The 72089-nt window shown below is 46.9% G+C and overlaps 1 protein-coding gene across 1 annotated transcript; it reads left to right on the plus strand.

The window, feature by feature from the left end:
* Positions 1-25606: 25606 nt before the first annotated feature.
* On the plus strand, positions 25607-33873 carry LOC104873663. The gene is made up of 2 exons (XM_010640465.1): positions 25607-26076; positions 33676-33873. The coding sequence occupies exons 1-2, from the start codon at positions 25630-25632 to the stop codon at positions 33871-33873; spliced, it is 645 nt and encodes a 214-aa protein (XP_010638767.1). The 5' UTR covers positions 25607-25629.
* Positions 33874-72089: the final 38216 nt, after the last annotated feature.

Below are 72089 nucleotides of genomic sequence, written 5' to 3' on the forward strand. Positions count from 1 at the left end.
CGCTGTAGGCTGTAGGACTTCAGAGATGAATGAGGTGGGAGAAGACTTCAGGCTCAGGAGGGAAGACTGCCTGGAAAGGCAGTGGAGGTGTTCTGTGATGAATCATACTCAGGGTATGGGTACAAGTGCTAAGGTCTCGCAGGAGAGACACCAAGCCTCGATGCACACTGCCTGGCTCGATCGCATCTGGCACAGTGGGAGGAGCTAGGGACCCGGGTGCTTCTGTTACCCCTTCTCTGGCACACCTGATGGCTGGCAGAAAAGCATCTGCCCTGCCCAGTGGAGCCAGTGGTTGTTTTTTATTTGCTTTGAATCCATCAACCCCAGATCTGGATTATTAAAAGTCCAGCTGATGATGCTGCCTTTTAGAACTCTTTGAGGGTTTCTGAACAATCAGGAAACTTGAGTCCATGTCAGCCCAGGCCAGCAGGGAAGGTCATGTGACTCATATCTATCAAACGCTGTGGATGACTCACTGCCTTATCCGATCTCACTTTTCCTAACTCGTCTTTATAAATATGCAAGAAGAAATCACTTCTGTGGCTTTGGGGAGCTTCTTCATTTCCTCTCCCTTCCCTCCTGGCCCCCACTCGGTGCCCCTAGAACAAAAGGCCCTATAGGGGAGAAGTCCACGAGCTGCCCACAGTGTGTGTTGTGAAGGCTGCAGGTGTGGGGGCACCAGCCCTCTCTACTCCCTCCGGCCCCAGGGTGACGCACAGAAGCCCGAAGGCTCTGCCCCCTCGGGTTTTGGGGGGACGTGAACTCTGCATGCAGAAGCCCGTGGGTAATGAAAGAGAGAGATGAGCCAGAAGAGCTCCTGCCAATTCGAGGCCACAGAGGACCAGGCACAAAGAGGAGCTTGGGGCCACCATTCCCCCAGCCCGCAGCCCTGAGCGCACTGTTTCCACTTGCTCTGGATGAATCCCCTGCCCGGACTCCCCTCCATGGAGGAAGGAAAGGGGTTCCTGGCAGCAGCCTCCAGCCTGTAGGCAAGCTGTGCTCCACTCTGTCAGAGAAACACACACTGGGCCCCTTGGGCAGCCACCGAAAGGTCACGGCGTGGCACAACTTTGGCAGGCAACTCCCGGGCCAAAAGGGCAAACACACTCCAGCCAGTGCCGGCTCTCAGCCTAGAGTGGCATCTCCCTGTCCACCACACACAATAGTTGCTTTCTGCCTGTAGAAAATACAGAAAGGAAGAATGAAGGCAAACTCTGTAACTCCGCCTGCTCTAAGATTTTCACTGCTAGCCTTTTGGTTTGTATCCTCATTTTCTTTGTATCAAGACCAAATTATCTACACATACGTTCTTCCCCCCTATTATTCTGGGGTGTATTTCCATATTCATTCTTTTACATTATTTCTTTTCATTCTTTGTGGTGATAGGGATTGAACCCACTGCCTTTCACTTGCTGGGCAAACCCTGTGCAATTGAACTATAACACCTGCCCTAAAACATTATTTTAACGGCTATATAATATTTCATAATGCTTCATGTGACCATCAGATTTTTTCCCTGCTTATGGAAAGCCTTCTTCCCTTTTCTGTGGTCCAGGGGTCAAATCTGGGACTGGATGCCACTAGACAAGGGCTCAGCCCCTGAGTTAATCATTGAGCTAATGGAAGTGCAGTTTAGCAGAATGGAAAATTCTGCTTGCTGCTTTACATCAGAGCAGAAGGTCCTTCTGGGAACCTTTTGCAAGGTCTGGGGACGTTTTATGATAACCAGGGGGCTGCTGCTGTCATGCATGACTGACAGTCACCCAGTCCAAAGTGCTGGCCATGCTGGGGAGAGACATGGTGCCGCCGTCCTGACCTCATTACCACCATGAACTCAAATGACCACCTGCGAGGGTCGCTGAGCCCCACCCTTGTGGCTCTTTGTGTCACTTTCCAACTGCAGTTCTTCTGATGCAAGTGCAGTGGCTGACTGGACACAGACATGATGAAGACATCACCCTTCCTGCACCAAGTCACACCTAGCGTGGCGAAGGCTCTTCTTCCAGATCCAGGGAAATTGTGTTTTTCTTTGTGCACGTTGCTCTTAGCAACCAAACACTCCATCTTTATTCAATTACCCAGTCCACGGTCCTGTGCTTGAGAGCTGTGTGGCCCCTCTGAGAGCCCTCAGTCTCTTTCCTGGCCTCACAAAAACATCCTAAGACTGTGGCTTTCCTTACTGCTCCGGCCGGGCATTGGCTCTCATCTCCCTCGAGCTTCTCACCGTCCTGCTGTGAGACCAAAGCCTGAACCTTTATTTTCCTTCACAGTGGGCGTTGTCCAGGTGGCCGGGGCTGGACCTGGTGAATAGCTAAAGGGCAGGGTGGGGAAGGGGTCACCCCTCAGACTCACGGCAGGGGACAAAGTAACAGGGGCAGCTGGCTCCATCCTCCCTCTTCTCTGCGTCTGGCCCACCATCCAGGCTGTCTGCCCTTCTGACTGGTCACTGCCGCAAGCCCAAACTCACGGAGGTCATGGACACCACCCAGATAGCACTGCCCTGAAATCTGCCCCCATGGTGCCCATCAGGAACTATGTGATTTTTAAGCCAGTCCACTGCCATTTTCTTAATTTAGGCCATGGGAATTCCTATGCCAGACATCTCTAATCAGATCTCTATGCGCCTATTACCCATAAAACCCACCCTCTGCAGTGTTATCAGACCATGCTTTCCAAAGTGAACCTTTCTGTACAAAACCCCTCTGAGGCTATCTAGGATCTGAAGAATAAAGTACACAGTCTGAAGTCCTATGTGTTCCAGCCGTTTCTCACTTTATCTTCCTTGTGTACATCTCAGGTGTGAACTACAGGCATCTACCATTCTGCGTCTTCGTGAAGGATATTTCTTCCAACAGCACCACCCTAGTGCCATCCCCCATGTTCTAACTCATGTTTTCTTCAATGTCCCCATCTGAAAGGCTGTCCTTACCATCCCAATCCCGTCACAGCCAGCTTTCTTGGGTGTTCCCGGATCTTCGGTGCATAGCTGTAGTAACCATAGTCTGCTTGCTTGTCTGTCTCCCACCTTAGCCTGTGATGTGGTCAGGGGAAAGGGCAGAGTCTCGGCCATCCCTGGGTCCCCAGCTCCAGCTCCATCTCCACGCTTTAGTAAACATCTGATGAATGTGTGACTGAATGATTCAAGTCCCTTGGAAATCGAGATGTTGTTGTCCAACTCTCACAGTGAGGACTGACAGTTAGAGGGAAAGTGCCCAGGGGAAGTTGTTCAAACACCATGAAAGACCAGGATGATCGCATTCTATTTCCTACTTGCAGTAGCCAGCGTCAGTATTTCCCAGTCGTTAGTGTTTATCTGCCTAAGGTTCCTGCAAACTCTCTGGAAACGCTCTCACGTAGTCCCAAAGGCAGTCAACCTTCTACAAAAAAACCCAAAAAGCTATCTAGCTTTGTATTTTTGTTTTGCTCTGGTAACAGCATTGACACCTGAGCTAGGTCATTTCCAAAACTTAAAAAACAGAGGGTTGAGGTTCTCAAAGATCAGCTAGCTCAGCAAGCAGCTTCCTTTCGTACTTGAAGGTCCATCCCCCTTCTGCTGGCTCGACTGGCCAGACACTTGATGAGTTCAGGCTGAACCTAACTGAGGCTGCACCTCATCTCTGAGGCCTCCTGAAGACCGCGTGTCAGGGAGAGCAAGTCCACCCAGCCATCTCCTCACTATGACCCAGCAACAGGAGAAAGGCCTGAGGCCTCCCAGTTGGCCCTGAGAGGCCCTCGCCCTTGAAGGGAAAAGATATTTCTGGAGGTGGCAGATACTCTGGAGGAAATGGGGCAGAAAGGTGTCTGTGCACAAAGTGATGGAGACTGAGGACTCTTGGGGGACGTGCTGCAGACAAAGACCCCAGGGGAGAGGAGATGGCAGGGTGGAAGCCAGGGTCACTGTGTGTGAGAGCAAGAAGAGTTGGACGGGAACCCGATGCCGGACCTCTCGGACATGGAATCTAGTGTGGGCACCCAAGCAGGACACGAGAGCCGCTGTAGGTCCACCACTGTTTCCAGGCTCGGGCCTGTGTCAGTAATAACACAACACTCAGGCGCTGCCACGTTCCTGGCTTGCCTCTCCAGCCACTGCCTCCTTCAGTTCTCAGTACGAGGACACAGCATGGAGTTCTGATGGAGCAGAACTGAGAGAGACTGAAGTAGAGAGGGGTGGGGAATGCACCTGGGTCCCCTGGCCGGGTGGCAGTGGGGCCCGGGTGCGAGACCAGGGTCTGGGATGCTTGAGGCGGAGGTCTCTGCTTGACTGCACTGTAATCCCCATCTGCAGCCCAGCTGTGGAAGACTTTTCCTCCAGCAGCTGACCCGCAAGGCACCTTTGTCTCTGCCAGCAGAGGAGTCATTACACATCGCACACAAGTACCAGACACCATCCTGCACCCCTGGAATTGGTACAAATGTTATATCTCAATTAAAACTCTCAAACTGGACAGGTGCAGGCCCTGTGCAGCTCCCTGCCCTGCTCACTCTGTGTTTGCTGACTCTGGCTTGGTGAGCTCTGTCTCAGTCCTTCCCATTTCTCCATTGTACAAGGCCTAGCATGTTCATCCTACCCAACGCGCTCTCAGCTTTAGCACTAAATCCCGGGAAATTCCTCTTTGTAGGATAAGCCAGAGTAACTGCTCACCCTACCCACACACTCCATTTCAGTCCCTGGCCCTTCTTTCAACCTGATTTGGCTTCTTGTGTTGCTGGAAAACTTCATTTCTACCCATGCTGCACAGTAATACACTTGCAAAACTTCACAAAGACTATCTCAAGCTCTCTAATATCTGTAGAAACTCACACAGTACACCCGTACTTGTATGCATAGCTACAGTGTCGTGCATGTACCTGTGGTTTTCTTCTGCTGTTACTTAACACTTTTTCCTAGTGTGTTCAGGGACCCACATGAAGCCAGCACCATGCATCTCCTTGCTGAGCCAACTGTTGAGTGCCAGGCATTCTCTCATGGCACAGAAGAAGGAAGACTAGCCATACAGGAGGAAGTTCCCAGGATAACTGCCAGCTCTGCCCATTGCTAGTGCTCTGTTTTCTCGTGAAAACAAGCAGATGCTGATAATATTTTCCCTGCTCATCTCCCTGAGCTGCAACACAGTACAAAAGGAATCGTGAGTTTGCAAGTTCTGGATCACGTTTAAGTCCCTACCGCAAGACATGGTATCATAAAAGTGCCACTGTGAAAGATGGGCAAAGCAAAAAGAGACAACAAGCTTATTACCAAAAGAAAAATGTCACTTAACACTATGGCATGAATCCCTCCCAACATGTTTCTATACAGATGGAGATACATAGAAATTTAGGAAGATAACACATGCCCTTTGTGTCTTTCTAGTTCTTCTCAAACTCGTGTGGTCTTTTGAGGCTAACAAATACTACCTTACATTTTACATTTTAATGGGTGACAATCGCCCTGGGTTCTGGATTGTGAAAGTAGCATGACATACCAGTAGCATAATTTGAAGCATTTAGGTTATTGTATAATTTTCACCATAGAAGGAGTACTTCTAATTCCATTCTTGGTTATTTTCTTAGGATAACTTGTTAGACATGGAACTTGAGGTAAAAAACTAGAAGACACAAATCACAGCTTTGGAATATGCTGTCCAAATCTCCTCCTGGAGAGAGTAGCATTGTAAATTCACACCCCTAGTTCACATGAAGTTATTTCTCTATGCTCTAGGTGGCAAGCAGCATTACAGTTTCTCCTCGTTTGCCACTTCTGTAGAACAGATGAAGCATTATAGCTGCTGATTTAACAATATTGTCCTTTTCACTGAGGAGGAATCCTGGTTTCTGTTTTGGTTTTGAATGTGGTGGTTAATTGGGAGGTGTCAACTTCTCTAAAGCAGGACCCCCTGGAAGTGCTGGGTGTGTCTGTGGATGATTGACAGGTAGGCTAGCAACTGAGGGGGGAAGACCCACCCTGGATGTGGGAGGCACCAGCCAATGGGCTTACAGCCTAGATGGAATAAGAAGGGAAAGAAGGGAGTGCTGGCTTTTGGGGAAGAGCTTCAGTCTTCGCCTTGCCTCTGAACTCTGGTCTCCAGTTTCTCCACTCTTCCAACGTGGACTCTTACCAGGGACTTTACAGAGAGCTTCTAGGCCTTCAGCTTTTGCGTGCTTCTGGGTCCACTGACTCTCCAGGGTGGGGACAGCTATTGTGACCTCCCTCTCTGATCCTCTAAGCCTACCTAATAAATCCCTTTGTGGAGCTGTAAACACGTTTATATTGATCCGCTCCTCCAGAGAACCCTAATTCATGCACATAGTATCAAAAAGTGTAAAGGTCCTTCTGTCTGCTTTATTTTGCTCTACTTATGGTAAGATATGCAGCTTAACCCATCGTGCCAGTGTTCCCATGGAAATTCAAATATATTTTTCTAATGTGTGAGATTAATAAGTATCTATATCCCTCTCACAAGCTAGAAACTTTATCCTACTTCTACATCCCTCTGATTGCGCCATCCCCATCCTGAGTTCAGCTGATTATTTCCAACTTGTAGCTACTAAGCCCATAGACCCACAAGCCCAAATGAAATCCTCCTAGGCCAGATGAAGCTAACTATGGAGTGGACAGGAAAGGAGTCAACCAAACAAAATTAAGAAGACTTTATTGTCTCCTCATCTCATCTCCCCACAGAAAAGACCCCTGGCATCCCTAGGAAATGGAATGCAGGAAACAGCTGGGCACTCAGCACCTGCTTCTCACTTCTGCTGTAAGAACCTCAGTGCCCTTCTGAAGCTCGTCCCAGTCACTTCATCTTGGAAGGCAGAAATGTTTGGTGAGATCATGCAGTAGCCAGAGTGAATGGGAACCCTTTGCTCTGCTTCCAGATTCCCAGGACAGAGACTATAGTCAAACTACGTTGGACCCAAGCGATGTCTGTGTGGTGCGTGCATGTGGTGTGTGTGTGTGTGTAAGAGAGAGATAACTTCCCAGGGGAAACCCTCAGTAAAAGACACATCTGCCTCAGAGTGGAAAACAAATGCATGAAGACACAAGAAGCCAGTGTGTGGCCCATGCCCATGATACCAGCACTCTTGGAGGCAGAGGCAGGAGGATCCCAAGTTTGAACCCAGTCCAGGCAACTTATTGACTTAGCAAGACATTGTCTCAAAATGAAAATTGAAAACTGCCTTGAGGATGTAGCTCCATGTGAAGGCCCTGTGTTCAATCCCTAGTGCTGAAAAAAATGCAACAAAAAGTAAGTATGTGGTATGGAAATGAGATGAGGGTCAACAGTGCCGTGATTCTTACCTGCATGGAGTTTTCAAAATATGCTTGCCTAGCTAGGCTCTACCCGGACCTAAATCATAATCTCTGGGGCAGAGAAGAGGCTGAAAAATCCCACGGAAGGAAACACTTAGCCTCATGTCTCTCCATTTGCTAAATGCCTCTGGGATGAAGTTCGACCTTTCCCAGACAGGCCCATGTGGGCAGTGCCAAACCCACAAGTGTGAGGACCGGGACTGGAAGGGGAAGAAGCACGGAGATACCTACGCCTGAGCTTTGTTGTGGATGTTGGCTTCCATCCAGAGCCTTTGCACTGATTTGCATCTGTAGCCCTCCTATTTATTTATTTACTTATTTATTGAGATAGGGTCTCACCAAGTCACTTAATTGACCATGCTGGGTTCAAAGTTGCAATCCTCCTGCCTCAGCCTCCTGGAGAACGGGGATTATAGGTATGTGCCAGGGTGCCTGGCCATTCTGGTGTGGGTTTTGCTTTGTTTTGTTTTGCAGTGCTGGGGACTGAGCAAGTGACTGGCAAGCGCTGCGTCACCTAGCTGCCTCCTCAGCTCTCCCATACTGCTGTAGAAGGGAAATGAGGTTGGAAAAAATACAAATGTTGTGGGGATGCAAAATTGCTCCAGGAAGGAGATGAGTGTCCCTATATTTTACTATCCAAATGTTGTAGGCTCTAAGAGCTCTCCTGGATCAGAACAGTCTTCTGCTCCTGGTTCCAGTCCGTCAGTCAGGCCCGAGGGAGTGGAAGGTAGTGGAGTACGGCTCCCTTCGCCTCAGCACATGTCGTGTGGCTGGGGCAGGACTGGGGCTTTGATGACAAGAGAAGCCTTGGGATTCCTCCCCTCTGTTCTTCAGCCTTGTACCTTCCACCACCTGCCTAGTACTGTTTTAAAAGTGGCCCTGTAGTCCCTAGATCTGATTTGGCACCATCCACAGTTCTTGACCCAATCTCATCCCTGGTCTAAGCCTGGCCGTCTTGCCCTTTTTTCACTGTTTTTAGCAGCACAGCACGAACGTCCCCGAGCTCATTACCCACACAAACACCAGGGTCCCAGGCGCCCTTCCCACCACCCAGCGCCAAGTCTGTATTCACCTCGCCTTTCCTTCCCATTGCAGGTTCTGGCTCATCTGTGTGCCTTTCTCATAAACATTTAAACACTTTAGTGAGGTTTAACTTTGGGAAAGGATGACATACTGTTTCTAGTCTCTGGATGTGCTATTTTTACTTAGATGATGTTGCTAAGGGGAGAAAGGGTAACTTGTCAGTGCAGGAGACAGGCTGCCACCATTTTAATCAGTGATCAAAGTGGATCTCATCAGCTCTGGGACAAACACAATCAGGTGCTCAATAGGATGCAGAGGGAAGAACAGAGCATGGCTTCTGGGCTGTGCTTGACACAGAGAAACAACCATCAGACACGTTGTTACCGAGGGACGCCCGATGAATCTCCAGCAGTCTTCTCCAGCTATGCAGAAGGCACACAAAGTCAAAGGAAAGGCAAAGAATGGTTGCCAACGAGGAAGACTAAAAAGATATGCCAAGCAAACACCGAGTCTGATTCTCGAGTAGACCTTTCTGCCCCGAAAGGTATTTTGACACAACTGATGAAACTTACATGAGAGGGCTGGGGATTTAGCTTTGCAAGAGCAAGGACCCGATTGTATCCCCAGTACCAAAAAACAAAACAAAAACAAACCTTACATGAGGTTTGGGGGTGCAAAGTAGTTAAATGTTAATGTAATTTTCTGACATTGATGGTTGCATTAGAATCATGTAAGAAAATGCTCTTGTATGTGGAAATTGGGCCCTGAAGTATCCGTGGGTGATAAGAGAGCAGATTGCCAACTTGAATCAGGTGGAAAATAAAGGTATTTGGACGATACTCACAGCTTTTCTGTAAATTTGAGACGGTTTCCATATAAATGAGATTAAAGTCGGCAAACACAAAAGTACGCTGCCGAGATTCGCCAGAGTCCCACATAACGTTGTCGTTCCCACCCTCTGACCGTGCTCAGCAGCGTTCACATAGTCACTCTCTCCTCGGTGGACTTCTGAGCTCTTCCCTTCCTGCTGCTGTGCCCGGGGCTGCTGTGCGCACCAAGCTGGGTACCTCCTTGCACACTTCTGAGGCGTTTATCATGGCTACTGCCCTAGAGTGTGATCACCAGGGCGGGCACTGTAAATGCGACGCCTTCACACGCTGCATGTCCTTTCTCTCACGATTCTAGAGGCCAGCGCCAGCGTCCCTGTGCTGTGTGGTTGCTTCCCTCCTGATCCTGAGGTTCTGGAGTACCGATTTCTCTTCCCTTCTCTACATCGCACGGCTCTGTGTACTCTTTGGTGCGTGGATCCTTCCTTGATCTCTGAAGTGCGTCCCTCCCAACCCGCCAGCCCCGGCTCCCATCTCCCTGTCTCTGACTCCTGCGTGCTCCTCTCCCAAGGGCTCCCAATCTTAGTGCTGCACCCAGATGATCCAGCACAACCCCACAAGGGACAGGCCCCCCGCCATAAAAGGTAGCTCTCATACACTGTGGATTGGGAAACCAACATATTTGGGCGGTTACTATCCAGCCTACTGCACGAGGAATATGGGTGTTTCCATCTATTTGAAGTGCTACCAGCAAGGATTGTCTTCTCGGAGGTATCACGAGCCTACTTTAAATTCTAAGAACTCTGAGAAGGGGTGAAGTCAGCCCTATCTGTGTGGGATACAGGAAGCTCTCGGAGCAATCTCTCATGCCTCCTGTTTGCTGTACTCCTCACAATTCCATGTGAGGTCGGTTGGGCAGATAGGACTAGATTGCATCATGAGAAATGGTTGATGTTGGATTAGAGTTGCAAAGATATCATATTTTCTAAAGTCCCACCATAGCACCGCTTAATAGAGGAAGAAGCGGGTCTAAGAGATTGAGTGACACTGCGCCTAGGTGATGTGACTGGTAAGCATCGGAGAAAGTTGAGGCCAGGCTTGAAACACTCCTCCCAGGTCACATGGCCTGGTGGTCAGCACTCAGTGACCACATTATCTCCTGATGAGCCAGGACGTGAGGAGCGGAAAGGAAGGAAGGAGAACCATCCATAGCTATAAGTCAGACTGAGGAAACTCCGCAGCTACACTTCCGCCCCCTGAGGCAGGCGGGGCTGGAGGACCAGGGAAGACGGAGCAGGTGGGGGTCTGGATCCTGTCCTGTTCCCCTGTGCTGGGCCGCTGTGAGAGGTGAGCTCAGGCCAGGTCCCTGCTGTACCTCAGCTGCATCTGAACACACCAGACAGCAGAGCTTGGCTTCAGGCGCAGTGACAAGGTGGCCCCAGTGCTGGCAAGAACCTGAAAGAGACTGGCGGGAGTTCTGCTGCGATGGGAAGGTGGGTGTCAAGATCACCCAGGGCCAGGAGATGGGGGTGTGGGCATCAGTAAGACCCATATACGTGCACAGGTGGCATGGGGTCTGCCACACGAAAGAGACGAGGGAGACACTGCCAGGAGCACACTCTCTCCAGCCCTCGGGAAACCAGGAGGAAATTCAGGACAGAGTAAATGGCGCTGCCTGGACCAGAGGCCATGAAGCTCAGAGCCAGCGAGCCCCGGACACCCACAGAATCAGGTCTGATCACAGATTCCCTCAGCCTCGGTAAGTTCTGTTCCCTCTCTGCTCACCTGTTTCCTCATCTTCCACATGTAGGAACTGAATCTTTTGATCTTGCAGCAATCCTGCAGCCCTAGAATTCTATGCAGAATGGGACCACGACCACATCAGTTTTCCCACAGATAAAAGCACGGTCCCCCTCCTCCCCGTCTGCTCACAGCCATGGCTTGCTCTTGGGAGTGCTATCTCCCTTTCCGGGACACGGGACACGAGGGACGGAATGCACCAGGCTGAGGGGGTTCCCATGGCACCCCGCAGACCACTGGTTTGGGGAGATTCCCTGCAAAAAAGGCTCCGACTCAGCAGAAAACAAAGATGAAATATCTAGAAATAAATTTAGCAACAAATACATGAAATCTGTGTGGTGAAAAGTTAAAGCCTTTTCTGAGGGATTAAAAAAGACTGAAATAGGTGAGAAAGCATCACCTATCATTAGAAAGCAAACCGCAACCTCAAAAATATGTCAGTTCTTGGTAGGCAATTTATAAGATTTAATCCCAAAAATATACCAACTGCTTTCTTTTTCTCTTCCTTCATCCTTTCTTCCTTTCTTTCTCCAGTCCTTCCATCCCTCCCTTCCTCCTTATTTCTTTTGTAAACAGATAACCAGGTTCTAAAACTTATTTGGAAAAAATATACATCCAGGAAAACTCTGAAAATGAACATGTACAAGGAAACCAGAACTACCAGATATAAAAACATGCTGCAGTGCCTTAATAATAAAACAATGTATATGTACTCTTGACACATGAATGGAAAATGATCCATGTAAAAATCAAAAGTTTGAAAATAGTGTACCTCAACTTATTGGGCACAAGATGAATTATTCAAAATTATGTTTAGTAAAACTGATTGACCATCTGGGAGAAAAAGATGTGTAAACCACACTTTACCTATATAAATTTCAAAAGAATCAGCTGCTTAAATGTAGAAATGGAAAAAGAAAAGCACTGAAAGAGTGGCAGGAGAATTCTCCTATAATTTCACAGTAGCAAATGATTTCCACCTATCACTTAAAAAACCAAAAAGCCTAAAAATAAGCTTGATTGCATTTTTAAATTTTGGGATGGCAAAATAAAAAAACAATAAAAAGCAAGCTGGAAATGCAGTTCACTGGTAGAGTGCGTGCCTAGTATGTAAGGGCCTTAGGTTTGAGCTCTGGTACCACAAAAGGCGTACCAGGGGCAGATTTGGGAAAATGTTGTCCAATCATAACAAAGGCTAATTTCTCTAATGCATTAAAAGAACCCGTACAAGTCAATAAAAAGAAAATCACTAACCCTATATGAAAAAGGCAAAGTTCATGTTGAGTTCACAGGAAAAGATACACAAATGACTCTTAAACATGTGAAAGAATATCCAGCCTCATTAAAATAAGAAAGGCCGAGTCGTGGCCACAGTGAAGAAATGGTCTTCTCCTACCCTTTCTGCAGAGCTCTGCCTGTTTGACACAGCATTCTCACACCCTGGATGCAGGTACCTTATGCGAGCATTCATTGCACATCTTGGAGTTTTTCATGCAAAAATATGCATCTGTAAGACTATTTACTGCAGCAATCCTAACAGCTTAAAATTGGGAACAAAAATAAATGTTCCTAAAAGACGGGACTTGCACTTGGAGGAAATGGCATATGATGGGTGATGGCATCATTGAAAAATATGTTTTTATGTAGTTACATAAAGGAAATGTTTGATGAGAGAACAACTAGTGTTTGTAATATGCTGCTGTTTGTTTAGAAACAGAAAGATAAAGCTATTCGTGTTACATGCATAAAATATTTCTGAAATCAAATACAAAAATGTTGCTCATGATGAGATGAATTGGATGAAGAAGAGAAGAGTTTTGAGTGCATAATCTTTCATATATTTTGAATTTTGAAAAGGGTGACCACATAGCCTATTTCAAAAGCATAAGCATCGCTTCAGAATCATCTGAGGCAGTGAACGCCATGAAGAGGAAGGCTCTGAGAAGTCCCACGGTGAACCATTTATTTAGCCCAGCGCTTCCAGTCCTATTTGAACTTGAAACTGTTTTCCTGCTTGAGACCTGTTCTCATCCCACAGAGCTCTCTGTGGTGGGAAGCCCCGGCCCAGTGCCTCACAATGCCAGGGCAGCCCCCAGACCCAGGCTCGGGATGGAGCCCCGTGCAGGGGACCCTGCTCTGGGGGGCTGACCTCGGGCAGAACCCTGTAAAGCGAATCAACTGCAGTCCCATCTTAGCCCGAGTAATGTGGGGTAAATATCTTTCCTCTTTGAATTCCCTCTTTGCCCACACAGGTTCAAATTCTCAGCTGCTTTGTTTGTAAAGATATTAAATGTGCATTTGATGAGAAGAATGTGGATCTAGCCTCAGGTCACTATAAGTATTGCTAAACAATAAATATAACGTGACCGTGTAAGATAAAGTCCCTTTTATTTTTATATGATAACCCCAAAAGGGGGCAAAGAAGCATCTCGTATTTCTGAGACTATCTCTGTATTGACCTTGTCTGTAGGACAAGACTTTTGTAACATTTATACACTCAACACCCCCCTGGCTACTGAACTTGACCCGAGGAGCTCATCCTTTCTGGAGCAGACCCTAGCTGGTCCCTCTTTGATGCTATTTGAGTTGACTTCCAAAGGGACATGATTTCCCCTGAAGTGGAAAAGTCTGCTGCAGGATTAGCAATCCCCACAGCTTTCCCGGCCTTCAGTGCGAGCAGAGGTCAGCACCAGGCAGAGGCGCAGCCAGCTATGTCAGGACTCTTCCTGTCCAAGACAGTTAGCCTTAGACCTACAAGAGTACTAACAGTAAAAGTCTTACCACAAGGGAAGCAGTTAAATGAGCACCGGGGGTAATAGGGGTAACTAGAAAGTAGGGCCAGGTGACTACCTCACCCCTGGGTCTGTCTGTGATCATCAGTGAGAATTGGGAGAGGCAACTACAGAAGAATGGGCTGCTTCCATCTAGGGTTCGAGCACAAAAGGCCACTGCACGTGGTGATAAGGGGCCATGGCAGGAGCCCAATGAAGGGGTCCCGATTTTGCCACAGAGCTCAGAGATCATAGGAGAGCTGGAGGTCTGGTCTTCCAGGCCACAGGTACTTGAACACGTTCTGTTTCTCTGCTAGTCTGGGCGACCCCAGGGGAGGAAGGCAGCTAAGTGTGTGCAGCTCAAGGTACAGAGCGGAGTCCCTCATACTTGAGACTAGATGAGGCTGCCAGTGGCCAAGAAGAACAAATGTTCAATGTATCGCCCTCCAGAGCACTACCAGTAGGAAGGAGTGAAGTGAAAAGCAGTAGAAGCCGGAGGAGCAAGCTCACCTGAGCGGCGGATATCAGAGCGATGAGGCAGAGATGCAGGAGCCAGGCGACGGCACAGAGGCAGGAAACGGAGGGCGGAAAGCTTGAAGCCTATGCCGAGCATCATCCTGGACAAACTCGTTAGTGAGAGGAAGCCCACCCGCCCCTGGACCGCATTTCCTCCAAAAGCATTGCACTCATTTCTCCTCAAAGAGGTCCTGTGCTGCCCACTCTCCTCAGGGTGAACTTTGGAGTCAGACGGGCATCCGCTCCAATTCTCACTCTGCCACTCGGCAGCTCCTGACCCTGGATAAATTCCATTATGTTTAGGTGTCATTTCTCATCCGTAGGGCAGAGTCCAGTCTGGGCTTGAGCTGCCCCCGCTGGGCATCTGCACAATCCCAGTCCATCTTCAGAAGCAAACAGGGGATAAGGACTTCTGCCTCCTTATAGACCAGGAGACTGTCCAAGGCAGACCAAGAACTCACCCCAGGGTGAGTGGCGGAGCCTTGGCTTTCACAGCCAGGTGGAGTCCATGGAGCCAGGTGGCTTCAGTGCGGTTTGCCTTCCACAGCTCTGCCCTTTACACGGTCCACTGCGATGTCGGAAGGACACGCATTGTGCTGTTTCTCTCCCTCTTTCCCGGAATGTCCTTGCCTTTGTCCTTAAGGTGCGCCTGTAATGCTGTCTCCTTCCCCATGCCCCATGTGGTCACACGGTATAGCACCAGTCAGGACCGGATTTCCTGTCCCGTGGCCAGGCCCATCTTACAGCTTTTCCCGTGCCCGCTCTTTCCTCTTCATGCATGCTGCTTTCTTGAAGAGCATGGAGATTTCTGCCTGTGTTTTCTAGCGCCGGAGCCCGCCTGCTGCTTGTACATCATGGATAAACTGAATTGGTTTAGTTCATCCTCATCTTGGGACTGAGACCTGTGAAGAGAGGACCTGGAACCTCTCCAGCTGCCTGACATGGGACAGTGGCCCCTGGGGAACCCAATTCTCTGGGTTTTCTGCCTGAGACCCAGTGACAGATACCCTCACTTGTTCTCTGCCTCTGGGTTTCATGGCTTCAACACCCCAGTAATAATTAACAACCTAGATGATTGTGTCTGGTAGCTAATTGACCGTAACACAGGCTGCCAGCCTCTGGGGCAGCATGTATGCTCCTGGTAATTACTCACCCTCACCCTAGCCTGGCTACTGGCTGTGTCAAACTGCAGAGCCATTAGGCATTTTCTGAGTGTGTTTCCTTGTCTGGCTTGGGGAGGTGGAAAAATCCCATTCCTGTAGGCTCTCGGAACCATACTGATTCCATGGGAAATCAGCACAGCAGTAGGCGGTGTGGGAGATGCTGTGGGGCCAAGCAGGATGAAGCAGCAGTCATCCGTCCCCTGGCATCTGTAGCTAAGTTGGAGGAAAGAGGAGGTTGAGAGTAAACACCATTTGATCCACAGCACGTGAAAGGTACGAGTCCACCCCTATGAAATAGAGTGTGCACTCTTACGGATAAGTGGGGAAATTAGCAGCATGCGGTCAAGGAGGCATAAGGTAGTAGACTGCGTGATCTCAAATACACGATTCCCTTCCCCCACACAGTAGCCACCAAAGCAGAATCTCTCGAGAGACACAAATCTCTGTGTTAGATAAATTCTGGGGCCAAATTTGATTCGATGGTTACACAGCACTCATTCCATGCTCTGGAAGCTCTGGCCCCCTGTTGCAGTCAGGGTTTGCAAGGGAATAGATTTAATACAGGACACATAATTTATATGATTATTTTATAGTAGTCTCCCAAAAAGTCAAATGCAAAGGAATGTAAGAGATTAGCTGCGCAGTAGAGACTCGGAGAATCCAGCTGAGGGCCTGCATCCCATAGCATTGTCCCACACAAATCCAGCTGAAGGCCTAGACTCCAAGGCAGTGTCCTTCTCGAGTCCAGCCTCTGGAGCCCACAGCAGTGTCTCATGCTTGTTTGTACTGAGGATCTGCACTTGGAAGGCCCGTAGGCCAGTGGTGGAAGCCAGAAAACCTGCGCCGGTGGGATGAAGGATCTGTGCCACCAGGCTGAGGCATCTACACTGGGCCAGGAAGTGACGCTCACGGTGAAGATCAGAGCTCCCCTGAGGAGAACAGCAGCCATTCCCAGGGACATCAAGCACTACCACCCCCAGCTCCTCCAGTGAGAACAGCCAATTTTGCATCTGGAAAACCATCCACAGCAAACTTCTCCTAGAAAATCAACAGCCAGCGGTCTTCCCCTTCAGTTCTCTTTCTATGCTGTTGGTAACAATCCTCAGCTGTGTCCTCCAGGCCTAGACCACGCTGATCCAGTTCAGCTGGATGCTCCAAGGTGCCCGTTCGTTCACCCACCATACCCCCTTCTCCATGGATGGCTCCCTCCTGCGCCCTGAGCCGTGTAGCCCCTTCTTGTGCCCAGCGGGTATCAAGCTCAAGCTGAGTCCCTTTGGATTTGAAAGTCAGAAGTTTTAGTTGATTAGGACAGAGCTGCACCTGGAGGGTGCACTGAACTCTGAGGCCAAGGAGCCATCTGGTAGCTGTGCACAGCGAGGAAGGGAGATCACTTCTTTTCCTGAAGACAGTCACTGGTACCTGTATTTTATGAGACAGGCTTTTTGCACTAAGTTTCCTGAGAATCCTGATTTCTTTGTAAGGTGCCTCCATTAATTATACTTGCCTGTGTGTATTTCCTTTCTTTAGGCAGTGTAGCTTATGGGTGAGGGTACTTAAAATCGGAGAGGCCAGCTATTCAATCCTTCCACAAAGCAGGATCTAGCCCTCTACACCGTGTGAAATTTCTTAGCACTATGTTAAGCAAAATAGATGTCCCAAAAGTCCCCTGGGCTTGCACCTTCTGAGACAGAAACTTCAGGCCTGCAGCCTTGAATGCTCTATTGGAAATTCCTTGTGATAAGGGGCTCAAATCTTTCTTCCTACAATGTTGTCATTGTGTCTCTCTCTGTAACCAGCAGACTGACTCCTTTCACCTTAATAGTAAGCAAATATTAACACAATTCTCTGAATGTCCCCTTTCATCTTTTTTCTTTGAGCTGAATATCTATTCCTTCTGTGCCCTTTACACGAGACCCTTCATCATTCTTTTCCCTCTAATCTGCCAGTGTTCCTTTTAAAGTATAATGTTCAAAATTAGACAGGGATTCCAAGGAATACGAACATCCCTGCAGTCTTAGGAGGCAAGATAAAATTGCAGGTCCAGAAGTGGTGTACTGCCTTTAAATGTTTATTGCCTTTGCCAACAACCCAGATAGATATTATTCCTGTCACACAACACAGAGTAGGGAAAATAAATATTGGAATTGATGTATGTCTTGTCCAAAGTCATACTGATAAAAAGAAGTGAAGCTAGGTTGTTAGCTTTGTATTTTCCTCCCCCAAATTCCTATGTTGGCATATCCTTAGTACCTCAGAATGTTGACCGTATTTTGAGATCCACACTTAAAAGAGGAAATAAAGGTTCAGTGAGGTCATTTGAATGGGCCCCAATCCAATACGGCGGTGCCCTTAGAACAAGAGGGAAGTCAGACCCACTGGTGTGAGGATGGAGGAGAAAGTCTGCCCTCTATAAGCCATGGAGAGACACCGAAGAAACCAGCACTGTGGACGCCTGGATCTTGGACTTCTAGAGCCCATCCTTAAGCCACTGTTCAGTGCTGCTCTCGGTAACTCTTTCTCCTTGTTACTTTAGTGGCCTAAACTAAAGAAAGGTCTTTGGTCTCCCTGAGTCTCAGCTTCCATAGATCTTTTGCAAAAGTGAAGGAGACCTAGAAGGGAGGAATGGGAGAGGAAACGGAGGGGAAGAAGACATAAAAAGAGTTGAGCTATGTTATGTACACATACCAAGTCCTTGAGGTGAATGTAATCACTACGTGCTGCAAACATGTACTAATGAAAATTAAAAATATATATGTATATATATATATGTATGTATGAGAAACCACAGCTACATGTTGTGAGACAGTACCTAAAGCCATATAAAGTATGTAAAATGTACACTAATATTCAAAAGATGAGGGTTCTCTGATCCTCTATCTATCCCTCCCTCTGTCCCTCCATGACCCAGTAGGTCTTTTCAAATTTCTTTCTGTGCTTGGAGGAACACTCCTGATGAGACAGGCACAGATCTAGCACAGCCTGACTGGGCTCTGGCTTCTCAGGCACTTGTGTCTTGCTTAGGCTTCCTAGAATTTTCAGCATCACCCTTCCTTCCTCTCACCAGCACTGGAGTGGCCCCAAGGCTTACTTTGGTGGAAAGTTTCTTCCAGTTCCAAAGGGTGTGTTTGTGTATTTACTGCCTAGCCATTTAGAAGGAAAACGTCTGAAATGACTGGAATGCTCTTTAAAAACACTCACAATTCTTACTTGTCTGATCAAATGTTCTTATCCTGGGTCCACACCCAAGTCTTTCAAAGTGGTTTTAATGTTGGCAGTTTACAAAGGATCCCAGAGTCATTCATCGCTTCTGTTATGACTGTCTGGGCTTTGATGGGCGGTTGAGAGCAAAAACAACATTCTGGGCATACCGTTTGCTCCAGGTTAGGCCTCTCCGACCTGGTCACAGAGCTCGCTGGCAGCAGATTAACATGACCACATCACAGATACAAGTGTACTAAGAAGTGCCTCACTTCCTCCAAGCAGTGTTCAGAAGACCTGGGTTCCAGCGCCCCCGTGACCCGTACTCGCTCAATGATCACTGGAATCAGGGGTCAGACCACAGGCCCTGGGCCTCAACTGCGCTTCTGCCTGAATCACAGGCAAGAGCATGTTCTGATTCAACTTCATTACAAAAGTGGACAGCAGGCTGGCCTCACAGGGCAAGTCACAGTCAGATGACACTTAAGTTACAGCGAACTGCATCTTCGTTGCAGTAAGTCTGTGAAAGCCCAGAAATGAACAGAAGAAAGAAGCAGGCCATGTAATACAGCCTTCAAAAAACAAGGACTCTAGAGCTGACCTGCTGGGTCGGGGGTGGGGGGGGACGTGAGCCAGTACTTGCCGACTTTCTGATCTGTAACGAGGGGTTGGTGTGGTACATTTCCTGCACAGTTAATGGGAACACTACATGAGGTGCTCTAGGTGACAACTGGAAACCTCTTCTCTCAGGTCAGGCTGCTCCTCCAAGATGCCACAGAGTGGTGACCACCACAGCAACTTTCACTTCTCGTGGTTCAGGGTGCTGGAAATCCAAGAGCTAGGGGTCGACGAGGGCACCCTTGCTGCTTTGTATCTTCTCGCTATCTCCTCACATGGTAGAGAGAGCAGGAGGAAGAGGGCTCTCCAGGGTCTCTTCTGCCCAAGGCATTGCCAGGTATCTCTCCGTCAGTAAAATGGCACACGTGACACAGGCTGCTTCCGGCAGGAGCACATGTCAGAGTAAGCAGCACAGGAGGCAGAGTCCGGGTCCCACAGCCCAAGCACTGCCCACCAGGCCCCACCTCCTAGAGTCCCCAGCATTTCCAGTCTGCACCTGGGGAACCAAGACCCAAGTCACAGTGGACCCTTGGGACACAGGCCAAACTCCAGCAGGCACTGAGGCCATGCACCACAGTGTCCCTATTCTTACCAGTGTCCCCGCCTCCCCCTGCACACGGGGACTAGGATGCACCACAGGGCCTGGAAGAGGAAGAGGACACAGCCTTCCACCCACTGCACCTGCTGAGCTCCGCGCTGACAGCTGCTGGGCACAGCACCCCTGAGGGCGAGCCTGTGTTCCAACACTAGGAAGCCAGAGTCTGCTGACTGCTGGGGTGGCAGAGGGAAGTGGCCTCACCTCTCTGTGTCAGCTGTGTCTGTAATAACAGTCCTCATCTTCTGGGGTAGTTGTGAGAATTGGATAAATGACAACATGCAAAATGCGTAGATAGCATCTGCATAGCATAATTATTTCAGATCCTACCTCTAAGATTATTATGGTGATTAATAAATCAATATCCCATAGCTTAAGGCAACCACTTTTAACACATTGAAACTTTTCCTTTTAGTATTTTATATAGCTGCGACCATACTCTAGTGTAGACACAATTTATTTTGACATTGTGTTACCATGTCCTGATTTTAATAAGAGCCTTTTTCTTAAAGATCATTTTATTTGGTCTGTAATCATCTATGGAATAAGTGTGCCTTCATTTCTTGTTTTGTTTTTGTTTTTTTGTTTTTTTTGCTAACCCTGATGTGGATAGCTCCTAGTTATTGTTCTTGTAAATAATATCTGTATAAATGTCTTTGGGAGGCACAAGTCTGCATATTTTTGGATCCCTTTTGTGGAGAGGATATAGTAGGGCAAAGGAATATGCATGCTTTTAAATTGTTGCGTCTCTGTGCTCAGGTTGTGTTCCAAAATGAATATGCCTGTTCACAGCATTTCCACAATACTCACATCCCCAGCACACATGGAAGTTTCCTTTTCTGTCCAGTGTGGCTTTCAAAACCTCTCGTTCTATCTGATCAGCTATTGTGAGAATGCAATTGTGTATGCAGACACCCGCTGGGTACTGTATCACTGAGTCGTAGTTTCTCTTCGGTGACAGAGTCTGATTAGTCCAGACAGAATCCCAAGGTAGGGATGACATCCTAAAACTGACCTTCTGCGAGGCAGCTGCACCTGCCCCCTCATCCAAATGGCCACACCTCTTGCGTGATGCAGGTGTGAGTGCATTTTGGTCCTGACCAGCCTCTCAGAGTAAACATGGTACACAGCTGTCAGCCAAGGCATCACGGGGCACTTCCCACACTGAGTGAACGGCCGTGGCTTGTTTGACCTCGGGCAAGTCAACTCTCTGAACTTTGTTTCCATGACATTTAGAATAGGGACATTTTATTAATCTTCTAGAATTCTTGAGAATCCTCAAAGAGATGATGCATGCCGAAGCACACATTAAACATCATCTAGCAAACGCCACATAGTAGGTGCTCAGTAACAGAGAATAAATTATAAGTACAAGGAGCACCTCGTCACGGCCTGTCACTTAGCAGTTGCTCAGAATTATCTGTGGTCCCTTTTTCTGGAGTGACTGTGTGTTGTTGACTCAGAACTTTGCTTATTTGTCAACTCTCCGAGGAAGCCTTTCTAGAACTTCCCTCCAACTCCCACCTCTCAGACCTGATGTCACTGAGTAGAGGCAGCAGTACATTTTATTAAACAATTTAGATTGTTTCTGAATTTAGGGAGATTTTCATTTCGTTACACATAATGTCATGATAACCATCTTTTGCATACAGCCTTCTCCACATTTACAGTGGTACCTCCATTCCCTGATGCTTTTGTTTGCAAACAATTTGGTTTATAAACAAAGGCATTTGGCAAAATTTTGATTCTTTTTTTGCCAATTCTGCATCAAGTGACAAACAGAACAACAGCCATCTTTTCCAAAGTTGTAGAACAAATTAAGCTTATGAAGTGAGGCACCACTGTATTTTTCTCCCCATCATTTAGGACAGAGTCCCCAAAGTAGAACTGCTGGCTTAATAGATATGTCCATTTTCAAAACTTTGGCTGTATTTTTCCCTATTGCTTTCCAGAAAGGTTGTGCCAGCTCTCACATGTACATGAGTTTGGTGCCTTCAATGTGGCATGACCTTAATATGTGTGTCTATACATACATAATCATTCAGGAGTACCAGCAACTCAGAGCATTCTTTTCCAATGTGTTTTCATCCACACAGTTGAGAGCCCTTGGAGTCAAATTTGTTAAAGTTTATTGAGCATAAGTGAGTAAACAGATTAGGAAGAAGAAAGGGAAGAAAAAAAGAAAGGAAATAAGGAAAGAAGGAAGGGAGGGAGGGAGGGAGCAAAAAAGACAGCAAGTATAAAGCAAGGGAGGAGGGAGAGAGAACCGTGGACGAGAGCGCAGAATGAGGAGACGAGCACGGGGAAGGAAGAGTTTCCAGCCCAGCTGTCTGGGCTTCTCCTCGAACAGAAAGACACGCATACTCACAAGGAAATAAACTGCAACCAATACATTTTAAAGGGAGCCTGTTGTGCTTATTTCTTGATGCTCTCAGGTGTTGCGGCAGACCCTGCAGTGGAGTAAATTATTCAGCACCCCTGGGTCCGCTCTGGAACCGTGGCTGCTTCTTGGGCCTCGCTCTCTTCCCACTTCGAGCCCGCCCTGTGGGTCACTGGAGATCCTCCCGAGGAGATCTTGGAGGCTGCCAGGCCCTACTCTGCAGAAACTACCACGTTTTAAAACCCTTATCATGTGTTAGGCACTACTGCCACCCCCAAAAGACAGGCCTTGTGGATGCGGGCAGGCAGCCCTCATGAAACACCACGCCCACTTCTCCCAGTACCTGTCCCAAGCGCACACCTGCTGGCCTCCCATTCCCTCCCATCGGATCCGCCCCCCGGCGAAGCCCTAGCTTCTTCCTGCCCATGCCCCTCTGGGTTTGGTGATCCGTTAGCAGTCAGTTGGGTGACATGAGCCAGTTCCACATCTTGCGCTGGTCCGCTCTCGATGGCCTGGTCCCCGGGCCTCTGTGGGGACAGTGGACAGTCGTACATGCTCTGTATTTGCTAAATGTGAACACAGTACAGAGGCAGCATGGCTGTCCTTCCTGTGAGGTTTGTCAGGAGTCTCCATTCCTATGCTGAGTGGTGTAAGCACTCCGGCTGCCTTCCTGGAAACAGAGCCTCCCTGCATGCCGGGAGGAGGGAGGAGTGCTTTTAAACCCATCTTTAATTAGGCAATTATGACAATTAAATATTTGAGACTCAGGGATCCTAATCCTATTTGATTTCTACTTTAATTTTCTGGCAGCGTACATCTCTGTTCTCATTGTCTTCTCTCCCTTCAATCTGTGTGGAGTTCCTGGCTGGGTAACTGCTGCTCTGGAAGGCCCTGTCCTGTCAGAGTCACAGCAGCCCATGTGAAGGGAGCCTCACAGCTGCACTGAGAGGCGGGTGTGAAGAGTGGAGAACGGCAGCTTTCTCGTTATGTTCTCTTAGAAACAACGACAGTAAAGGGGGCACGGGACAGGAAGGCTCCAACAGACCCCATCAGGGCTAGAGCACTGGGTTTCCTGTCAGGATCCTAACACCAAGATGGCGCTAGAAGAGGCCAAGGGGAAAAGACACGGCGGCGATGCCTCCCCAGCCCCCACCCAGTGCTGGCCACTTTGAGGACACAACTATCTGGTCATTGCCATAACCCAGAGAGGCCCCCGTCATTGCTCTTACTCCACAGTTAGGTCTGCCCCATTACACGGTCCAGGGCACGCCAGTCTAGGAGCGACCGAGTTCTGATCTGGCTGCTCCTGGGCCCATTGTCTGCATCCCCCAGCTCCACTGCTCTTGATTTCAGCAGCTATGGACCTCTGCAGACTGAGCTTCCTCCTCTGTAGACCAGGAGGGGGAAGAACCTTCCACGTGAGGGTGAAAGGAGGATGTGAAATACTGAGCACCGGGGACACCGTAGCTTCAGAATCTAAATCCCCACTCAGACTCCTTTATCACAACAGCAGCTGGCCCTCCGTGGGCACCAGGAAGGCCAGGAAGCAGCAGCATGCCCTGCAGGAGCCTGGCAGAGGCCGAACCGGTGACCACGCCCTGCAGGCTCCGGCGCTCGGCTCCCTTCCTGGCACAGCCTCTGCTGGCACTGGCAGGAGCAAGGTGGCAGCACGTGTAGTCTGACGTCGAGCGGAAAACTCTGGGTCTCCAACAGGTCACCGAGCAGGCACTTGGGCATGGACGTGGGGCGAGGCCAAGGTGAAGTGAGCTTTAGGGCTCAAGAAGACGTTTGGTTCCAGACGTTCGAGTCCCTAGTTTGGGGCTTTGCTGTCCTTGCTGAGTGGCCACCGCTCGCCTTCCAGGTCTCAGCCAGGGGCAGAGGCCAGAGCTATAGGTGTGACAGGGTCACTGTCCTCAGAGAGCTGCAGGGTGTGAGGCGGCCGGGCGGGGCCCTTTGAAGACAAAGCCCCTGCAATGCACTGAGACCAGTGACTTTCGTGGACCTGTGGACAGCGAAGGCTTCAGGGAGAATGGGAGAGGAGCCATGGCGAAGTCACCAGCAATGTGCTGCTGGGGCCGGGACGTTACGTCGGGTACTGATGAGACAGCTGCGCAGGGCTCCAAGTCGGCCCCTCCACTGCCAGGGAGCCAAAGCTGGGCAGGACAGAGGCCCAGGAAGGTGGCTGTGGGCTCCCAGGTGACCCTTGGTCCCCACCCTCCTCTGCGACTTCAGGACAAATGTACCTATTGGCTGAGCCCCATCCCCTTACAAAGTCTGTGGGGGAGGGGAGCCTTTGATCTCCACAGAGCTCCCCATCCTCATTGTGCCTGGGACCTGGAAAATATTTACCAACTCGTGGGACTGGCGGCTCCGTGTCAGGTCTTGCTCAGATCAAACATGGGCTGTGGGCTTTGTAAGTCACCATGCGGAGCGCCCAGAGAGCACAGAAGGCAGGCGTGAGGACATCAAAGCCGCTTCCCGTGTCCCCAAGCCACACGTGTCTTCTGGAGGAGAGGATGTAACACTAGCAAAGAGCGAGCGTGTGCGCACACACACACATATGCTCATGGGTTTCGGAGGCACAGGGCCCTGTACGGGGCCTCCTAGGACACCCCGACTCCAGGTGCCTCGTTTCATGGGCGCATGATATGCAAACGCTCTCAGAGCGATCCTGATTGCTCCGTGGCACTGGCTGCCCGGCAGATGAAGTCCATCTCGACCCCAGAGCCGAGCTCGCTCAGAGCAGCCCTGAAAGCCCAGCAGGCTCATTACGAGGCTATTACCTGCATCCGTGTGGAGATGTGTGCTCAGCCCAGGCGAGAGCCAGTGGAGCCTGTCTGTCTATCTGCCGCGGCCCACCCAGCATCCTTGGAGGAAACCAGCGGCGCTGCGTCTCCACACCGGAAATAGAGCCTGCCCTACCTACTCTCCTGCTGCCACAACTCAACTCTGCCCATAAATCCATGACCCTGGGACAAGAGCCTCAAGCTCAGCACCATGACCCCTGAGCTTTCCTCTCCCCTCCGCCAGGGGCTTGATGGGCCATTTCTTGGCTCCGCACCATCTGACTCAGACAGTCAGGATGCTGATCTCCATTCTAAATCGTCCACTCTGCAAACACTCCTAGGCAGCTTAAGAAATGTAGATTCATGGGCTCCAGACCTCATGGACCCAATTTTCCTGGGACAGGACCCAGGAAGAGATATTTTTCAAGTTCCCCAAGAGATACACATTTGTGAGCTAGGGTTTGGGACGTGAGAGTAACCCTAAAGGTCAGGTTCTCTCCACAAACATAGCTGTGTACATGCAATCTAGGGTAGGGATCACAGGGAGGGACTCCTCACAGCGAAGAAGTCTGGGGAGGTCAGGCCTCAGCTAGGAGACACCGAGTCAGAACCCTGGCAGCTCCACAAGGCTGAGGCCCGGGCCACCTGCCCGTGCTGAGCACCGATGACCCCACACCCCTCAAGGGTGCAGTGGAGGGACATGGTGGAGCCCATCCTGCCTCAGCTTTGCCTCTGCATCCTCCTTCAGGTGGCAGAGGCTCCCGGCTGGAGTGAACTGCCACTCGGCCTCATCCTACAGAGCGTCAATGCCGGACCTGCCCAGCTGCCCCACTTATCCTACAGAGAGAAACCAGACAGGGCTCGGGCCTGCTTCCTCCTGCTCTTTCCTACAGACGTTTGCTGCTCCCTGGTCTCACCTGGAGATTCTGCCTTGGCCCGGTTAATAGCACTTTGCCACACTCATCTGCATGCGTGGACGAGGAAACACACTCAGGGAGTGACCGCCCTCACAGTCACACAGCCTCTGCGATGCACTGACGGACCACCCACCCACGTCCGGAGGAGCAGGGAGGTCCCCACCGAGTCCGCCCAGGGCACACACAGGTCACAGGTGAGTAGCGCGGAGAGCTTGCTGGACAGCATGACCTCCCCACCACGGCGGCCCCGGGCCTGGCTCGGGGCCTCCTCAGCTGCCCAGTGTGGAGGGGCTAGGGCAGAGGTGAAGTTTGCTGGTAACCAGAGAGCCCTGCTGCACGGGGCCACGCGTGTCAACATGCTAATGTTTCACGGCGGCGACTCCAGCTCTCCCTTGCGCACACTCTCTGGGGGCTGTCGCTGCAAGGTGATACCTGCCTGCTGTCCTGCGATTAGTTTACAGCTGCACCAGCCTCTCCTCTCTGGTTTCTGTTTCCTCCCGACTCCTGGCAGGTGGCATGGGGGCAGGGGTGTGAGGACAGAGGGATAAACCTGAGTCATTCGTAGGGAGACGGATGCACCTCGAGACCGCAATGCTAAGTGAAAAAACAATGAGACACATGAGCTTTAATTGCACATGGATCCTAGGAAAACACACAGTGTGCACACAGAGCAAAATGGGAGATTCAGGGGATGGATCTTTTGTAAAAGGGAAGGGGACCGAGAGATGGAGGGGGAAGACACGTGCCGTGCGTGGGCCAACTCCCCAGCAGGAACTCACTGTTACCTGTGCAAATACACCGGGAAACACAAAAATGAAAGGAACAAAGGAAGGTGAAAAGAATCACCACTTCCTCTTCACACCCCCAACCTCTCCAGCCTGGGCTCTCTGTGGGGACAGAGGGCCTGATGCTGCAGGCCTGGTAGATGGGCAGCAAAGATCCACCCCACGCCTATGCCTTGCCAGGCCTTGTGGCCCTTGAGGTCCAGCAGCCTGGCTTGGACCACACACCCCCCAGAAATGTCAGGATCCGGTGCAGGCCAGAGGGACCCTCCGGCTCGGTGATCTCCTTTTCAGGGGTGCTGGGAGACCCTCTTCCACAGTCGGAGGCTGAGAAGACAGCTTCTTCTGGCCTAGCCAGGCCTGTCTGACACCCAGGCGGCCCCCAGTCATCCCGACCTTGCAATCCTGGGGAGGGTGGACGAGAACAGTAAGGGCCATGTGGTTGGGCATTTATCAAAAAGAGTAACCCGGATAAATTTGTTTCTTTCGGGATGATGCAAGATGTGGTGAAATAAAAATAAATAGTGGTTGTTTAGAAAAAGAAAATTAAATAGTGAGGACCATGTATGAGAATATGGCAAAAGAAAAATTGAGAAAATACCCAGCAGACGAGTGAAGTCAGGAAAAGCACATTGCGGGCTGAGAGATGTGAACTGCGTGCCTCGTGTCCTGTCCCACTGTTTACCAGCTGCCCCACTCAGAAAGTCTAACCCTGTTTGCTCCTCTGCAGAGCAGGGATAATAGCAGGATTACTGGGAGTGAGGGCTGCACTGAAGGGAGGTCCCGTCCCGTCGGGCCCTAGACCTCTCTGCCAGGTGTCTGAGCGGCCTGGGCAGCACTGGGGCTGGGCGTGGTGGGTCTGGGACGCCAAGTTTGCCCTTGAGGTAACACGAGCTCGAGCTGGCTGTGAGCTGGGTTGGCCTGGTTGCCATGGAGCTGTTGGCAAGGAAAGCAGGCCATGGGTGCTGGTCAGAGCAGGGTGGGAACCAGGACCAGGGCTGTGGCCTCAGCACGGGGAGAAGGCGCGGGTCTGGACAGTGGTCTGGAGGCCGGGCAAGGGCTTGGCCGGGCTGGGGTGGAGGAGGTAGCAGTGGGCGGCAGTGGATCTGGAAATCCATACGGTCAGGGAGGGAGGGAGGGCCACGAGGAACGGGGCAGAGCAGGAAAACAAGGCTCCACCGAGACCATGGCTGGGGAGCCCTCGGGCTGGGGAGTGGACACTGGAAGGGCACAAAGTACAAGTAATTTTAGAAGACAAAAGTCAGACCATAAAGAAGAGATGGATCTTTTGCAAATAGGAAGGAAAGCAAGAGATGGAAAGAGAGGAAGGGAAGGGGAATGAAAGAATCATGAAGTGGAGAGTCCAGGAACCGACTCCCCAGGATGAATGCAGTCGCTGCCTACTGCAAGCAGGCACCAGTAAACACTCTCACAGCAGAGCTCTGAGGGCGGCCAGCCAGATGCCCAAGCGCTCGCCCTTTATCTGTCGCCGTGAGGGTAACCGTCACCCGCACCTGCTCTGCAGGACGAGCACAAGGGTTAAACGAGGCACACTCAGGCTGTTGGGCCCCTAGCCACACTCAGCCCAGGTCCAGGCCGAGCCCCTGAGGACTGTGAGAACGGTCCCCCGTTTGTCCGTGCACCCACTCTGAAGCTCCCCGGGCAAAGCACTTCCTAAAGCTGTGCAGCACAGGGCCAGGCAGAGCTGGCCTAGGCTCAGCTGTGACCCTTCCTTCTCGGACGGGAGCAGGCTTTACAAAGCGTCTACTCTACAGGTTTTGTTTTTTTTTCCTTTCTTTCTTTCTTACCAATTTTTGAGGCCAATTTAGAGAGTCAAGCTGTAATGAGGGCGATGAAGTGAGGATGTTATACGGTGTAGTGGATACAAGCGCTGTTCTGGAGCTAGACTGTGCAGGCTTCTGTCCTTTCTCTGCCACTAACGGTGCCCCCTGGGGAAAGCCTCCTACTCTCTCGTGCACCTCAGTTGTCTCATCTGTAAAACCGGAGCAATACTGGAGTCTGCCCTGCAGTGCTGCAGTGATGACCAGATGAATGAATCTCTGCGATACTTAGTACAGTGCCTAAAATACGGGAAGGGCTACATTAGCGTTAACTCTTCCTTTAACTGACTGCCGAGGCCACAAAGCCACGAGCCAAGCTCTCAGGGGAGCTCAGGGGTTAGGAAACCCCTGTGATCTCTAAAAAACCAAACAAGTGCTTTGGATGGGAGTTTGGCAAGGCGTTTTCTGCATGCCCCAGGTGGAACCAACACATGATTAGCACAATACAGCTGGGGTTTGGCCAGGGACCTGCGTGACCGCAGCTACATGAGCACAGGGAAGCCGATGGCCACGGCTGGTGCAGGGAGTAGGGTATTTGCATCATGTGTCCCAGTCTATGTTCACCCTACCTGACCCCGGAAACCGGCTAAAGGAAGCCAGGCCCTAATCAACCAGGAGAAGCCAGTAAGGGGCCCCCAGCCTCGGTTCCTGTTCTTGGTCTCCCCCTGCATTCTTGTCCTAATCTATCTGATTTCTAACTGTTTAGCTTTTTACTTTCTTGCTAGCTCTGCTCTTCCCTCTCAGGATTCAGCCTCTGCCGCTTTTGTTGAGGAACCACCTTTTTCTCACCAGCCAGCCTTGTTTGTGTGCTCTCTTTGTCCCTGGGGGTCAAGGTTGCCCAGGTCTACGCCCTCTCCCTGGGTGGAGACCAGTTGTCCATGCCTCACTATCACCCCACTCTGGATCAGGGAACTACGAACGACTTTGGAGAGTAGCCCGCCCCTGCCCGAGATGCCCACCCACACTAGCACCCTAGGGAGGCCAGATGTTCCCGGCAGCCCAGGCCTGGGTGAATCTACTCCTGGACATCAGTACTATGCCCGGGGCTCCCCATTGGAAAGACCCACAGGAACAGTCTCAGACTGCAGGGGGTGCCTCCCGGGCCTGCCGGTCAGCTCTGGGACCCCAGGGGTCTTGGCACCTCTCATCCCTCCAGGGGCCATTTCTACCAGTTGGTTGCTGCTGCCAGAAGGAATTGCCAAGCTCTGGTATCTCCCACAAGCGCCTCTTTGGGGCGAACACCTGGTATCCCAGGACTGGGAAGGGCATCTCAGGTCGCCCCAGCTGTGTGGAATGCAAAGCCTCATTACCTTTCAGGTGGGTTTTGAGCCTCTGGAAACACGCTCTGAGTTACCTGGGGCTGCCATCTCCCTACAGCCGCCCCGAGTGCCAGCTTCACTTCTCCTCTGGCCCTGGCTTTGCCACCAGCCCTCAGGGACCCAGGAGCTGTCCCAAGGTTGCTAACACGCCGCCCACCTGGCTCCCTCCCAAATTCCAGAGCTCCACCAGCAGAGCCAGAATGGGCGAATTGTTTTCTGTCTCCTACAGAAAGCAAAAGCTGTAGTTAGGCCCGTTCTCTGTGGCAGTTACAGCTTGTTTGACATTTGAGTTAGTGGTGCTGAAAAGAGGAAAACCAACCCTCGAGGAAGGAAAGCTGTCTCCGCGGCTAATTGACTGAATGACACCTCCCTCCGCCTCCCTCCTGCCCGGCCGCTGGGCAGCCTTGCTGGGCTGTTCGCCACGGATCATGGCTTCGGCGATCCACTGCAAGGCGCCTGAGGGGGCGCCGGGCTGCCAATCTGCAGCACGCTCGCCGTGGATACAGCGGCCACTCTGCCGCTCATGGTGAACACATTTATCCCCGTCTAAGTGCAGAGCTGGAGGCCTACGAGGGAGGTCTTTCAGTCCTCACCAGTCCCAACCTAGGCGCTGAGAAATGACAGGGAGAAACAATGGCTCTCGATGCTGTACCCTCTATTCTTCCTGGGGAACCTGAAGCCAGGGGATTTTGGGCCCAAATGATGGCCACTGTATGAACCTGTCCTCCAGTCCCTTCCCTGGGGGCAGCAGCACTCGGTCCTTTGTTCCGGCCACCCTGCTCAGGGCCATCCTGCGCTGATCTGCAGGCCACCCAGAAATTCCAGTAAAAAGGAAAGAAGTTACCTATCTTCTCAAACTCTGCCTCCACCCAAGAAAGAATCTTATTAAAACACAGGTTCGGATCAGTAGGCCTGGAATGGGCCTCAGTTTCTCCACTTCCAGCAGCTTCTCAGGGGGCCCTGGTTCTCAGCCCAACCCTCTCAGTCTCCAAAATCCACCCTGTCGTCAGAGACCCCTGGAGGGCTCAGGGTGCAAGACCCTAAATCAGTCTGGGGCTGAGCTGTGGGAGAGTTTTGTCTGAAGCTCTCTAGTAGATGAATACACACAAATTGTTTCTGGAAAGATGCACAAAGAAACAGAATGCCATTGTTTGGGGGAAGAGAATCTCAGAGACAGGAGGGGGTGGTAATTTGCTATATTCTGCTCTGAATTGTTTGCATTTTGTGAAGGGTGCCTATGGTACTATTTCAGAAGTATTAAAATAAGTTAAGAAACAACACCATGGGCGATCTTTAGGGTTACCAGGTGTTCCCAATCCCAAATTCCTATGCTGAAGATCTAACCCCCGGTACCCCTGAGAGGGGCTGCATTTGGGGATGGGCTGTGAAAGGAGTAATTGGGGTTCAATGAGAACAGAACCAACTTTGCTGCTACCCTGGTCTTGGACTTACTGCCTCCAGGACTGCACTGAGGTGGATTTCTGTCTTAAGCCACCAGGGATGCGAATCAGCTACCATTGCCCTGGCACACAGAAGCCCTGGCATCCCCATCCCTAGTTTAGCGGAGGAACCATCGACCTAGAGTAATCGAGACTGTATCTGTCAGATTACCAACCTGCCTACCTGCCAAGGAAAGATGTCATCTAAGTGATCACTAATTTCCTCGTATTCTGAAGCCGGCATTTCATTTATGGATCGAAAGAGCTAGAAAAGGGAAGTGATGTTTAAGCGCTAGTTACCATGTATTGTTGCCTGATGAGTTTTTCACTTCTTAAAGCATGAAGCCCTTTCTAAATACAAACTCTTGTGGACGAATCCCATCTACAAATAAGTGGAGTGGAATAAAGCTACTCTGATGAAAACAACTAATGCTCCAATCTGCCCTTGTTTTTATAGAGACCCTACATCGCCTTTCCACAACCACAGGGGCCTCCGGGTGACAGTGAGGATCCTCCCATCCGGTCTCACCCTGTGACAGTGCAGGCCTGAAACTGTTGGTGTTGAGTAACCCAGAGTTCTCCTCCAGCGAGTCAGAATGAGAGCCGGACTCTTATTCCATGCCATCTGGCTCGTGAATCTTTTCTCTGAATTTTGTGAGACACTAAGAAGAATTTGGTGTCACTGATAGTGTGTAAGCCATAACTTCTATTTTTCCCTATGAAATGCCTCCAATATTACTTGAGAGAGAGGCCACATTCCACCAGAGAACCTAATGAGACTCACCCCAGATGTAGCCCCAAGAGCGGCTGCAGACACCAAGAGTAGCAAAACGTTCCCCTCATTAAAATTCCCCCTCTGGAGGAGGGCGTGAAGGGAGGGCAGGGACAAGGGGAAAAAATGAGAACCAAGACCTGTCCTGTAAAGGTAGAAGATCCCAACAATGAATGTAACTGTACTGTATGCCTAAAATGTACCAATAAACTCAATTTTAAAAAGTTCCCCTTCTCTGAAGCTCATCAGGCCACCTTAACCTCCAAGGCTGCCCTTCATTAACTTCAAATGAGTGTCGGAACAGATGAATCTGGAAAGAGGGGTGACAGACCAATTAAAAATGCTCAGTGAGAAGGAAGGCAAGGTGAAGTGTAAGAAACAGAAGCCTAGAGGAAAGAAAACACCGTGTAACACTGGCTCCACGTTTTTGGCTCTGGCCTCCATTTTCATACCTTGTTTCCTTTAAGAAAACCTAATTTTCCCCCAAGCTGTCTCCTGATTGACTTTCACTTGATATGGTTACTTGATAGCACTGATCAGTTAATCCTTCCAGATGGTTAAAATTGAACCACCGATCCATGTTCATTTCCTCCTTATGCTTGCTAATTTCTTGTGAGGATTACCCTTCTAGCTAAATTACCCTCATTCCTTTATCATTGCATCCATGTCTCCCCTGAAAGCGAGAAAGGGTCTTGGGGAAAGGGGGCTCGCCAGGGCCCTTCCTCTGCCCTGCCATCCTGTGCATGCTTCTGTGTCTTTTCCAGGTTGAATGACGGCATGGCCAGGCATAGGGGCTTTCTACTCCGTGACCTCTTAAATTTCCTGTAACCTCGGGACTGGTTATGCTAGACCTCCGCTGTTCTAGGGGTCTTGCTCTTGAAAACCCCTGCTTCCTGGCTCACTTCCAAGGCTCACCACCAGACGAATGACCTCCTGTGTCATCCCAACCCTCCAGGGCCAATGCCATGGGGTTATTTCCTGTCACTGGTCCCGGAATTTGGTTCCTAACACTTGACTGCTGTTGCCACAGAAGAATTCGATCTGGCCTCACATTCCCAGCCTTCACTTAGAGTGAGAACTCTTCGTAATGAAGTGTTTCCAGCAAGATTTGTGTGTAGGTGTGACAGGAAATGACCAGGCCCTCCTGACATCAAACCCAGCACCTTCAGGACAGCATACCAGCCAATTTCATGGGCTTTCTGGGGGGAAGCTCACAACTCTGGAGATTTGAGACCACCTGGAGTCCTTCAGGGCTGGCAGCCACTGGCCCTGAACGGTCGTCATGGGCGTAGGGCTCCATTGTCCTCCCACGGGGTTCACTTTGGGCTCTACAAGTTCCAGTCTTGAGCCCATTTTCGTCTCTGCTCCAAGTGTTGTTTCTTGTTCAGAGAAACACCCTTTGGCAGCAGCAGGAGCATGCTCTCTGTGTGTGCCTCTCTGATGACTCTGGTTGTTATTTTTCTGCCCAAGTTGGCAGCGCACAAGCCCAGTCCACAAAATACAAGCAAAGATAGGATTCCTGCCCCAAGGGCTCCGCAATCTCATATTTTCCTCTCTGTTGCCTTTCTTTATCTTCCACTGCCCCGTGAGTTCTGAAATCTTGGCGGTCCTGAAACACTTCACTGTGTTTTGTTTTGTAGGAAAGACTTGAGTTTTATGGCTGCGGTTATGAAAGGCTTTCTCCCCGCTCTGCTTCTCCCAGGAAGGTGGATGGGTGTGCCCGCCCTGAAGAACCACTCCGTGAAGGTCCAGGCCGTCCACAGTCAGCTTTCAGCCTCAGCCATGTTTCTTTCATTTTTGGCCTTGGCCTGGGCCTACTTGTGTCCTGCTCTGGCTGATTTTGTCTATTGGCATTAATGTTCCATATTAAATTTTAATATTTAACTTTTGCTTTCAATATTTAATGGTCTGCATCTTACATTTTGTCTCCCTCCTGGGAGCGGTCAGCGGCACTACTTGAGGCAAGAGCAGCCCTTTTGACTTGCAGTAAAAAGACCCCCTTCCTTAACTGTTCCCCATCCCGCTGCATTCAACCCTTCACTGGCAGTCGCCTGAAGGTTTCTGTCTTTTGCACATGCGTTCCCTTAACACACATTTCTCCAGTGCCAACCAAGATAGTGTAAAAGGTGCTGCTGAAGGACGCAAGAAGGCAGAAGATCCAAGCTTTGGCTTGGAGTAGTTAGAGAGAAAGAATCACACAGACAAGGGCGTGAACCAAGCGCGCTGGAGCGCAGGGAGAGACCGGCGCTGCCTCCGGGGTGAAAGGGTTTTTGGAAGTAAAAGCCTCGGAGATGGGTCTTGGAACGCGCGGCGGCACTTGTCAGATTGGGCAACCAGGGCGTTCTACACAACGGCAGAGGCATCGACATTAAAACATAACTAATAACGATGATGAATGTCGATGGCGCTGCCATATTTGTGCAGCAGCGGGGAAATTAATGACTACTGGGAACTGGGCTGCGCGTGGGGGAGAGGGGAGCGGGAGCCGAGGAGACGTCTGTGACGCGGTCAGCACTGGGCCACGCAGAGCTCCGTCCGCACCCGGGGCACAGGCTCAGCAGGGAAATCCGCAAACAGCTGTTTGCAAAACACTCCTCAGTGAGGAAGGAAAACAAATAGCTTCTCCTAGGCAGGATGAAGAGAAGGACTGCTTAAGGAAGCTGCCTCTGAGGAACCAAAACGCGGCGGGAAAAATGAGGTGAAGATCAAGAATCACTGAGAAACAGGCGGGCGAGGCGAGAGCTGGAGTTCCCGCGGCGTAGGAGAGGGGAATCTTGTACTGCGGCCTTCTGCCCTTTGCCGGAGTCTTCTCCACTGACAAAATTCACCAGCGAGGTAGATTGAGGCTTCGGTGGCCAGAGAAAGAGCGGGGGCCTCAGGGCAATACCAGGAGGAAAGGGGAGGAAAGTAAATCAGCTTCGAGACAGAAGTCGCAGAACTGGAAGGGGCGGCTGAGCGAGGACGGGCCCATGCGAGTGAGGGGCAGCAGGGCTGAGGGTGTGGTCCCGCGGGACAGTGGGAGCAGGCCCGAGGCACTCCAATGGGCTGAGGGAAATGATCTTGTTCTCCAGTTTCTAATGGAGATGCTTTCTTTTCTGCGAATGATGAAAGTCATCATCTTTATTTTCCATTTACAAATAAATAAGAACAGAAAGTAACCTCTTTTCCTCCTCCAACCTTGGACATCGCTCCCAAAGTGTATGCGCTCCAATGTAGGAGCGCGTATGGTACAGTGGACCGACCCAGCCGGAGTCGGGAGTCCCTGTCTGCGGAGGCTGGGGCTGGGGACACCGGCCAGGCATGGGTGAGCGCTCAGAGGCTCGTGGGAGGGTGAGGAAGGCCGGGGCACAAACGTGAGCAGGAGGCTGCCGAGGCAGAACACAGGGAGACACCCGAGGGGCCGTCTCCTCTGTCCTCTCTTGCTGGGGAAACACAGTTAAGGATGGTTTTTCAGAAAGAATGCAGAGGCTAAGATTGAGGCTGGCTTCCTAGCTTTGCCGCGCATCGGCTCCTTGACTTCGGGGGTAGGTGCAGCCCAATCTCTTCTCCCACGTCAGGGACACAGGCTACCCAGCCCCTGGGTGCAGTGAGAAGCACATGATGGGGTCACTCACAGACACAATGGTGTCGCGCCAGGCCCTCTCCTGGGAGGCGGAGACGGTGAATAAAGAGAACCCACAAAACTCCTTCCTTGGGGAGTGTGCGTGGGGGTCTGGGAGCGGGAAAGGGCTGTGTCCCCTGCGCTGGGCGGCCGAGCCCCGGAAGCAGCAGGGCCCCCGTGTGGGACTGTGCACCTTTCTGCACACAGACGGAGGAGGCTGAGTGGGGCAAGACCGGCTGAGGCTAGACTGCCCACGCCAGCTGGCTCGTCGGGGTGTCCCCATGCTGCGGGCAGCAGAGCCCTGCAGGACGGAAGCCCTGTGGATTCTGCAGAGGATCTGTGGTGCCCAGGGCACCAAGCCAGGTCCCGGGACCTCGGAGCAGACTGATTTCACATGGACTTTCAAATCGTGGCCGGTTTGAAGCTGTAGAGATTTCAGATAGGAGGTCAGGGCCCGGAGAGAGAGGTGTTGGAAGGGTCATCCGCAGAGCTGGAAAAGACGGAGGAGAACTAGCAGCAAGCATGCAATCGCTGAGAGGCTGCACATTTGCATGTGGTTCCGTTTACTCCCACCTGCACCTGATAAGCAGAGCTAATACCCTTTCAATGATTATTACGTGCCAAGCATCAGGCCTGGCTTTTCACAGACATTATCGTGTGGCATCTCGTCAGCCACTCTCAGTCATTTAACAAATATTTATTGGGCTTTCGCTATGCAGATCAGGCACTGCTACCCTCTCAATCTGAGCCACGAGGAGACGAGAGCTCAGATGAATTCGTTTGTGCAGGTTGACTTAGCTAGTCAGTCACAGAGACTGCATCTGTACACATATTTATTCATGATGTTGCGTAATGGACTGTGACGCTGGCACATCTTGCCTCTCCACAGTGCTAGTTATTATATTTTATTAGCGTCATTTCTGTGCTTATTTGACAGGTGGCACTGCTGAAGCCCAGATTAAGGTTCACCCTGTTCAGTCCCACGACTGGGAAGGCTGAGATGAGGTCCCAGCCCGGATGCACAGAAAGAGCCTCTAGGGACCTCTTCCTGCCTCCACCCTGCCTGGTGCACCCACCGCAGCCTTGCAGGCACAGTTGCAGACACCCAGGCAGGAACGGTGGCATGCTCCACCCAGCTCTCAGCCCTGCTGTGGAAGAAGAGAAAGAACTGTCCCTTGGGGTGAAGTGACCCCATAGGCCACCAGCCCAGCCTGGCTGTGCTGTCCACCAAGCCAGAGACCCACAGGGCAATGGGCACCGTGTGGCACTGAGCTCACTCTGGATTATTCATGAAGGCACCGAAGCTTCTGACAGTCACTGGCAATTCCCAGATCAAGTTTTTCTCCTGCCCTGCAAGGGCCCTATCGCTATCCCTGGGGCTGGACAGATTCCCCATCTAGCCTTTCTCGCCTGCGTGAGGGGTACTTGGAGGCCACTTGGAATTTACCAGCTGGTCAGGTTTCCCCTACTCACTGTGTCTGGGGAGGGAGATGGCTGTTGGGTGACTGTCTAGTGCTCCCTGGGACCTCGAAGGTGGTGTCTCTGCTTTTCCCACCCCTCCTGCTCCAGCCCCTCCGATCTCCCAGGCACAACATGGCCACATGTGTCCCCTCAAGTGCCCGTGCCCTGTGTCACTCCACACTGCTCATAGCTACCTCGGCACGGCAACACCCTGGCAGATAGCACAGACACCTTAAAATAGTAGGAAGAGGCACTTCCGGAATTAACCAGATTATTACAATTGGGGTCGCCCCATGGTCTCTCACTGGTGTGACTGTGCTTCATGCATTTTAACAAAAAGGCCACAAGTGTTTACTATACACAATTTAGGGAGTTTGGACATACACACCCAGGAAGCCATGCGAATATGCCATAGAGTCACTTTTTATTTTACTTTATTTTTATTTGCTCACGCTTTGTATCAGTCCACATTTGTAGCACATAATGATTGCATTCATGGTGGGGAGTTGGAACAGGCACATAACACATTTTCATTCTTTTTCATCCTATTCCCCTCTCCTCCATCCCTGTCTCCCTCAAAAATCCAGCTCTCCCTGGGAATTTAGCTCAGTGGTTCCGCTGCCTGCTTTGCAAGTGCACGGTTCCAAGTTCGATCCCCAGTACCATAAATAAATAAATAAATAAATATCCATCTCCCTGTTTCCTTTGAGATCATATGTTGTAGCCACGTGGTACCAGGAAAGAAGTTAAGCCTCGGTTTCCTCATCTGCAAGAGAAAGGTAGAAAAATCATTCCACTCATGAGATTAGTTCATTGAATGAATCATTTCAAGCTTCTTATAGTCCTAGACGCTGATCACTGTGCCATTTTGCACAACTGCACCAGTCACAGAGAACAGAACAAACAACCATCTTGGAGTGGGTTTCTGTGAAGATTAAGAGGGATGAGAGTTCAGTCGCTGAGGACTCATAAAGAGTCTGGAAGCAGCAACCCTCCATGAAGATCTGCACAGCCATCCTTGGGAATAGCCTCGTGAAGCAGGAGCCCTGGTGTCTGATTTACAGATGCGCTTACGTGGGCTACAGTGCCTCAGGTCAGTTGTCCAAATCCAACATCCAGCCAGGGGCAGAGACAGGATTGGAATCCAGGCAACCACTGCACTTGGCTGCATCTGGGATTTAGCTTGGAGCGACTCGCACAACATCTGGCACATCAGAAATGTAAATAAATGTGGTCAAAGCTGTTACTTTCAGTCTCGTTTTCATCACTATGCGTCCCTCTCCAGGAAGTACTCGTAGCACCTGAATCTATTGCTGATATTCTTTGCATCATCGCACCAATTATAAGTTCTGGTAACACAAATGCCCAGGGGTGCTGTTTATTTTTGTGCAAAATATTATTTGTTTTTAATCAAACTTTGAATATGCCATGAAAATAAATAAGTGTCGTCTACCATATTTGTTATGGTGGGGGAGAAAAAAGCTCTGTCCCCTGTAACATCTAGAAGAAGACCTGACCTCAAGATCACAGTGAGGAGCTGTGATAAGTAGGAAAGGCCTGGGTTTGGCATGGAACAAATCGGTGCCTCTGTTTCCGGCCTTCCACTCGCCTGGCTTCACCTGGGCTGCAAACAAGAAAGCTGCTTCCGGTTCCCACCCGGGTCCCCCTCCAGCCTTGTGTGTGTGACTGGAGGTTTAAGTACAGAGCCTCATAAAGCTTTTCCTTAATCCAATCTTCCTGGGACAAGTTGCTAAAGAAAGGCTCTCTGGCTAGAGGCAAAGGACATTCAGTGACAAGAGCCCTGGATTCCATTACTAATGGAAAACCAATAATGAACCCCGGGCTGTGTTCAGGTGCCCTAAAAATAATTGCTCATGGATTTTCTTGCAAAACGCAGGGGTTTAACCTCACAGGTTGGCTACTGGTGTTTGAAGTTATTTACGGGTACGGGGAGTATATAGTAGGGACCATGGACTATTATCTCTGCAGACCTTACCCAAGACCCCAGCAAACCCAGCTGAGCATTTCAGAATTAAAAGGAACAAAGGGCTATTTTTCTGCAAGTAGAATTTAAGTTCAAGTTTATCACAGAGCTTTGAGACCTTACCTTCTTGCTTTGAGTCATGGGTAAATAAATGGATCTTTTCAAAGAGAAAGACAGAGATATCTTAGAATTTTGGAGGGAGGAAGATACCTTAGGGATTATTTGTCTTAGCCTTTCTATCTTATAGGTGATAAAATTCAGCCTCAGTAAATCTCATCCAAAGCAGAGAGCAGCTCCTCTTGCTGGGAGGGTTAAATAAGATGCTTGTAAACCACTCAGCACAGTACCTTCCATGAAATTACTGCTCAGTCAGTGATAGCACCTATGTGTTTCAATTTCTGCTTAGTATTTTATACAGGTCTGAAACTACACAAGTAGTCTTGACGTAGTCAAATCAGAAGCTGGCCACAAACCCAGATCTGTGCTCTTTTCAAAATATCATTCACTTGACAAATATTTATTGAATGTCTACTAAATTCCTTGTATTTTTATAAGTGGTGGGTCTATAGTAATGAGAAAAGTGACTGACTCAAAACTCCGGCCCTATCAACTCGGCAACCTCATTGGGAAAGATAGATAACAAACCACACAAAGAAAGAACTATGTCTAGTGTGTAAGATAGGAAAAGCAAAAGCAGAGAAGGTGAACGAAGTTTTGGGACATTAGGGAAACAGGACGGTCAGGAAATGCAGGCGGTGGAAAGGAAAGCCCTGGGGCTGTCTGGGGAACACAAACAAGCCTAGGGAGGACAGGACCCGACACGGAGAACCATCTCGGAGCCTGGCAAGGCTGAAGCGGGTCTTGCAGTGCGGTGGAGGTGTGCACAGAAGTCTGCAGGGCTCTTCAGGCGGCACCAGAATTCTATTCACCTCTTCTTCCCAGAGACCTGGGAAGCCCTGGAAGGGTTTGAGTGGAAGCTCCCAAGGAGACAGAACTGCTTCTGAAACAGAATACCTGAGTACCCGGGGCTGGCCAATTCTACAGTGAAGAATAGGAGATGTGTCCTGCAAAACAGGAAATATCATCTCATCCTAACCAGCTTCCAAGGGCTCCATCTCTGAATACCATAGTGAGAACAAGCTTTCTACCTTCTTCCTGTGTCTGGACAGCGATTCAATCTCAACACACGCATCCTTGCGGGATACACTCGAGTTACACACCAGCCACAGTGCACACAGGCGAGGTTGCTTAATAAGTACTCTCCCCAGCAATCCTCTCCCCGTGCTATCACTGTCAGAATACTGCGCTGGTGTGCATCCTTCCAGACCATTTCTGTGCTCCTTCATTCCTAGATAGCATACATGCCTGCGGGGCACTACCTTATCAACTGTGCCCACAGCAGGCTGTGAAGAGTTAACCCCGCAGTTGGCTTGTTTTGAGACGCGAGTCTGGCTGAAGCCTGCGTGCCGAGGTCAGAGTGACTCTTACTCAAATTCTGTTCCCAGAGTTAAAACCTTCTTTACTAAAAAGACAAGGTTAATTATTAACCACAACCTATATTTTGTCTGTTCTGTTCCTAATTCAAGAATGCTTTGTCTCTTCTTTTACAAGCCTTGCCTGTATCAGCTAGGTGTCCATAGCAACTACAGGTCCTCTCACGCAGCCTCTTTCCTCAGTCTATGATGTCACCAATAAATATTGACAGCTCTGGGTGTTCAGGGCCTTCGCTTGTTCGGCCTTGGTCAATTAGTTCCCCATTTCTCTGTCTCTGATTCTGTCTTTGAGTTTTTCTTTTTAACCTTTTGTTGTAGCACTGAGCAGGAGATAAGAACCTGCCGTGAGGGTCTCTGACACGTGCCCATTCCATAGCCGATGATCTCAACAAGTCCTTGTCATGTCCCTAAGACATGCTAAGCAGCATTCTAGGCACTGGAGACATAACCCAAATACCAGCCTTCGTGGGACTTCCACGATGAAAACCCACGGCTGATAGAGCGAGCCTGCCGGTGGGAAGCAGGAAGTTTGGAGCAGGGAAAGGTGTGGTCCACCCTGTTTGCCTGTCCATTGTGGTAGCCATTGGACATGCATGACCACCTGCAGTTGAAGCACGGCTAATAGTGATCGAGATGTAATAAATGTAAGCACACGTTGGGTTTAGGTGGCTTAGTATGAAAAACAATGTAAACTATCTCAAGAAAAAAATTGTACATGTAACACACATTGAAATGACAATATTTATGGATACATAGCAGGCTATATGAAATATTATTAAATTAATTTCATATGTTTCTTCTCGCTTTTTATTAATGTGACTGCTGCATCATTTAAACTTGCACATGTGGCTTATGTTCAGGTTCAGTTCTTGGACAGCGCTGTAATGGGTGGCTTGGAAAGAGCACTCTGGCTGCTGGAGAGCGGGCTGAAGGAAGCAAGAGCAGGTGTGAGGATGATGGCCGTCCACCCATGGCAGGTGACACAGGAATCTGGAGGAATCTCGCAGAAGTCCACTGAGAGCTCGTTCTCCAATTCCTCTTCAACAAATTGAGACAGAAAAGAAACAGAAGTGCAAACTTTTTTCAACAGTACTGATTTCGAATATGCTCAAGTATGCAGCTTTGAATGTCTAAGACACACAAAAGACAACAGATTCCATGTTTCTTCCCCCTCTTTATCCTCTTAATTGGTGCGTTAAGGAGAGAGAAGTTCTAAGAACTTCTTCATATGTCTCACCCTTCAGCAGTCAGAGCTCAGAAATGACAGCCCTTAGGCAGAGTTCCATGTGGGTCCCAGGCAAGCTGAGGTTGTGGCAGGGAAGGCTGGACACTCAGTCAAGTCCAGCTTTCCCTCCACCACGAGGCCTTCGGCCAGGGTCCCAGCAGGCTTGGTCCCCTTGCTTGGGGACTCTAACCATGACAGAGACTCAGCCCACCTTCTCCTCAACCCTGGCATCTGCAGGTTAAGGACTCCTGTACCAACGTCACATCCCCAGCTCCTTCTGCCCAAATGGTGGCCCCAGGAGGTAGGGCTCATCAACCGGGTTCTCCATGCCTCTCATGTTTAATTTTCACCTTTGTAGTCCATATTTTCAGTCCATGGTGATTACATTCCTCATGGGGAGGTGGTGCATGTGCAGAACACACTTTGATTATTTTTACATTCCCTTCCCCTTCCCTTCCTCCCCTCTCCCTCCATTTGGCTCCTTTCCTATTTGCATAAGATTTATCTCCCTGTTTCCTATCATCTACCTTCCACTTTGCTCTTTAATTTATTTATACTTTGGGTTTTGAATATATGAGAAACCATGCTATATTTAAGCTTGTTTGTCTTATTAATTTCACTCAAGATTTGGGTCTCAAGTTGCATCCATTTTCCTACACATGACTCAAGTTTATCCTTCTTTATGGCCAAGTAGTACTCCGTTGTATGTAAATACTACACTTTCTTTATTCATTCATCTCTTTATGGACATACAGGCCACTTATGAGCTAAGCTGCTATAAACATGGGTGTGCACTGATCACTGTAATGTGATGTCCTGAACTCTTTCAGGGAGATAGCTAGAAGGTGTCAAGAGTACTGACCAGTACATCTTGCTTGGATGATAACTTCAAAAGTGCTCTGGGCATGAAATTCAATGCTTTAGGCTTTTCTGCAAGACTCTCCAGGCTGCACACAATTGTTGGCTGATGTTCTCTTCTGGACAACTCAGTCTTCTGGGCCCCCTCACACCAGCGCCCTCTGCCTGCTGCAGTCAGACCTCCATTGTGTTCCTGAGCAAGGGACCCAGAGGAGCTTTCATCTGAGAGCTTCCTGAGACCTCAAAATTCTGGGGTGAGTCTTAGAAAACATCCAAAACAAGACCAGAGAGAGCCAAAGAAATGAATGTTCTTTTGACTCACTGGGGAAATGAATCGATGCCCTCTCTCAGAAGAAAGCACATGATGTTTTCCATCTTGCAGGGCAGAAAGAATAACGCTGTGGAAACAAGAGCCTATTGACTGGCGCCATTGTGGTGCATCCTGGAGTCGGGTGTGGTGAGTTTACATCACCCCACCCAGCTACAGAAACCTAAATATGGAGTTCTGTTTACTGGCAAAAATGTTTTCAAACTCCCTCCTCCTCGGCCCATACAGCCATTTTTGTCTAATACATGACTAAATGTTGTTGTGTTTTCTCAACATTGGAAGGGCAGTCAGAGGTCCTGTGGCCCCTGGGCCATAGAATGCAGATGAAGAGCTAGTCGCTGGGCTGGGAATGAGAGCCCTGGGTTGCATTATGCGCTGACTTAGACCAAGGGTTAGGGAAAATTGCCTCCTACTGCCAGGACCCCAAAGGAGAGTGAGTTTTAGCAGGGATGACCATGGCCATGGTCTTGGGGATGGTACAATAGCAGCTCAAAGGCATCTTCCTTAAGGCATCTATAAGACCCATCTTCCTCTGTAGCAACAACTTTCTGGAGCTCATCCCACCTGAAGTCACCAGATGACCCTGTAGCTGCAGGCGCTAAGGCCAGGAGCAGAGGCAGAGGGGGTGTTGGCTCCTATACCCCTCAAAAGAAGAAATGACAGAAGGGACTTACTGATGGCACATATGTGTCACCTGAACAAAATAAAAGAGAAACAGAAGGAAGGCTTGCTCTGTGACCTCAGAGGGGCTCCGGTCTTCACCTCCACCTTGTGCGTCATCTCCTGACTTCCAGCACAGACCGTGCAGCCTCGTCATGCAGACTAGAGAGGGACTCCACATGGAGCCTCAAGCCTTGGCCGGGTCCTTCAGTCTCCAGCGCACAAGCAGCCCCTCTGCACTCCTCACTCCAGCTCTGAGGGAGGCCACTGTACACTAATGTTGTAAACACTGATCTATTTGTGTATCTCGTGTTAAATCTGTTTGTCTAGTAAGCAGTACTACAATGCAGACAGGATCAAGATCCTTTATTTGACCTCTTATCCCATTCCTTGCACCCTGGATCTCAAATAGAAGCTCTTAGCACTGAGCATGTGCCAGACGTAATGCAAGCTGCGTCCCATGGAATCTCTCCTGTAATTTTTCTCAAGGGCCCTATAACGTAAGTGCTGTTGTCTTTGCTTTACAGCTAGGCAAACTAAAACCTACAAAATGTTAAGTAACTTTCCCAAATTTTTACATTTAATAAAGCAGAGGGGCCAGGACTGCATGCGCATTATTAAAGTTCCACAGGACTAATCATTCATTCAGTATAAGAATCACATTGGTAAGCTAAGCACTGGGCATAGTAGCGAACCAAACACACACAGTTCTCACCTTTACAGAATCTGCAACTTTGCGGAGTGGGGTGCAGAAAATAAATAACTGACATAATCCTGCAATTCTGGACTACTTTGGTAGGTGCTATGAGGAAAAGGGAATAAAAGCAGGGAAGAGGATCTTTGTCTATATTGCGGTGATCAGAAAAGGCCTTCCTGGAAGGTGATTTTAACCTGAATCCTAAGCAGTGCGTAAGAGCCAAGGAAGGGCCCTGAGATGGAAGGGCACTGGCGCTGTTTTTTGGCACACCAGACAAAACCAGAGTGACCAGAGCAAACTGAGGAGGGAAAGAGTGGCACAAGATTCTGGGAAGAGAGGTGGAGGCCAGGTCATTGGGCCTTGTGGGTCTGTTATGCTTTAGATTGAGAGCGTCCCCCAGAGGCCTCATGTACTCTCATGTGGGGCTTTAAAGGGGATGTTGAATCGTGGAGGTGCTATAGCTGATTAGTAGGCAGGGTCTGGCTGGAAGGAGAGGTCCCTGCAGGAGCATCTCCCTCCCTGCTTCCACACTTCACTGCTTCCTGTCTGCCGTGATGGGAGCAGTTCTCCATCCGGACCATTCCTTTCCATCATGCCATTCTCCCTTAGAGCCAGCTGACTGTGGACTAAAACTATGATCCAAAATTAATAAACCTCTCCTCCTTGAAGTTGCGGGTGTTGTGCAACCTGTCCCAGCAACAAGGAAAGTGACTAAAAGAAGATCCCTTAAGAATACTGAATTTCTCAAACCATTGAAAAATTGCAACCCAAAAACAAAATGACAGGATTTATGTCTTAAAACTTGATCACTCAAACTACAGTTTGGAAAATGGACGAGTTAGACAATGAGCATGGGGTGAAAGGAGGAGTTAGGAGGCCCCCGAAGACCCAGCAGTGTGGTCCAGAGTCCTAAAGGTTGGGAGCGAAAACAGAAATGAGAGCCGTTCTACAGACAGAAATGATGGGAAGAACTGGCTGAGATCATACTGAGAGAAGAGGGAGCAAGAGGAGAAGATGACTCCCGTTTTCTGAATCCTACGACTGGTCACTGGAGAAGGTGGATAAATGTGAAGAGAAGGCTCAGTTTAAGATGCATTAAGTTTGGAAGATAAGGGGTCAGGAGGATTATTGTATCTGATTTGGAGCTGAGAGTTTTGCTGGAGATGTATGTTTGGGTGTATTTGGGTGTATGTTTGGAATATTGATGGTATTGCCTGAGAAAATACTGCAGATCAGCAAAAACACAATCCAAAGCACCTTATGGAATAGTGACATCAAAGGAGACTGGAGCCAGCTGAGAGCTAGGGGAGAATGCAGAAGGATACATTAACCATGTGAAATACAGCAGTGTTTCAGGAAGAAGAAAGGAGCCAGTTACATCACTTGTCACTGAGGGTCAAGTATGATAAAGCCTGGTTTATGTATCAAAAGGACCCATTCATTGGCCAATCCTTCGAATTTACAGCGAGCCACACCAAGCCACCTCATTATGGAATTGCTTTGCATTCTGGACTGAGGTAAGATTCTATTCTAACATCTTCAGATCTGAGGAGAGAAGAGAATTGGATTCCGGGCAGCACAAGGCTTCTCTAGGGCAGCAGTGAATGCTAAAACACAAATGTCCAATGCCTTCAAATTCCAAAGGAAGTGATTTTCTCCAGATTATATTTATACTCAAGTAAAAGCAGAAGAAGAAAATTCTATTTAGACAGGCAAGAATTCAAAAGGTTCATCTCCCATCTGTCCTTTTAGAGGACGTTACCGAAGGGTGCCATCCCACAGAATGAAGAAGTTATCAGGAAAAGAATCCAAGAAGTGGAAAAGTGAAAAAGGGGAAAAGTGAAGGAAACCGAAGATGGTGATGAGAAGAGTTTCTGAGAGAGCTCAGTCGCACCTTGGAGGGATTCATTTTCCTCAAGAGAGGCGGGATTGAGGGCTCCAGGAGCAAGCAAAGCTTTGAGGGACTTAACACACTTAGTGAAGCTTAGGGAAGAAAGAGAATTTAAGGACAAACAAAAGATAGGCACACAGAAAATACCTAATGACAGCACAAGCATTCATCCAAATGTTAAAACGGGGTAAAAGCATGGCTAGCATGCAAATATAAAATGAGCAGCCATCAGAGATTTTGTTTAATTCATCTGTTTCGGAGTGGACCAAAAATAGTACAATTAGTACCAAAAGTGAATTCAAAGACCAGAAGCATACATAGAAAATAAAGTATTCTGAAATCACTTTAAATAGAAGGGAAATGGTCTACTCAGAGGGCAATAATCTGGCAAGAATCCTACCAGGGTTCTATTGCTATGAGACAAATTAACACAGTCTTCACAACTTAAAACAACACCCACTGATCAGCTTGTAGGCCTGTGGGTCAGATGGGAGTTCTCTGCTCAATTCTACAAGGCAAACGGATCTGGGTGTCAGCAGGGATGGGTTCTAGAGCTCTGCTTCCAAGTGTATTGAGGTTGCTGCCGAATTCAGTACCATGAGGCCACAGGACTAAGGCTGGTAATTCTCTTAGGGCTGTGTAATAGGATTGCATCACCTTCTAAAAACGGCTCTCTAGTCCTTACACAGGGTCCCTTCATCTTCAAATCCAGCAACTGCACACCAAGCCCTCCTGTTGCCTCCAGTCTCTCTGATTTCTTCTTCTGTCACCAGCCAGAGAAAAGCCTTTATTTTCAAGAAACACGTGTTCAGTGCTTATGGGATTAAATGAGATGTACCGGGTTCTTCTCCCTCCAGGCCTATAGGACACTACATTCACAAGGACGATGTCTTAGCACCTGCACAAGTTCTGCACACACCTGCAGGTACCAGATTGTCCAAGGGTGTGGTCACCGGAAGGTCCTTCTTAGAATTCTGTCTACCACAGCGTTCTACCATACACAATCCACTTGCCTTTTTATGGAAAACAATAGCATGCATTATTGGTTTTCTACAACATACGTAGGCTCTGGCTGGTCCCAGGCACTGACTTTTATTGGCAATCAGCTGGAGTAAAGGCGATATGTGGTTTCTATGGAAATTAATGTAAACAAGGCTCATAAAGGACAAGACAAAGCATTCTTGAATTAGGAAGAGAATATACAAAATATACGGTTGTGGTTAGAACAGTGTCTTTCTAGTTAGAAGGGTTTAGTTGTGGGAACGGAATTTGGTGTGAGTCACTCTGACCTAGCACATAGGCTTCGGCCAGACTCACTTCTGTAAACAGCCCGTGGTGGGGCTCACTCCTCACAGCTGCTTTGGGCATCATCAGTATTATGGTCCTCTGCACATTCAATTTGCCTTTTTATGGAAAATAATAACTAGCATTAGTAGGCTTTTACAACATTCAGAACTGTAGAACAGGTCAAGGATCAAGAGAACCAAAGAGCCTGATGTGAACTAGACCACAGATCTCGTTTTGCCTCTTTGAAAGTTTTTCAGAGTTTTTTTTCTGATACCCATTACACAAGATAAGAAATGTAATCACAACAGGCCACAAGGCTCACTTTTGATTGACAATGAGGTAAACACTGAATGCAGCTGTACTTCTCTAGCCAAATCTCATGGTGTGGCTATCAATGGGGGAGGAGGAGGAGGGTGAGGGATGGAGGAAGGATGCTACCAAGGTGTGGGGCAAGGATAGGGCAAAAGTTAAAATCCACCACTTTCATAACAAGTCAGTGAGTGCTACCTAGACGTGGAAAAATGAAATTCAGAAATATGATAAAGAAATAGGCTTGTAAGTGCAAAAGAAATAATTTTAAATAGTCCCAATTACTTGAGTGGCTGTTGCAGAGGGTTTGCAAGTTTGAGGTTAACCTCCTTGCAGGGAGACCCTGTCTGAAAAAAAAAAAGGAAGTTGGGGATCCAGCTGAGTGATAAAGTGCCTAGTCTGTGTGAGACCTTGGGCTCTTTTACCAGTATCACAAAAGAAAGAAAGACAAAGGGGGAGGGGGGATAGCTCTAACACTTGTTTTTGGAAGTGGGAATAGGGGATGAGTCATAGGTCAGAACAGGGACCCTAATAGTTCCCATGTAGAAAATACATAAGGAAGCCTAGTGTTAAAAAGAGGCAAGGGCTGGAGCAGAACTTTCCCCACCGCGCACTTTACCCTGTCCCGAGGTTTCCGCATCCCAAGTTGAAGGACCTTTGTCATCATAGCCGGGAAATCCCAAGCTACAGGTAGAATCACCAGTGCTTGGGCGCACAGCCTCTAGTGTCCTGCTCCTTCGAGACCAGCCTGATGCCTCCTTCCCTCTGAATTGGCAGTGGACCTCCAGGGACGTGATTTAGGGAAGATGGAAGAGGAGGAGCTGGTGGCAGGACAAGGAACTCGTAGGTATCACACGACCATCTAGAGGCACTGCAGAAAGCTGGGGAAGCAGTCCTGTGAGGGGAACACTGTAGCCATTCCAGAGAGGAGGAAGCTACCTTCATAAAAGTGCATCACTGACACTATAGACAAGGGTATATCTCATGTTTACTAAGTGCTTCTTAAGTATCACATACTAGGAACTTGATTGACACAGAGTGGCTGTTTATATTTTTTAAAATTCTTACAGTAAAGACACATTGTTATTAAAATATTCCCCTTGCTCTGAGCAAACTTTTCCCATCAATCTTGCCACTTTCTCAAGCCACTCCAGAGGTTGTTTCCTGAGGGTCTGTGGCTGTGCTGTTGTGGCTGCCTAGAGGTCCTGAATTGACTCAAATAATTTATCTTTCATGGTCATTTTGACTTTAGGGAAGAGCTGGGAGTCACATGGTTTAGTCATAGATCCAGTGACTAAGGTGAGCAGGACACCATGTAATGTTTTTATGAGCTGCCTTTCCATTGGATAGCACTCAGCACATATCTTCTATCACGCCTCCTAGAGACCTCCACGAAGGAGCACTTCCAGAACTGCTGCAGAAAGTGTGGAGAACAGTGGGATAAATGTGTTTGAATGGGGGGGGTGTTTTGAGGGGTATTAGTGACAAATGCTTTTTACTGTAATAAATTTAAATATACCGTGGTTTTTTATCAGCCCTTGTAAAAAACTAAGGTTTCAAGGATTATCCCAATTCATCTCCATAAGAATGTCCCAGCTTGATACTAATGGTGATTGTAGTTCCCATTTTACAGGCGGAAGACTAGCATTTAGAAATGTTATATAGCCTGAGTTGTGTCACTTTGCTGGGTTTACAAGATCCAGATGTCTCCATCCTTCCCATTCCTATCAGTCACAGAGCAAGGTTACTTTCTGCTACCAAGGGAGACTTCCTTAAAGGGGAAAAAACTACCAAATGTCCTCACTCTTCCTCACCCACATTTGTCACTGTGTGTTTTTGGGCACAAGGACTATTTGTTAATTAAACTTCTTTCTGCAGAATAGCCAAGGACTTACCGAGTACTGAGTATAATACCCGTAAAAGACACTTGTTGTTTTCACCTTCCTGGAGTCCCCACCTCCTTCGCTTGGTGTTAACACCCTGATTTCCAAGAGAGCCCCAGAGATCCATACATGACCTCGCTGTCCTATCAAATAACTACCCTTTTCAATGCAGGGTCGATTCAAGGATGGCGCTCCCTGTTTCCAGGCCCATGGGATCGTGGCCAGGGACTTCCTGGAAATATTGAGATCAAGAAGATCTTTTTCTGCTGGTTTTGGATAGCAGATTGTGACTGGAAACAACTTTGGGAAACTGGGGCCAAATGAAGAACACTGCCTAGAATAAAACCTCACAGAGGAAGAAGCCAAGAACTTACAGGTCAGAGCCACCAGTCTCCAGGCTAAAGTCCCATCTGTGATCTAGGGTGGTTTCTGGTTCCCCCGCTGGAATCTGACAGCTCCTTGAGTTCAAGATTACCAGGGAATTAGGGAGGAGTGCAATAGACCAAGCTAAGTGAAGCAAATAAAGCAGGCTTAATGGGAAAAGGGGTGGAAACTCTGAAGGTTGCTTTGCTTTCCGCAAATGGTAAAAATGTCAATTTACCTTAAAATGCTTCCCAACGTGTTCTCAGTTACTCAGATAAAGCCTACAACACAGTGGGCTCCCACATGCCTCCCCCTTTTCAACCTTAACTGGTTACCTGCTGTGTAGATAGAGGAAAGATCAGTTAGGTAAAATTTCCACTCGGAAAAAGTAAGGACTCTATCAGGGAGCAGCCAATTTACAAAGCACTGTGTAAGTGCCAAAGACAAAATATTGCCATAGCTCTAATGTGTACCTTACATATACCTTTATTTATGGAACCAGGGATTGAACTCAGGACCTTGCCCTTGCCAGGCAGGCACTGGCACCACTGAGCTAAATCTCCAGCCTAACATGTACCTTATGTAATGAATACACGTCGGGCCATGTGTTAATTACAGCATTATTCACAATAATCAAGGAAATCAACTATCAATGGGTGAATGGACAAAAATACATGGTATATATATATAGTGAAATACTATTTAGGCTTTTAAAAAGTTCATCCTTCTTTATGACAGAGTAACACTCCATTGTGTATAAAATGCCACAATTTCTTTATCCATTTATCTGTTGGTGGACATGTGTGCCACTTCCAAGATTTACCTATTATGAACTGTACCACGAAAACACTGATGTGCGTGAAGCCTATAACTCTTTGGGAAGATCCATGGAAGGGGAAGAGCTGGTCAAATGGAATTTCCACTTTTAGCTTTTTGTGAAATCTCCATACGGATTTCTGTAGTGCTTGTGCTGGTTTACATTCCCACTAACAGTGAAGAAAGATTCCCCTTTCCCTGCAGCCTCACCAGCATTCATTATTATTTGATTTCTTGAAGACAGCCATTCTGTCTGGAGAAGGAAGGAATCTCTGAGTTGTTTGAATTTGCATTTCTCTAATGGCCATAGATGTTGAACATTTTCTCATGTATTCATTAGCCATTTGTGCTTCTTCTTCCCAGGGAGGAATGCAATCATTGCGTATTGCAAACATGTACTAATAAAAAAGAAAAAAAGAAAAGAAAATTTTTGCAGAAGTAATTTCCGTCCTTTACAACAGGATGACTGAATCTAAAGAACATTGTGCTAACTAAACTAAGCCAGGCACAGAAAGATGAATGCTGCAAGTTCTCATTTATATGTGGAATTAAAACAATTGAACTCACTGTAGCAGAGCAGGATGTGGGTGTCAGAATCTGAAAGGTGGGGGAATCCCATGAACTCGCTTGAAGGGTACAGATGTGCACTTAGACAGGAGGAATAAGCAAGGAGTATTTATGGGGGTGAATACGATAATTACCACAAATTCAGTTGTCCCACTTTGTATACAAGAATTATAACACTTTATACTCCACAAATTCATATCCTTATGACTTGCCAGTACACAATAAAGTTTTTAAATTAAATGTACCTTTTGACAAGCTCTCAGATTCTCCTGCTGCTGGTAGGGACTGAGTCTTGGAAACAATATGTCTGGGGCAGGAGTCCCAGTAGTGTACTGCATCTGGAGAATGGTCACTGCCCAGAGTGCTTAGGGGCAGAGCCTGAGACAGAGCCATCCACCGACTTGGAAGGATGGACAGGAAGATGCAGGGAAAGTCATTGTCTGTTTGCAGTGAAAGTCAGTTGGGCTGGGTTTGCTGTGTATAAGGAGGGGAAAAGAAAAGCTAATGAACTGGGGAGGGGGAAAGAGGTAGAGAGGAAGAGAGAGAGAGAGAGAGAGATTGAGATTGTTTAAAAAAGTAAACAGCTGTGAATTGACTCTTTGGTAACTCTATGAAGTAATTTCCCAGTAACCAAAATTCTTTGAATTTCTCTGGCAGTCTTTCCTGAAGAACTTGAGAGTCACTGACAGAACCCATTAATCTTCCAGAACCTCTAAAGTCTTCTGAGTGTTGCTTGATTTGTCTTTCAAGAACAATAAACCACACAGACATCTGCTTTTTCTTCTAGGTTCTGCTACAGAGAAAACTTTTTCTGGTATCTCTGATGTTGTATACCAGGTTGTGAGCCTAAAACTTATATCTTACAGATCTTAATTTGCAATATTTGTTACAAATTTTCCCCTTCCTATGAAAATATTTTATTTTGTAATTTCCCCAGTTTTCATTTCTATATAACTATGTCAGCCTGATGCATACCAAAAATGTGGGTTTTTTTTAAAGCTTCTCTTAGCAGTTAGAAAATTACCTATTGTGAGGTCTGTCTTTGTAGGCTAAGAAGGCAATGGATGTTCATCAGAAGCTGCCACCTTTATCCTCCTAGGAAAATTTGAACTATAATAATTTAAAATTCAAGAATGATGAGTATAGACAGGCAATAAAAAGACTCAGGACCAAAATGTTGACAAGAGAGTAAAACCCACACACTAAAGAACAGTTCCCAGTGATGACTTATGATAAATACTTATGATGATGTAAAAGTAATACAATGGATCAAATGCTTTACACCGCAGTTTTCTTTACCCCCCCCCCGGGAAATTTCAAAAATTACTTAAAAGCATGGTAAATCCAAGTTGGTTATCCAACACTTTCACGAAACATTTTTCTCACTGCTTCTAATCTCATACAGATGTGGCAAGATTGCCAAAGACCGGTTCAACACACTTAGACCTTACTTGCAAAGAAAATACCATTGTAAACGCTTTTGTTTCTCCACCTACTGGCAACCTAAAGGGATAGAACCGAGCACAGGGCAACTCTCACTCCCTCCTGGAGGTTGCTTAACATCTTCGTTCCTAGGAAAGGATGACCTGCTTAGGATGTGCTTTCTGGCCTTTGGCACAGGTGGCTGCTTGAGACATCAGGTTACTGGAGGGGTTGTTTCCAGGTCCCAGAGCAACCCTAGCCCCCCAGTGGATCACCTGATTACAAAGCCAACTGGGCATTTTGGGGTTCTTTGACCTCGTGGTGTGAACCATGTGGCTGTGGTGTGGTTGACTCGTGTACACACGGGTAGCTTAGCTGTCAGAGGAAAGGGCAGTGGTCTCTAGGTGTAATTCTAGAAGGCTGTGCAAGAAGAATCTGAATATTGACCCCCGTGGCATCTGGAAGGCATTCTGGAAAGTTCCATGGGGGAAAATATGTGAAAGGATCACTACCCTGCAGCCACAGCCAGAGTGCGGGGGGGCTGGGGGAAATCTCTCGATCTGAATTATCAGCTAGTTTCTGATGCGAATTTTGACAGCCTGAACCAAAACAAAGGTTCCCAGATGATCTCCTCAAATCCACCCTTTCACAAAATAACCTACACATAGCACCACCTTTGTCTCAAACTTAGGAGTTTTCTGGTACTGTTTTCACGTTTCTGCGCATGCCAATCTTCACTTCAAAGAGTTCATTTCATTCCAAGGGGCCAGAAGAGAGGGATCAAAGAGTGACTCCCAGCTGAGGGTTTATTACATGGAGTCAGTCTCTCTTTGAAGATTGCTATCTGTGGGTGTGAAACCCGAGTCCTGGGAAAGGCAGATGAGAAAAGCTTTGGGGCAGCCACCAGGCAGGAGAGTGTCATTTATACCAGGTCCAGAAAGCTGTGTCTGGCCTGCTGGAGGAGATCAAAACATTGAAGGTGCTTTGGACATATGGAAAAGTATAGTGGCCATCTGGAAAAGTGGATACTGTACCTGGGCAGGCAACAATCCAAAGGAAGTTGAAATTACGAGAAGAATGAGAGAAAGAAAGAACGAAAGAGGAGGAGGGGAAGAGGAAATAAGAATAAAAATATGCCAAGTACAGGAGTGTAATAACCCAAATTAATGTAAGTGCTAGGCACCATAATATGAGCTTAGACAAATAATATCAAGTATGAAAAAGGGGATAGAGGAACTGGAGGAAGGGGAGCGGGGAAGGGGGAAAAGGATTGAAAAGAACTGTACTATTTACAGGTAGCCACTCCCAAGATGATTGTAAGCTGCACCAACTGCAAACCTATACCAATAAAAACAAATTAATAAATAAAAGTTCTAAAAAGAAAGGAGAGAGAGAGAGAAACAGAGGGGAAAGAAACTAAAATCAAGGAATTGAGTGATATACAGCAGTGAATATGTCTGAAAAATAAAGGCCATCACTGTGAACATCCCAGTTCCAAGGCCCAGACACATTAAATTTCTTTCAGCCCTGCAAATGCGGAGTGCCTTGTCTAGTGCCTATGACTGCTCGCATGCCCTGCTCTCTGATGGAACACTGTTCTCTCTCTGAAATCCCAACTTTTTCTTTTCACTAAGCCTACTCCTGCTTATTGTTCAGATCTTAGCTTAGGTCTTTCTCCTCTGCAAACACCTGCAAAATTTCTTCTAGACCTAAGCAGGTGACTCCAGCTCTCACAGGGGAGTGGTTCTCCGTCATAGCCCTTCTCACTTCCTCTTTCTGTTTAACACCTTCCTTTCCTGAGTGCCCTCGGCCCAGTCATGATGGGAGTCAGGGAGTCTGTCTTGCTCCCGTCACCACTTCTGATATCCATACTCAGCTTGGTGCTGGTGACTCTGTGCCCAGTGACTCTCACTTCCCAACAGAACGAATAAAAGCAACCAAGGGGACCAGCCAAGCTACTCATGGTGAAAGCCCGCCCTGTCATTTGCGTCGTGTACTTCAGCTTGCTTTCGGTGAGTAAGGAAGATGAAGGCAGATCTCACTTCTGTACCTGCAGTAGAATACCAGGGCAGAGACACTGGTGATTACAACAAGTCACTACCGTGCCTTCTGTTCAGCTTGAGCAGCTGTATTCTTTCAAATAAGGCAAACTTTTTCACCTTCTTTGCCTGTGTTTGAAAATGTGTGACATCAAATCTCATCATCATATTAATCGGGTTACATAAAAGTAGTCCCAGGCACCTTCTCCAAAGCATGATCTTATTTTCAAGTGGAATCTCGCTTTAGAAGCCCAGCAGAGTGAATAGATGGTGATTTTGGTAGTATAATTCTATATTAAATATGTAGATCAGACTGTTTACCAATTACAAAGTCAAGGAGAGGAAGGTAGGTTGAGGCACTGATGTTTTGTTGTGTTTTAGTGTTGATCTGAGATCCATTGCGTGTCCTTTTCTACACTACTGTTCTAAAAATAGTTCAGAATGCATTTTAAAATTAAATATGTAGAATAGACAAAGAACTATATTCCCCACAATAAAAGACCCAATCAAAAAATGGGCATGTGAAATGCATAGACACTTGACAGAAAAAACACAGATGGCCACTAAACACATGAAAAAATGTGCACCATGCGGGTTACTAGAGGAAAGCAAATCAAAACACTCAAATTCCACCTCACCTCACAAGGAATGGCTATGATCAAGAAAGCAAAAATACTGGTGAGGTTTCAGGGGAAAAGGAACCCATCTTCACTGTTGGTAAGAAGAAAACTGTTCAACCTCTGTGGAAATGGGTATGGAGGTCTCTTACAAAACTCAAACAAGAAATTCCACTTGACCCAGCTATTCCCCTTCTAGGTATCTTCCCAAAAGAGTTAAAGATATAATTTTGAAATGATCCATGCACACGCATGTTTACAGCAGCACAATTCATACCACCTGAATCTTGGAAGGGGCCCATACATCCATCAGCACATGAATGGATATGGACTATGTGGTGTCTACACAGAGTGGGGCACCTTCTGCCATAGAGAAAGGCAATCGTGAGCCGTCTGTAGGAAAGTGGGTGCACCTCGAGACGTGATGTTAAGTGAAATAAGTCAGACACACACGCTTAAATATCACACGGTTTTTCTTAAATGAGAAACTCGTAGTGTAAAGAGCAAAATAAAACATAGACAATAGGAAGTAGGGAGATGGATTGTTCTCAAATGAGAAGGTGGCTGAGAGGTGGGGGTGAGTGAGAAGAGAATGGAGATGTGTTGTGTGCATGCACCGACTCCACACATGAATTGCAGACATCGTGCACTGCAGACATGTACACATAAAAATGTTTTATGAACTAGACATATCACATGCTCAGAAACCTCTGTGTACCTCTGCAGCATATTTAAAGGTGTCCTGTGCACAGTGCTGTTTTCCCTGTATCGACTTTTCTGCTCCCCAGAGGCAGATTCTAGTACCTCGCTTTTACAGACAACATGGAGAAACAGAAAGTTTAAGAACATTACCACCATAGAGCATGTAAGTGGTATCTCTGGATTCAAGTGCAAAATACTGGCTCTGTTCCTTCATTCTTCTAACTTGTGTTTATTGAGCATATAGTTTGTGCCAGGCATTGTTTTAGGCTCTAACCTCTTAACAATGATGCAAAACAGCAGCAACAACAACAAAAAATCCTGCCCGTATGGTTCCCTGTTTGGTGATCTCCACTCTCAGCCAGGTAATGGTTTAGATCTAGAGGTCGCCCTAATCTCACGTGCTCAGTGACGGGGCTTCCAAGAGGAGAGTGGCTCACAGGGGTGCTTCACTCATGAGCAGATCCATCCACCAGCTCAGTGTACTGTTTGGAGGTGGGACCTGGCTAGAAAGTGTCATGGGGTCATGGCCTGGTGTGGTAGACTAAGCTGCTAGCCTGTCCTAAGTAAAAACCAAACAGCCTCCATGTTGACCCGCTGATCACCCCCCCACCACAGTTGTGTCGTTACCCATGACAACGGGTTTGCACAGACAAGTGACCTGATCCGTTACATAGTAACATTGTGTCATACTATTGTTACATTCTCCTCCCAAAGTTTATGGTTAACTATTTCCTCTTACAATTTTGCGGTTTTTGCCTTTATAAACTGCCTGTATCTGCAAATAAATGAGACCTTGACAACTCTTTGCTTGGTCTCCTTCTTTCCGCGCCCCTCTTGTCTCATTTCCAGGTACTTCCCCTTCTCGAGCTCTGCCAATTACTGACCCCATGGGCCGGGGCAGCCTGGAAGGGTGAGCCCCCTCCCCAGCTCTTTCCTCCCTTCTCTAGCTGCTTCCTGGTCTCCATGATGGAAGCAGCTGTCTTCCACCAGACCCTTCCACTGTGCTGATTCTACTTCGGAGCCAGCTGACTATAAACTAAATGTTCTAGAAGCCACGAGCCCACACCCACCTCTCTCCTATAGGTTGTGGGTGTCAGGTAAGTTTTCCCACCAATGGGAAAGTGACTAGGACACTCCTGCCTTCTCCAGCTGGTTGGCTGGGGCTGTGGAAGAGGAGAGCAGGGTGACATGGGAGCCAGGGAAAAAGAGAAAGTGAGGCTGAGACCAGAGAGGTAGCAGAAGGTGGCGGAGAAGGTGGTGGAGGAAAGAAACAATGCCCTGAGCTCAGTACTGCACTCAACATCCTTGCTCCACTCCTGTTTGTGCTGGACCAGGCAACATGGCAAAATGATTCCTCAAGTACACAGCTGGTGAGATTTGCATTTGCAGTTTAACCCTAACCTGGCTTTACCTCTTCTTCTCCATTTCTGCTGTCTGCCGTGTCCCCTCCTCTCACCTCCTCTCTTCTACGTGCTTCACTCTGGTGTCCAGCTAAAACCCATTTCCCCAACTCTTGGTCCAGCTTCCTTCCCTGGCTTATGACTGCTCCTCCCAGGTGTTCTCTGTATCCTCTCCACTCACTCCCCACTGCGTCCTCGGGGGATGTGGCTTCACTTACTCGGGTCACATTTACTGAGTGCCTGCAATGAGCCAGGCACTGGAGCAAGTGCTTGGTCCCCAAGAGAGCCTGAGAAATGAACCCCCAAGTGTACCCACACCCTCTCCCCTGCAATCCATAAATACTTTCTCACATAGTAGAAAGCAGACAGTGGTGTTGATAAATTAGGAAAAGTTCTTGTGATGATGGGGAGAAGACCCTGGGTTGTCCGGCTGAGCCTGAAATATGAGCCCTTATCCTCAAAGAGAGGTCAGAGGAGGTGACCAGGTGAAGGCACGGAGAGAGCCACAGGGATTCTGGCCTTGCAGACTGAAAGGGAAAAAGGGCCACAAGCCAAGGGTGCCAGGTGCTTAGAGGGGACGAGCACCATACATTTCTTGGGCACTTCCTGGCCTGCCCAGGAACTCTCCTTCTCCCTGTGTCACACTGCAGCTCACCTGCATATTTCCCTGCCCTCCATAGACTGGAAATGTTATGCCCAAGTCATGAAGTCCCCAAAGACCACCAAGGAGTCAGGTCCAACACAATTACAAGAGGAGTTTATTGCAAGCTCGAGCCTGGACCCTCGGGTGTAACCATCACAGTGGCTTCAGACTGAGAGTCCACACACATCTCTGAAGCAGGATTATATAGGGTTAGGGAGACTCTTTCTTTTTATAGGTCCTACTTTTATCTTTTGCTTATTATTGGATATTTGAGGGGTACTGGGAGGGCACTTACTGGAAAATTACTAATACCTATGTTTACAGAATCTATTCCTCTTTTTAAAGAACATCTGATTAAACAAATTCTACAATTAACAAAGACTACCTATGTAAGCAGTGACTAATACCTATGTCAGCAGTGGCTACCTATGTAAGCTGTGACTAGTACCTATGTTGACTAAATCAATTTCTCCTTTTAAAGAACATTGATTATCTTAAGCAAGAAGAATTCATCTTTAGATCATAAAAAGAGGAACAGAAACAGGGTGGAGATGCCCTAAGACAGCTTGTCCTGAAAAGAGGAACAGAAACACAGGGAGACTGTCACACAGAATGGAATTCTACAGAATGTAATTTTTGCAGCTCTGTTCTGGGCAAGGGGCACAGAGGTGGGCAAAGGGCACAGAGGGAGCCCACCTCGACCTGAAAACTTGGTCCTTACATTCCCCCCTTCTCAAGGACCTTAGGAACCCAATCATAGGAATATGGGCGTTGTCCTCATTAAGCTACTTCCTGCTGAAAGGGGGTGATGTGGAACCTAAAAAATTGGGGCAAGGGTCTTTTAGGTCTTTGAGATCAGGGTCAAGCCTTGTATCATTTGTGCCGGTGGTAGTTTAGACGTGCCTCGAGTTTTTCTTTTACTTTGGAACTGGCATCTTGTAGGTGCTCTTTTTGTTGTTAATTCTTGGAGAGGTCTAGGGGAGGTAAGAGGAACATATCTATTAGACAGGCAGCATTTTTATCAGTGTCTTTCAGCTTTTTTTAGGTATTTAGGCCTTAGGTCCTACAAATGTGTCTTATATAATCTCTGTTTGTTTGTTTGTTTAATTTAAGAGAGTCAGTTTTAGTGACTTGAGGAAAACTGCAACCTAATAGATCTAATAGGGATAAACTATGATATAGGGTGTAGGGAAAGTAGGGTAATGGCAGATATTTTATAGCTCTACCTATTGGGAACTAACTACGCCAAAGGCTATTACCCAATTTGGTTTCAGGTGTTTTGCAAGATTGAATTTTAAACTATGTCGTATACAATATCTTATAACAAAAGCTATGTCTCTTATTCTGATTGACTCATTTATTCTCACCTGACTATTACCAAACTGGTGGCACAATGAAGATAAGATTTTTGAGGATACAGAATTGAGAGCCATTTCAGGGCCGCTGGTGGGATCCATTTTTTCTGATGTTCCCGAAGAACTTGTCTACCTTTCGAGTGCTTGGGCTAAATGCACGTCCAGCCCTTAGAAAGAGAAAGAAAGAGTTTAGACAGAAAGGGGACATTATAATTTTTTCTGGACACTTGAGATTTTTTCATCTTCAGGAGGAGACTGATATTGTTGTCTCAGTATCATTAATTGTACAGAACTTGTTTTTTTGCCTAATAAAAGCAATCAACTTATTAATTATATAAGATCCTATTGCAAGCGAAATTAAACCTAAAATTAGAGATCCGGCAAGGACTGAAAACAAAGAAGTTAGCCAGGGGGATGTGAATCAACTCTCATGCCATCCTTGGTTCTGCATCCTCTCCTTTTTTTCTTTTTCTAGTCCTTTTCTACTTTTAGGTATAGAATCTCTGACTATTTTTGAATGATTAATATCTAGGGGGGTTGCCTGTGACTGAAAAGTCCCCTCTTTTTTTTTATTGTATTGTAGCTCTAGCTCCTGGACTATACAGCATACCAGTCTTTTTTTGTTTTTGTTTTTGTTTTGTAGTGGATTTAATACTGAATCTGTAGGTTGGAAAACAGGTTTAGATAGAGAGACTAAGACTGAATTTGGACCAATGACTGAGGGGAACCATTAGTAACTTTAAGCTGTTATTCAAATTGTCTAATAGTAAAAAGGACTCCTTGGTCATAGCCTGATTGCTATAACCGTAATCCGTAATCCCCAATATTGTCCAGCTTTTCCGCTAGGAAATTGCTTGTCTAGTGGAGTGAAGGACACCCAGATGGGGTGGCACAGAAAAAAGGAGCATCTCCCATAGATGGGATTAGAAGCTAGTCAAGCCTGAGGTATCCTAGTAACTATTATCAAATCACCTTTTACAGTGGGGGAGGGGTCCAATAGATCGTCCCGGTGGATTCGCATCTCTATTGTCTGCAGTAAAAATGCTCAGCTCTCCCACACTTTTTTATCTGTTGTCAGGACCTTCTACCTCCTGGGAAAACATAGAAGGATGTGTCGCGAAGCTCTGCTCTATCCATTAGGTGTCTACGTCCTGATCCTCCTCTCCTCAGGGGGAGGGTGCTTCTCTTTCCTGTGTCACCACATTCGGGCCCTCCCTGGGAATCAAAATCTCAATTGCCAACATCCCAGATCCCTATGGCCAACTTACATAAATCAAATATGATATCTGGCCACCAGGTCCCCCGGGGGACCCCACCGGAAGTAGTATTCATAATTCTTTCTGTGGAGGCACTAATAATCATCCAGGTGATATTTTGGGGTTTATGGGGATTGATAGAATGGCTCTTTGCAACCACTTGGAAAATGAATACCATTAATAAACCAAGCATTCTTAAGCCCTGAAACTGTTGCAAAAGATCCAATAATCAAGTAAAAGATTATAGCAATTTTAAACCTAGAAAATCTAATATAGGTCAAAGGAGTCACTGCTCCTAGCCCTGTTTATCCCATTTCAGGGAGGACTATTTTAATTAAGAAAACTAGGATTTAACAATTTTTAGCTTCAGTGGGTATCAGAGGGTTATTGGGATCCTTGACTGAGCCCCAAGGACTCAGAGGCTGAGGGGTCAGCTGAGGGTTGGCATCCTTTTTCATGTGGGAATGATGAATCTAAGCAGTAATCCTATCCACAGTGATGGCTGTGGGGTGGACAATAATACAACATCAAAGGGGAGGAGCGACTCCCAATTATCGCCAATTTCCAAGGTTAATCTAGTCAACGTCTCTTTTAGGGTTTTATTTATCCTTTCTATTTGTCTTGCACTTTGGGGTTGATATGCACAATGTAATTTTTAATTGGCCCTGATTACCTGAGCTAAATCTTGTATCACATCTGTTATAAATGCTTATTCATGATCACTGCCTATGGAGAGAGGCAGACTAAACCTTGAAATTTTAATAAGATCTTACATATTTTTGAAGCCCTTTTTATTTTTATAGGGAAGGATCCAGGCCATCTAGAAAAATATAAACCCATTATAGGGGGTGAGTATAATCATCTAATTTGTTTAGTTACCTTTTTGGCTCATATGCCTATCTCAGCATTGCCATTTGCTATTATCTCTTTTTTTATTATTATTATTCTAGCTACTTTGTCAGATTTTTACATTGCCTTAAATAACTATATTATATCTTAGTTACTTTTAATAAGTTTGACCTCTGCTGTGAGAAGACCATAACCCATATAGACTGTGCCATAGATACACCAAGTGGCAATCAGGAAATCTGTATAAACATTTATCCTCTTTTCTTTGGCCCATCGGAGAGCCTGTATGAGTGCCCACAGTTCTGCTCATTGAGCTGACCAATCCAGTGGGGAGGGGTCCTGCTTGGACCACTTTATTTTGAGTCATCTTTGCATAGCCAGCATAGCATACCCCATTTTCCATGAAGCTGTCCCCATCCTTGAACAGGACAAAGTCAGCCTCAGGCAGTGGTTCTTTCTGCAGACCTAGATGACTGGAGAATAATTCATCAGTGACCCCGAGGCAACTATGATCTGGGGGCCAGGTTTCGAGGGCAAAAAGTAACAGGGTTTAAGGTTTTAACTGGAACAATATATATAGGTGGGGATTCTCACAAATGAGGGCCTGATATTATGTGAATCTATTATTTGAGAGCCATCAATGTCCTGTTACTCAATAGTTTTAAAAGGCATGAAGAAACCAAACAATTTACTTTTTCTAAGGTTACCAGGTCAACTTCTCTAATTAACATTATAGCAATTGTCAGGGTTTTTTTTTTTTAACAAGGATACTATCTCATTATAGCTGGATTTAAACTTTAAGATAAATATATCATTGGCTAATTTTTATGGGCCTATTATTTTAATGAGAACCCCTAAAGCAATCTGAATCCTTTTTCAATCAGATACAAACTTAAAGGCTAGATCACGTTTAGGATCCCTGATACAGGGGGCAGCAGAATTAGTTTTAGCTGTTTAAATGCTGACCCTTACTCCTTATCTTCTAATAATTACTATCTTTTGGGGCCCTTTAGAGAGAATCTAGATTTTGTAAGCATCTTTTACCTAAAACTTTTTTATCTGCTTTAAATCCTTTTATCTCTAAGCAGCATAAATTTTACATCGTATTTGTTAAAACAATATTAAATCTCTTAATACCCTCTTTTTTTATTTTGTACACCAGAAAATTAATAATAATCATAAATTTTATATAAGAAATTTTATGCCTTTTAGTCTAATCAGGTATCAAAAACATTTTAATAGAACCTCAATCTATTTCTTCATAAAAATCTTATTTTGAAAATAAACACTATAAATACATCACAATAACATGTTTAGAATCTAACCCTTTGATAATAACCAATGTCAACATTTTATAACAACATATTTAACCCTGATTATTGGGGATAACTTTTCAGAAGGTCATTAGTGAATATTGACCAGAATAAATTTTTTAAGTATCTATCTTTTTACTATTATCAGGAGTCTATTTAGACCTGCATTTATACTTAATTATCTTAACAAAATTTGACTTATAAAACCAGGTTATTGAAATTAACAAATTATTAATATGTTATTTATCATTTTAATCAAAATATAATTAGATAAACACCTTTTAACATATTGAACACAAACAAACATATAAAACAATTTCTAAAACTATAATGTATTTAAATATTAGACCAATTGAATTATAAAATCTCTCTTATTTGTTTTTGGTATTGGGGATTGAACTTGGGTCCTTGCAGGCAACAGCACCATTGAGCTAAGTCTCCAGCCCTAAAATTTCTTTTAATTAAGACTGATCAAAACATTTGCAAAACAATTAACAAAAACCTCTTATGGAATTATAATCAAAAGAAATAAAAGCTCTTTGTTAGTATAAAAATAAACCTTTTATAACAAAGTTGAAACCAACAAGCAAACATACATATGTGTTTTTGTTAAATCACTTCTACATACCTTTTCTACATACCCAAGCCTTCTGATATTATACATCTTTATTTATATCTTTCTAACAAGACAAACATACAAAATCCTTTCATATCTGCCACGACCACTCCAGTGGAGTCTGCGTGACAATGCCGGTCACCTGGCAGAAACCAGACCCGAGGTATCGTCCCCACGGGGTTAAGCCTCCTGGAGGTCCTTGGCACACACCGCATGCGAAGTCAGCCGTGAAGAGAATAGCTGGCCTCTCTGCCTGCAGTTTGGGGACATTGGGTTCATCTATAATTCTGTTCTATTTTGTCTTTATTACTATTTGTTCATTATCTGTAGAATTGTATTCTGGGCCCAGGAAAGATCAGGAACAATTAGATGTTCCTAGAGATGGGGAGGTATTGAGGCACAAGAGGACGGGCAGCCAAAGTGCTGACCCTGAGCCCCAGACTGTGAAGTCCTGAAGGTGATCCTGAAGGTGACATGCTGAAGCCAGTCCTTTGTTTTACAAAGTTCCCCTTCTGACTGCGTATAGGTGTGGTCTTATCTTGACTTAATGGTCTTAGCTTTTGTGATGGTATATAGGTGTGGTCTTAACTTGACCTTGTGGTCTTAGTTTTTACAGTACTATTGTCTATCTTTCTCACGCCTGCCTGTGCCTGAAATCACTCTTGAGGTGTGCCCTTGAAACTAGTATATAAACACCTAGAGTTAGAAATAAAATCGCAGCAGCATTTGCAAACTTCACCTCGGTGTTGAGTGCTTTTGTCTGACTGTCATCGCCGAACCTGCTCCCACCTTTCAGAGAACCTGTATCTCCTCGTGAAATCCCGTGTTTGCTGCCCTACGGTCGGTAGCACATATCAAAATTGTATCTCTTTTACCCATGGCTTTTTAAATATCTTTTTCTATCTCATTTTGTAACAAACTTCAGCTGTTAAAGTCTTAAAATGTTCTTTTTCTGTTCTCAGATTGTTATATCTTAAAATTTAATTGACTATGCATAGCACAATATTAACCTTGAATTTTTATCAACAAAGTACAAAGAGCAGACTAACCCTATAATTATAATTTAAAAATCTGCAATATACTAGAAATATTTTAAACACACCAATTAAACTTCATTTAAACTGAAACAAAGATACATTTTTTAACATTTTTTTTATTTGTTTGCACCTTCTGGTGCAATAGAGCTAAACAATTTTGTTCTTGCTTTCTATTTTTTATACTCTCAATCTTAGCTACTCTGGGAGGGGGAGGCAGCTTAATTTTTTCTAAAAAGGGGAAGCACTGGGATTTGCCTGCAACGATGTCATAAGTCTTTTTGAGAGGCGAATTTACCACAGGAGAACAGAAGTTTTGGCAAACAATTATTTTAAGACCAGAACTAAATAATTTTCATTAGTAGTTGATTATCACAGGGCAGAAGCTTGAGTAGCTCTTAGAATACATTAAGCTCCAAACATTAAAGTCTCAGATAAGAGAAACAAGGGCAGATAACTTCCCTTTTGTCTAGAGTTGTCCAGGGGGCAAAATCTGACTTAGCTGAGATCATGATGACTCACAAAGTTTCTTAAGCATCTTTGATTGCAATTTTATCTTATAGTCTCCCATAAAATTTTTTTCTTTTTTTTTCTTTTTATTGAGATTATTGATACAATCTAGGCATACAATACAGTTACATTCATCACTGGGATCCTGTACCTTCACAAAACAGGTCTTGATTGTCATTTTTTCCCCTTGTCCCTGCCCTTCCTTCACCCCCTCCTCCCCTCTCCATTTACAAACACTTTATTTCCATTTTTTCAATTTCTCATATTTTTTTCCTCTCCCTTATTACCTTTCCCCAACCCTTCCCACTTTCCCTACACCTTCATCCCTTTACTTCCTATTTCACATTATTAATTAACTCATTAGGATCCTGTGTACTATTATGTGGTTTTTCATACCAGAGAAACTATTCAGTATTTCAGTTGAAGAAATTGCTGTATGAACATTAAAAATAGGGAATCCTAAAATAAAACTAAAAAGGAAAGTAAAAGAGAAAAGGCAATGATGTAAGGTTAAAAAAATCCTTAAGTCTGAAGCTGAAAATGGTCCCTTTACATATTTAAATTGCTTCTTGCTCTTGTAGTCTTATCTTATTCTTTTTTTTATTATTTAGAGAATACTTTATTAGTTTCTGTAATCAAACCCACGTAGAAATGACCTTACATATTTAGTACACTGTGTTACCCCTGTACAAATGGGAAAAAATAAAAATAAAAATAAATTAATATTTCTAGACCAATATGGTTGTACATTTCTGTACAATGCCAACTCAACACAGTAAATTGGGATAACTTTTTCCAAAGTTGACAGCACCATTAAAGTTTCCCAAAATTCAATTTATATATATATTTATATAAAAGACTAATAATGGCAATATGTTATGCATCAATAGCAGCAACAGCTTTTCCAGGTTCTGCAATCATCTGAACAAAATTATAAACATTCAGCACATTCCATTAAAAAAAACAAAGAAAAGAATAATATCCAAGCAGCAACATTTTCCAGGTTCTGCAATCATCTGAACAAAATTATAAACATTCAGCACATTCCATTAAAAAAAACAAAGAAAAGAATAATATCCAGAAAATAGCAAAGTTCTTTTGCTGTTGTGGTACCTGGAACCATTTTTTTTTTTAGCATCTTAAATATCACCTGAAAAGAGAACATTCTAGAGTAATATCATTAATATAGCTCTGATAAAGCATGGTCACTACTATGTATCATAAAGCAGGTACATGATATTTTACATTCACAGAGGTATGATACAGTACCATCCTACATCAATAATACTAGAATCAGTTTTGGTTTGAAATTTGCTTTGTCTGCAAATAAGATTGCTACCTCTGTTTTTTTTCTTGGCTCCTGCCACATGGAGAATTGTTTTCTATCTTTTCACTTTCAGTCTATGGGCTTCTTTTTGCACTATGTGTGTTTCTTGTATACAACATATTGTTGGATTTTGCTTCTTATTCCATCTTGCCAGCCTATTTCTCTTGATTGGTGAGTTGAGGCCACTGGCATTGATGATTATAACTGATATGTACTGACTTATTATTGACATGTTATTGGCCTTTTGTTGACTCTTTTTACTTTTTCACCATCTCCTTTTAGTTTCTTGCCTTGCCTATTTGATTTGCTCTGTTGGGCCTCATGGTGTTGTTGCCTTCATTGTCTTTTTCTAGATATTGTTTAGAATTGCTTGTAGTGCTGGTTTGGTATTCATGTGGTTTCTGAGGTGTTCTTTGTAGTGGAAGTGTCTTATTTCCCCATCCGTTTTGAAAGAGAGTTTTGCAGGATCCATCAGTCTAGGTTGGAGGTTGTTCTCTTTTCGTACTTGAAATATCTCATTCCAGGCTCTCCTTGCCCCAAGGGTTTGTGTTGAAAAGTCTGCTCTGATTCTGATGGGCTTTCCTTTGCATGTGATTTGTTTCTTTTCTCTTACTGCTTGTAGTATTTTGTTCTTCTGTTGGGTTTCTGGGATCTTGATTATTATATGTCTAAGTGTAGATTTTTTTTTTGATTGTAGCTAGTTGGGGTCCTATATGCCTCAGTTATCTGAATGTCAAATTCTTCCCCTCTGTTTGGGAAGTTTTCTGTCATTAATTCTGCAGACAGCTTTTTTAAGTCCTTTGTATTTTCTCCTGCTACTTCGTGCATTCCTATCAGTCTTATGTTATTCTTCTTTGCATCATCTAGGAGTTGTTGGATTGATTTCTCATGATCCCTTACTGTTTTTAAGAGACCTCTCTCTTCATGGTCACTGACTGCAATCTTATCTTCTATATCTGAGAGTCTATCTTCGCATTCTTTTATTCTGTTGTGTACACTTTCAATGGAGTGTTTACTCTCCTAGATATCTGTTTGAATCTGTTTTATGGATTCCATTTCTTTCCTATGTTGGGCGTTTATTTTTTTCCATTTCTTTCTTATGCTGGGCCTTCATAGCTTCTATCATGGCCCTGACCTCATCTATTTTTTTGTCAGTTTCTGCTCTAGAGTCTCAAATCACAACTTCCATTTTGCTCACTATCTCTGTGGTTATCTGGGAAATTATTTCTGTTTTGAATTTTTCTAGAGCCTGATTGATCTGTTTTGTTACTTCCTGTGCTTTGAGTTCAGGGTGTCCTGGTGGTTCACTATCGGCCTTTCACCCTCATTTGCCCTACTTTTGCCATTGGTGAACTGGAAGTCTGTCCTTGTATCTTGCTTAAGTGTTTTCTCATTTTTATTTTGTTGTTGGGCTGTCCTTGGTTTAATCTCTGGGTTATCACTCAAATCTTCCTGATATAGTTTCACCCTAGCTTCTATGTCTCTAACGACCCACAGACATTCTCATCTTCATAACATCAGAGAAAACAGCTCATCAAATCAACCGCAATGCTTTATCCCAACTGATACAATCAACAACACATTAAGATCAAGCACAACTTGGAAAGTGACCACCTGTGGTAGTCACTAGTCTATCACCCTTAAATCATTTGAATTAAATTGAAATCCAGAAGCAGTCTAGAACATGTCTGCAGTGAACAAAATTTCAATATAGTATATTTACCATTTAATGGGTCAGACAGAGTGAGGACACAAGACCCCTGATCTCAGCTAGCTGATTGCTGAAGCCCATGATGCAGACTGACCTCGGGCTGCAAGGCCGAGATTTAGTTCCCCAACCTTCTGAATGGTTGAACTCCACACCATTCTACTACAGGTTTCCCACGCCCTTTCTTTAAAGATGTTCAAAGTTGGGAATTCAGAAAAATACCCTTTATGACCACCTCTGCCTCTGCAGAGTGGGTCCAAAGACTGGCACAATCAGGAGGTCTGACAGTGTGCACAGGGGTAGGTAAGGGGAGTTATGGGGGTTCAGGGGCACCCACAGGGCTACCTTCCTGGCACTGGAGCAATGGCAGCTAGGGTGGAAGAAGGCGTGGCTCTCCTTCCAGAGAAGAATCAGGGCCCAGGCTACCTTCGGGGAACTGGAGCAATGGTGGCTCCCATAAAATTTTTATTAAAAATTTAAATTATATACTTAAGAACAGCCGGCCCAGCACCAACATTTTTCATGACCATTAGATATTCCCTTGTCCAGTGATGCAAGACAAACAAAGGGTGGGGTGTGTCATTTGTCACAAGCACCCCCTCCCTTTGGCTCCTTTCAAAGACAACCTGGGGAACAACCCAGGGGATCTCACCATTTAGGTATATTTATTTTATTTTATTTTATTTTTTGTTCCACTACCAGTGAGCTGGCCTCTGCATCCTAGAAAGGGAACCCAGGAAACCCTGGGGACGTGCATCTTCCCTTACAAGGAGGCAGGCAGTTGCTCTCTCCGGAGAGACTTGGGTTAAGGTCCAATATGGGCTGTGTCAGTTAGTTCCTTCTTTCCCGCTGGAGAATTTGACTCTGTATTTATCTTCCTGCTCAAGGGAAAAGCCAATTTAAAATTAATGAGAAAGCAATCTAGCAGGGTGTTTTTGGAGCCCAATCTTCAGAATTTTCCTTCTCTTTGGTAACCAATATTGGTTCCGGCAACTGTGAGGGCAAAAGAGGTTTTAACAAGCGAGGGGAATTTTTCAAACAACAATAATTTGAGACTTCCCTTTTTTTATTTTTACAGACAAACCATGAGCTCATGCTTTGACTTCTTTAAAGTATTTAATCATTAAGAAAAGGGGAATGATTTAATTTGGGACAGTCCCATTATTATTGATCACGTCCGTCTTTATCCACATAAAACCCTTCACAATTTACACAAAACTAACAGACAAAACACCTGCAATCACAAAGGATACCAAAAAACACCAAATATCACACACAGGTGGTGGCATAACCACGCCGGCATGGGAGTGACCCACTTTACCTTAAAGAGAAACACACAGGAAAGAAAAAGCCTAAGTTCGATCCGCGAACTCTGCATTCAATCTGTGAACCCAAGAAAAGCCGGAGTTCGATCCTCAATCTCTGTGTTCAATCCTCAAATGCCCCTGGGGCAGGAACGTCTTTCACTCTTTCCCCACTGTTGATGTTGTATAGGCCTGTCAGCCCACAACCCACGGTGGGAGTAAAAAGACCCTCAGGTTTTAGATATTAAAACAGTACAACAATAAAAAAAAAAAAAGAAAGAAAAAGAGACTCACATGTGCACGTTCTGCAGGCCAATCTCCTTTGGAGGGAGTCCTTGGGTGTTTGGGGATCCCGGACGAGACCCCAAATGTTATGCCCAAGTCGCAAAGTCCCCAAAGACCACCAAAGAGTCAGGTCCAATGTAATTACAAGAGGAGCTTATTGCAAGCTCGAGCCTGGACCCTCGGGTGTCACCGTCACAGTGGCTTCAGACCAAGAGTCCAGACCCATCTCTGAAGCAGGATTACATAGGGTTAGGGAGACTCTTTCTTTTTATAGGTCCTATTTTTATCTTTTGCTTAATATTGGATATTTGAGGGGTACTCAGAGGGCACTTGCTGGAAAATTACTAATGCCTACGTTCACAGAATGAATTTCTCTTTTTAAAGAACATCTGATTAAACAATTCTATAATTAACAAAGACTATATATGTAAGCAGTGACTAATGCCTATGTTAGCAGTGGCTACCTATGTAAGCTGTGACTAGTACCTATGTTGGCTAAATCAATTTCTCCTTTTAAAGAACATTGATTATCTTAAGCAAGAAGAATTCATCTTTAGATCATAAAAAGAGGAACAGAAACAGGGTGGAGAAGCCCCAAGACAGCTTGTCCTAAAAAGAGGAACAGAAACACAGGGAGACTGCCATACAGAATGTAATTTTTGCAGCTCTGTTCTGGGCAAGGGGCACAGAGGTGGGCAAAGGGCACAGAGGGAGCCCACTTCAACCTGAAAACTTAGTCCTCACAGAAACTCCCTGAAGTTGGAGCCTGTGCTTTAGCTGAGCTCACACATCCCCAGCACTTTGTAGAGGTTCTGGAAAAAAACAGGTGCTCAGTAGATCCTCACTAAATGAATGTAGAAGCCGTAACAGAAGTCCCAGGAAACCAGAAAACCATGGCTTACATGTGAAAGCATTTTATTTCCCGTTAGACTGTGAGAAGCTGTGGTCCTGTGGCCCCTGAAGTCCAAGGATGATGTGTGTCGCTCCTGGCTAAGGGACAGCCGGAGCTGTCCTCCCCAAGATGAGTCCCTGGCTGGTATCAGTGGGGCAGGCACCCTGCACCTTTACCACCACACATGCTAACCGGGGCATGGCAGCCTTGCACAGACACTTTGCCATCCCAGCCACAGTTCTGCCTGTGAATGAGGCCTCTTCTACCCAGACAGGATGGCACGTGCTCCTGCCTCCCGAACCTTACGTCCAGTGTTGCATCTGTAGCCTCACCCTGGAGGTAGTGTCCTTTGGGGGGGTGGGCGACTTAGCACATCTGACACCTGACTTTGCCAGGCAGACAGCCCCTCCCCTCCCTGGGAGAGTTGAAAGTTTCGTGCAGTTTGGAGCAGTCCAGGCCGGCCGTGTGGGAGTGGCCACAGCCAGGGCCCAGGGCGGTGGTCCGGGCCAGGGAGGAGGTGTCATCGGACAGCCAAGGCAGAGACCTCCCTCCCTGGAGCTCAGCACAGATGGAAGGGAGGGGCCCTGCCCACTTGTTTCAAGAGGAAGTGTGTGACTCAGTGGCTGTCTGCCTTCGGCTCCAGATCCCAACGGAGGTCTAGCTGTCTGGCTGATTTTGCAGTGAGCTTGGTAAAAATTTAGCATTGCGGTCACTCCCTGTCCCCTGGGCAGAGCTCCGGAAGCAGGATCAATAGGGAAATGTTGTCAGCAGCTCAAGGATGCCATAAATCTTTGCAGCATCATTTGAAAGCTGACTGGAAGCTGGGCTGGCGGGACAGGGCAGTGGTTCTCCATAACCCTGGCTGCACAGGCAGGGATGCCCCGCCTCTGAGCAGTGGAACAGAAAAGTGCCAGCCTCACGGAGGGCCGTGCTGGGTGCTGATGGAGGCACTGGGGGGTCCCAACAACCGCTGGCAGGGGTGAGCTCCTGGGCAGCCAGGCACCCTCAGGCCCCGGGGTGTGGAGAGAGCCAAGCACTGTGAAGGCAGCACTGTGTCTGTGTTGTAGCCTAGCACCTGAAAGAGCTAAGTTAGCAGCTGTTGCATGACTATTTCTTATTGAAGAATCTAGGTGTTTTGTAATTGTAATTCCAAAAAGCAACAGTGAAAACAGCAGCTATGAGAAACGGTGCATGCCTGGAGGCGGTCAGTCCTGCTGGCGGTACTGCACCACCACTGTCCCGTTTCCCCTCCTGCCGTGGCTCTGTCACAATGACTGCAGGCCTTGCGGAGGCATCAGGACTAGCTCATCCTTCAAGTCGCGGGCTCCTGACTCGGAACACACTCCAGGAAACGTCAGA

The sequence above is a fragment of the Fukomys damarensis genome, unplaced genomic scaffold (assembly GCF_012274545.1).
Source record: "Fukomys damarensis isolate Sample0158 unplaced genomic scaffold, DMR_v1.0_HiC HiC_scaffold_16, whole genome shotgun sequence".
In the NCBI taxonomy this organism is placed as follows: Eukaryota; Metazoa; Chordata; class Mammalia; order Rodentia; family Bathyergidae; genus Fukomys; species Fukomys damarensis.

Excerpts from the sequence above, each read along its gene's own strand:
- LOC104873663 (XM_010640465.1), top strand. The coding sequence starts at position 25,630 with ATGACCCCACACCCCTCAAGGGTGCAGTGGAGGGACATGGTGGAGCCC. Across the intron at positions 26,077-33,675 it reads AGGGCACACACAGGTCACAG|GAAAGACTTGAGTTTTATGG; the intron begins GTGAGTAGCGCG and ends TTTGTTTTGTAG.